The 71,372-nt window shown below is 38.7% G+C and overlaps 6 protein-coding genes across 10 annotated transcripts in view; 4 read left to right on the top strand and 2 right to left on the bottom strand.

The window, feature by feature from the left end:
- siah2l (seven in absentia homolog 2 (Drosophila)-like) overlaps window positions 1-1,547 on the top strand; it is a 10,884-nt gene extending 9,337 nt beyond the window's left edge. For both annotated transcript variants that reach the window (XM_068731609.1, XM_068731608.1), the window contains one exon: window positions 1-1,547. This exon is cut by the window's left edge and continues 801 nt beyond it. The gene's annotated coding sequence lies outside the window, so the exon portion shown is untranslated.
- An 860-nt stretch (window positions 1,548-2,407) lies between these two features.
- On the bottom strand, window positions 2,408-5,370 carry rbmx2 (RNA binding motif protein X-linked 2). The gene is made up of 6 exons (XM_068731610.1): window positions 5,286-5,370; window positions 4,376-4,491; window positions 4,134-4,185; window positions 3,918-4,047; window positions 3,059-3,257; window positions 2,408-2,982 (listed from the first exon to the last, which is right to left on the bottom strand). Exons 1-6 carry the CDS (start codon window positions 5,288-5,290, stop codon window positions 2,522-2,524), a joined length of 963 nt encoding a protein of 320 aa, XP_068587711.1. The 5' UTR covers window positions 5,291-5,370; the 3' UTR covers window positions 2,408-2,521.
- A 285-nt stretch (window positions 5,371-5,655) lies between these two features.
- On the top strand, window positions 5,656-18,860 carry ap4m1 (adaptor related protein complex 4 subunit mu 1). The gene is made up of 16 exons (XM_068731749.1): window positions 5,656-5,956; window positions 6,164-6,225; window positions 6,775-6,860; window positions 6,956-7,062; window positions 9,864-9,960; window positions 10,133-10,243; window positions 12,136-12,213; window positions 13,068-13,130; window positions 13,208-13,274; window positions 13,389-13,442; window positions 13,905-14,011; window positions 15,374-15,465; window positions 15,765-15,809; window positions 16,486-16,536; window positions 17,963-18,080; window positions 18,313-18,860. Exons 2-16 carry the CDS (start codon window positions 6,168-6,170, stop codon window positions 18,502-18,504), a joined length of 1,326 nt encoding a protein of 441 aa, XP_068587850.1. The 5' UTR covers window positions 5,656-5,956; window positions 6,164-6,167; the 3' UTR covers window positions 18,505-18,860.
- A 1,120-nt stretch (window positions 18,861-19,980) lies between these two features.
- Window positions 19,981-37,508, top strand: LOC137888362 (arrestin red cell). Of its 4 annotated transcripts, none has more exons than XM_068731751.1 (17): window positions 19,981-20,238; window positions 25,344-25,374; window positions 26,283-26,343; window positions 26,710-26,754; window positions 27,435-27,532; window positions 27,931-28,029; window positions 29,128-29,187; window positions 29,327-29,394; window positions 29,555-29,690; window positions 29,812-29,896; window positions 30,028-30,100; window positions 30,486-30,623; window positions 30,737-30,820; window positions 31,775-31,798; window positions 32,431-32,507; window positions 32,727-32,781; window positions 33,257-37,508. In XM_068731751.1, the coding sequence occupies exons 1-17, from the start codon at window positions 20,216-20,218 to the stop codon at window positions 33,342-33,344; spliced, it is 1,245 nt and encodes a 414-aa protein (XP_068587852.1). In that variant the 5' UTR covers window positions 19,981-20,215; the 3' UTR covers window positions 33,345-37,508. The 4 variants fall into 4 exon arrangements, with proteins under 4 accessions (XP_068587852.1, XP_068587851.1, XP_068587854.1 ...); XM_068731750.1 differs by having other exon boundaries at window positions 19,982-20,238; window positions 33,254-37,508; XM_068731753.1 differs by lacking the exon at window positions 31,775-31,798 and having other exon boundaries at window positions 19,983-20,238.
- Window positions 37,509-44,654: 7,146 nt separating this feature from the next.
- On the bottom strand, window positions 44,655-52,849 carry taf9 (TAF9 RNA polymerase II, TATA box binding protein (TBP)-associated factor). The gene is made up of 7 exons (XM_068731781.1): window positions 52,762-52,849; window positions 51,770-51,851; window positions 50,309-50,445; window positions 49,498-49,632; window positions 49,339-49,420; window positions 48,471-48,584; window positions 44,655-45,099 (listed from the first exon to the last, which is right to left on the bottom strand). The coding sequence occupies exons 1-7, from the start codon at window positions 52,795-52,797 to the stop codon at window positions 44,945-44,947; spliced, it is 741 nt and encodes a 246-aa protein (XP_068587882.1). The 5' UTR covers window positions 52,798-52,849; the 3' UTR covers window positions 44,655-44,944.
- A 3,920-nt stretch (window positions 52,850-56,769) lies between these two features.
- On the top strand, window positions 56,770-68,655 carry LOC137888388 (homeobox protein CDX-1-like). Its single transcript, XM_068731782.1, has 3 exons — window positions 56,770-57,442; window positions 64,717-64,865; window positions 66,074-68,655. Exons 1-3 carry the CDS (start codon window positions 56,923-56,925, stop codon window positions 66,323-66,325), a joined length of 921 nt encoding a protein of 306 aa, XP_068587883.1. The 5' UTR covers window positions 56,770-56,922; the 3' UTR covers window positions 66,326-68,655.
- The last annotated feature ends 2,717 nt before the right edge of the window (window positions 68,656-71,372 follow it).

The raw sequence follows: 71,372 nt of genomic DNA, 5'->3' as shown, positions 1-71,372 counted from the left end.
GAAACGGTGACATGACGTTGATGCAGTAACGGTGGAGCCAGATTAAAAAAACGCTGCTGGCAGTTAAAGTGCAGCAGAATAATGTGAATTATTCAGAGTGGAAGGTTGCCGGTTCCAATCCCTGACGGCTGCAGCTCGTCTCTCACATTTCAGAGGTTCAGTGTTTGGACTCTGAGGACCAGCTGAGCTTCTGGAGTCCAAGTTAAACTTTAAACTTGAATCTTTAATCTCAGATAAAAGTCCGTTCAACCGCCAGCGCCTTAACTTCTTCTACCGTCTTCTTCTTCTTCTTCTTCTTCTACTTCTTCTTCTTCTACCATCTTCTTCTTCTTCTTCTTCTCCTTCTTCCTCTTCTACTTCTACCGCTTCTTCTTCCTCTTCCTGTTGGAGTCACAACCTGAGCTCATGAGAGATGTATTGAGGAACATTCCTCGTCTGTGAACCTTTGTAGCAAATGGAGCAGGAAGAAGAAGAACCTGACTCCACCAGATACCTCAGACCTCCAGCAGTTTCCTCCGTGTTTGTTGATCTTCTCTGCTGCTTCCTGCTGAAGCTCCTTTAAGTTCACGATAGCTAAGTGTGTCTCAACCTGACGTCTTTAAATACAACCAATCAGAGTCCTCTTCAGGTCCCGATACCTCATCATCATTATGAATAGATGTGTTAAGTGGAGTTCATTTTATTTCACAATTCTGAGATAATTTCCCTGAAAATTAATTTAATTTGGTAATAATTAATAACATATAAATGTGTTTTTACTTTCTGTAAATAAGAAACAATTCACCAAAAAACTGACAAAGAAAAAGTGATTTATTTATTTGTTTTTGTCTCAAAGATTACAAATGTAAACAAAAACTAAAATCGTGAATCGTTGATAAAAATGTGCACATTTATGCTAACGTGCTAACTGCTACTGGCTAGCTACGAGCTTGCTAACGAAGTTGACGAGTTGAAGTGGCGATTATTATTGTTATTATTACGGGTTTAATAACATCAGTTTAAGAAGAGTCACTTAAACAGCTGGAAGTTTGTAAAAAGCCTTTACAAGCTAATTAGCTCGCTAACTAGCGACCGTTGCACGTTAGCTAGCTAGCGACTGATGACAGAACATCCATAAAACAAGGTAGAAATATATAACTAATGTCTTTATTGGTAGACAATAACAGAGGGCCGTGGCTTTAGAACATTTTAAAGCTTCATTCATTTGTTATGAATTAGTATTAATTATTATTTATGGTTTTAAAAGCCTCGTTTTCATTAAAGTGTTTTAATTGAGTTTTTGGTTGTAAAAGTTTGATGTCTGGTGAACACATTATTATTATTATTATAATTATTACTGCTGAATAATAAACACGGAGGAAACACATCTCTGATAATCACTTCCACTTTACAGCCACCGACTTTCTACGATGTTGTAAATGAAGTTATAACGACAGTATATTTTATAAAAACGGCTCCATGTGTTGTTTGTTGTTTTCTAAACTGTTTTCTGACGTTTTGTTGTTGATTCTGCTGCTGAGACGATGAATAAAGATGAAGACGAGGGAACAAAACTAACACAACGTTCACTTTTTATTATTTTTAATGATGACGTGAAACTCTTTGAATCATCAGAACTGTTCACGAGTCAAAACTACGACTCCCAGGGTGCATTTCACCAATCACAGAGGGTCACATTCTACACGTGATGCTAACGGCTAGCTGAAGCTAAAAAGGACAGACACGTGATGAAACATTCAGCAGCTGAGGCTCATGGGTATTGTAGTAATAGAGTTGTCTGGTTCCTCAGAACAGAAACTTTTAGTAAAGTTAAATCATCCAGGAGTGAACTCTGTGCTAAGCTAACGAGGCTATCGGCTAATTTAATTACTGCTTTAATTAACAGAAAATATTCTAATATTTTATCGTTATTTCAGGATCAATTCCAAGAAGTTTCAGCGTTAAGTAGTAAAATAACATGTCAGTTGACGTCAACACAGACAATTAAAGAATATTTTATGGACTTAAATTGAGATTTTCTTTTTATGGTAATATTCATATTTCCCCTGAAATTTGTACCAAATCTCAGATCTTTCAGGAAACATCTTACAAATTATTCCACAAATGCAGAATGTCGTTAGCTTAGCTTAGCATAAAGACTGGATCCTGGCGCCATGCAGTGGAGCATTTGATAATTGCGACACGACTGAAACGTCGTCTGTGTTCGGTTTGTCTCATCCGGGCTTCTGTAGGAGAGCCTCGTACGTAGCTACAAACAGGTCATGCTATGCTAAGCTAACGCTCACTGCTCCTTTAACCCTCTGAAGTTAAGTCCACCGTGACATCACAGTTTAACGCTTAGCGTTGTTGTTGTTGATGTTCAGCCAACAGTCAAACGTTTCCACGGTGACGATTAAAACTCCACAAAGACGTTTTTATGTTTTATTAAAAAAAAATCATTTAAACAAAAAAAAGGAAAAAAGTTGTTTCTCTGCGGCGGCCATCTTGTTCTGAGACAGTGATGTCTCCTTGTTTACGTCTGTCACTGTCTCTCTCGTCTTCTGTCTCGGTTCCTCCTCCTGTCTTCCTCTCTCTCCCTGTCTGTCTCTCTTCTTCTATTGTCTCTGTCATGGTCAAACTCTCTTTTTCTCTCATAGTCCCTGTCTGTCTCCCTCTCCATCCTCCTGTCTCCCTCCCTCCTCCTGTCTCCCTCTCTCTCCCCGTCTCCCTCTCTCTCCCTGCTCCTGTCTCCCTCCCTGTCTCCTTCCCTCCTCCTCTCCTCGTTCCCTCTCCCTCCGTTCTGTCCTCCCGGTGGCGCCCTCCTCTGGTGGTACTTGTCGTAGGCGGCGTCCTCCTTCTCCTCTTTGACTCTGACATCAGGAGGAGGATGAGGATGAGGAGGTGAGGAAGAGGAGGAGTGCAGCGCCCGATTCGCTCTCTCTTTCTCCTTCTTCTTCTTCTTCTCCTTCTTGTCTTTCTTCTTTTTCTTCTTCTCTTTCTTGTCTAAGAAGAGAGAGAGAAATGAAAATCCATCCCATAATGATTTATGTGCATGGAGATGAACAGGAAGTGACCTCACCTTTTTTGGGCTTCTTCACAGGGATGTCGTACTGCTCCTCTTCCTCCGAGGAAGAGGAGGAGGAGGGGGGGAGGTGCTGCTGGGTTTTGGGGGCACAGCCCTGCTCCCTCAGCTGCTTGGTGATGTCATCCATGTCCTCGCCGTCTTTGGGGGGGCGGTAGTCTTTGACGTGGTCCACACGGATTGTCCGACCTTTAATCTGACAGCGAACGCACCACGGTTCATTATCCAGATGTTTACTTCTTGTAAACATCTGCTCTCTGTGTGTGTGTGTGTGTGTGTGTGTGTGTGTGTGTGTGTGTGTGTGTGTGTGTGTGTGTATGTGTCAGACGTCCACACTGACCGGGTATCTCCCTCTCTTAGCTTAGCATAAAGACTGGAAACAGCTAGCTTAGCATAAAGACTGGAATCTAAGGGAAACAGCAAACTGGCTTAGCTTAGCATAAATACTGAAAAAAAGAGTTAAGCAGTTAGCCTAGCTTAGCATAAAGCCTGGAAACAGATGGAAACAGCTATCGTGGCATGACTTACTATATAGACTGGAAAGAGCTAGCTTAGCTTAGCATATTGACTGGAAACAAGGGAAACTGTTAGCCTAGCTTGGCATGAAGACTGGAAAGACAGGTAAGCAGCTAGCCTAGCTTAGCATAAATATTGTAAACATAGGGAAACAGCTAGCCTGGCTTTGCTTAGCATTGTGACTGAGGGAAACTGATAGCCTAGCTTACCATAAAGACTGGAAACAGAGGTAAACAGCTGGCCTAGCCTAGCTCAACAACTGGAAACACAGGGAAACAGCTAGCCTAGCTTAGCATACAGTGTGGAAGCAGAGGTCCGCGATGGACATGTATCCGGTCACCTTGATGCCGTTCAGGTTGTCCACCACCAGGACGGTGCTGCGCTGGTCCTCAAAGCAGATGAAGCAGAACCCTTTGGACTTCCCCGTCTTCTTGTCCCGGACCAGGTTGATGTTGACGATCTCTCCGTACCTGACGAGGATGAAAGGAAACGGTGGATTCAGGTTGTTCTGTTCACAGGTGAGTGAAGAGTGAAGAGAGCAGAGAGAACAACGTACTGAGAGAAGACGCAGATGATGTCGCCTTCAGTCAGCTCGTATGGAAACCCTCCTGCAAGGACACGAGAAACAAGATGGAGACGCTCATCCAGGGAGACAAATACCTGTCTCACCACAAACACCTGCCTCACCACAAACACCTGCCTCACCACAAACACCCGTCTCACCCACAAACACCCGTCTCAACCACAAACACCCGTCTCACCACAAACACCCGTCTCACCCACAAACACCCGTCTCACCCACAAACACCCAGGCGCTGTCTCTGTACTCGGTGTGCCAGGAGACGGACTCTTTGACTCCGAGGTGGGCCTCCCTCTCGTTCAGCTCGTTGATCAGCTTCACCTTCGTCAGCGGACTGAAAAACACAGATTCAACACTTTTTAATCTGCACCTGAACGCACCATTCTCAGCTTGTTGTTTCTGTGTTTTGGCATCCTGGATTAGTTTCATCTTCATAGTACAGGTTCAGAAACTGTGGAACACAGTTCAGCATCCAACCAGATGTACAACAAGCAGAGTAATACACAGTATAAGTACAACAGACTGAAGTAATACTTACAGTAGACTAGAGGTATACACGCGGCATCACATTTAACAGGAAGAAGGAACCTTCACACCAGACTCCATTCAAACTTTGCCCAATGTTTACATCTCACACGCGACGGGGACATTGTAAACGTGTGAGACACAAAGTGAAGACTGAAGACCGACGCGTTGTGATCCACTCTTGAATTCGGCAAATGAACCGAACTCGAATAACAGAAATAAAAACAATAATAGACACAAAAGCAGTCCTTCACCAGGCTGTCCGTGATGCGCCACAGCCTCGAAACACGCAGAGAAACGTGGATTTATTGAACATACGAACTGCTTTGTTGGTGCCGATTTAATAAACTGCTTTTGAATTATTATAATAACGTCAGACTTAGTGTTTTACATGTACGTTTACACGCCGAACAATGAATTTCAAGATGTTTCAACGGGGATCTGTGCCACTAGAATGTATGACTAGAGGCGGCTAAGTTTGGTTAGCAGCTAAGCTAGTTAGCTGTTAGCGGAGGCTAACAGATGAGCAGAGGTGCATCAGAGGACAGGCCGCAGTATGAAATAAACCACAATAACTTTATTAATGTGAACATGTTTACTTACTTCATGGTGAACTCACTCAGTAGGTTTCACGGGATGTCAACCGATGTAGGGATTTTCTCTCGCGAGTGATTTGAGTCACTTCCGGGTGATTTCCCGCCTCTACTGCCGCCTGCTGTTCGGATTACTGAACTACATGCTACGTTTACTTGACTAAGATCGATAACAAGTATTATAAATAAGAAAATCATTAAATTAATATTATTGTAAATGCTTATTAAAAATGTGTTTTATTAGAGGGTCAATAGAGTTATTTTATTCGCTAGTTATTATTAAAAGAACATTATTTCATATGGAGGTTCACCGCCCGTACTGCAGGGGGCGCTGTGACGATGTCCGCCTTCTTCTTATGACCCGGTTTGTAAACACAAGTCTGTCAGTTGACAGCCAGCTAACTAAACGTCCACATTGTATTTCAGTTTTTAGCTTTGAATGCTTCACTTTACGATTTTATTTGTAGAACTTCGCGTTGACCAGTTTGTCACAGACGGGCCTCCTGTGGATTATAAGACATGTAACGTAAAGTAGGTCGTAATAGATAACTTTAACTAATGTGCTAACGTTAGCTACTGTTAGCACCTTTAGCTTCCGTTAGCAGTAGTACAGTCGCTTATAATTCTATTCATGGCTTAGTAAAACAAGAGTTAAAGTAAGTTACGGCAAGTCTTCTGCAGGTGAGTAGCGTTACAGCTATCAGTTAGCATTAATGTAAGCATGCTAATAGCTCACGCGAGCCTCCTCCTGTCACTGAATGTAACTTAACCTAACTTTACTGTTTTTACATCTCACGTGTATCTAAAAGACGCATCTGGAACTTGTGATGAATTCGGCATGAATGAAGTCAGACTCTGTTTGTGTCTGTCTCTCTGTCTGTCTTTCAGTAGGATGATCTCTCAGGTCTTCATCTTGTCCTCACAGGGCGACCACCTCATCTATAAAGACTGTATCCTTTATTATCATTTATTGTCCTTTTATTATCATTTATCATTCTTTATTATACTTTATTAACCTTTATTATTATTTATTAACCTTTATTATTCTTTATTATTCTTTATTATCCTTTATTAACCTTTATTATAATGTATTATTCTGTATTAACCTTTATTATTCTTTATTATCATTTATTTGTCTGTATTATTCTTTTTTAACCTTTATTATTCTTTATTAACCTTTATTATTCTTTATTATCCTTTATTAACCTTTATTATTCTTTATTATCTTGTATTATTCTTTATTAACCTTTATTATTCTTTATTATCTTGTATTATTCTTTATTAACCTTTATTATTCTTTGTTAACCTTTATTATTATTTATTATCCTTTATTATAATGTATTATTCTTTATTAACCTGTATTATTCTTTATTATCCTGTATTATTCTTTATTATCCTTTATTATTCTTTATTATCCTTCATGTAAACATTGTGTCCTACAGTGTCCCAGATGATCCAGATGTTGTTGTTTGTTGTAATTGTCTTAACGTCCTCATCAGTCCGTGGAGAAGCACGAAGTGATGTCGTCGGTGTTTTCTACGAGAAGGTCACAGCGCTGACCGGAGACCAGCCTCCGGTCGTCATGGTGATACTAATAGTCATAAACCATGTGTGTAGCACCTTTTAAAGAATACTTCATAAAGACATTTAAAGTGATAACGGGTTAGTTTTGTTCTTCAGACTCACAGAGATCTTCACTTCATCCACGTCAGGATGGGAGGACTCTACTGGGTCGCCACGACCACCGCTGACTCCTCCCCCTTCACCGTCATCGAGTTTCTCAACAGGTGAGTTAATAAATGTAGTGTTTACAGAAGACTCTACAGGTGAGTCTCTTCCTCCTCTCCTCCCCCTCCTCCCTCTCTTCCTCCTCTTCCTTCCGCCTTCTCTTCCTCCTCCTCCTCTTCCTCCCTCTCCGCCTCCTCTTCCTCCCTCTCCTCCTTTTCTTCCTCCTCCTCGTCCTCCCTCTCCTCCTTCTGTTCCTCTTCCTCCCTTTCCTCCTCCTCCTCCTCTTCCTCCTTCTCCTCCTCCTCCAGGAGAACCAGAACCAGGACTGAGAGGTTCAGACTGTCAGACCTGCTGCAGTAGAATGAGAGGTTTCCTAAAGGGAGTCTGGTGCTCAGAGACACTACCACTGTAGTCCACAGGGGGCGACAGAACCAACACACAGTTAAGATTCCACGTAAAATAATCAGGTTCTGATATTAGAAACGTAACCACTGTGGAACGTTGTGTCTGTTCTCAGGTTCTCCTCTCTGGTTAAAGATTACTGAGGAACGTTGTGTCTGTTCTCAGGTTCTCTGCTCTGGTTAAAGATTACTGAGGAACGTTGTGTCTGTTCTCAGGTTCTCCGCTCTAGTTAAAGATTACTGAGGAACGTTGTGTCTGTTCTCAGGTTCTCCTCTCTGGTTAAAGATTACTGAGAAACGTTGTGTCTGTTCTCAGGTTCTCCTCTCTGGTTAAAGATTACTGAGGAACGTTGTGTCTGTTCTCAGGTTCTCCGCCCTGGTTAACGATTACTGAGGAACGTTGTGTCTGTTCTCAGGTTCTCCGCTCTGGTTAAAGATTACTGAGGAACGTTGTGTCTGTTCTCAGGTTCTCCTCTCTGGTTAAAGATTACTGAGGAACGTTGTGTCTGTTCTCAGGTTCTCCGCTCTGGTTAAAGATTACTGAGGAACGTTGTGTCTGTTCTCAGGTTCTCCTCTCTGGTTAAAGATTACTGAGAAACGTTGTGTCTGTTCTCAGGTTCTCCTCTCTGGTTAAAGATTACTGAGGAACGTTGTGTCTGTTCTCAGGTTCTCCGCCCTGGTTAACGATTACTGAGGAACGTTGTGTCTGTTCTCAGGTTCTCCGCTCTGGTTAAAGATTACTGAGGAACGTTGTGTCTGTTCTCAGGTTCTCCTCTTTGGTTAAAGATTACTGTGGAACGTTGTGTCTGTTCTCAGGTTCTCCTCTCTGGTTAAAGATTACTGAGGAACGTTGTGTCTGTTCTCAGGTTCTCCTCTCTGGTTAAAGATTACTGAGGAACGTTGTGTCTGTTCTCAGGTTCTCCGCTCTGGTTAAAGATTACTGAGGAACGTTGTGTCTGTTCTCAGGTTCTCTGCTCTAGTTAAAGATTACTGAGGAACGTTGTGTCTGTTCTCAGGTTCTCCTCTCTGGTTAAAGATTACTGAGAAACGTTGTGTCTGTTCTCAGGTTCTCCTCTCTGGTTAAAGATTACTGAGGAACATTGTGTCTGTTCTCAGGTTCTCCGCCCTGGTTAACGATTACTGAGGAACGTTGTGTCTGTTCTCAGGTTCTCCGCTCTGGTTAAAGATTACTGAGGAACGTTGTGTCTGTTCTCAGGTTCTCCTCTCTGGTTAAAGATTACTGAGGAACGTTGTGTCTGTTCTCAGGTTCTCCGCTCTGGTTAAAGATTACTGAGGAACGTTGTGTCTGTTCTCAGGTTCTCCTCTCTGGTTAAAGATTACTGAGAAACGTTGTGTCTGTTCTCAGGTTCTCCTCTCTGGTTAAAGATTACTGAGGAACGTTGTGTCTGTTCTCAGGTTCTCCGCCCTGGTTAACGATTACTGAGGAACGTTGTGTCTGTTCTCAGGTTCTCCGCTCTGGTTAAAGATTACTGAGGAACGTTGTGTCTGTTCTCAGGTTCTCCTCTTTGGTTAAAGATTACTGTGGAACGTTGTGTCTGTTCTCAGGTTCTCCTCTCTGGTTAAAGATTACTGAGGAACGTTGTGTCTGTTCTCAGGTTCTCCTCTCTGGTTAAAGATTACTGAGGAACGTTGTGTCTGTTCTCAGGTTCTCCGCTCTGGTTAAAGATTACTGAGGAACGTTGTGTCTGTTCTCAGGTTCTCTGCTCTAGTTAAAGATTACTGAGGAACGTTGTGTCTGTTCTCAGGTTCTCCTCTCTGGTTAAAGATTACTGAGAAACGTTGTGTCTGTTCTCAGGTTCTCCTCTCTGGTTAAAGATTACTGAGGAACATTGTGTCTGTTCTCAGGTTCTCCGCCCTGGTTAACGATTACTGAGGAACGTTGTGTCTGTTCTCAGGTTCTCCGCTCTGGTTAAAGATTACTGAGGAACGTTGTGTCTGTTCTCAGGTTCTCCGCTCTGGTTAAAGATTACTGAGGAACGTTGTGTCTGTTCTCAGGTTCTCCGCTCTGGTTAAAGATTACTGTGGAACTTTGTGTCTGTTCTCAGGTTCTCCTCTCTGGTTAAAGATTACTGAGGAACGTTGTGTCTGTTCTCAGGTTCTCCTCTCTGGTTAAAGATTACTGAGGATTGTTGTGTCTGTTCTCAGGTTCTCCGCTCTGGTTAAAGATTACTGAGGAACGTTGTGTCTGTTCTCAGGTTCTCCGCTCTGGTTAAAGATTACTGAGGAACGTTGTGTCTGTTCTCCAGCTCTGGTTAAAGATTACTGAGGAACGTTGTGTCTGTTCTCAGGTTCTCCGCTCTGGTTAAAGATTACTGAGGAACGTTGTGTCTGTTCTCAGGTTCTCCTCTCTGGTTAAAGATTACTGAGGAACGTTGTGTCTGTTCTCAGGTTCTCCGCTCTGGTTAAAGATTACTGAGGAACGTTGTGTCTGTTCTCAGGTTCTCCGCTCTGGTTAAAGATTACTGTGGCAGCCTGTCGGAGAAGTCGGTGCAGATGAACTTTGCTCTCATCTATGAGCTGCTGGACGAGGTCGTGGTGAGTCAAGTTATAATTAAACATGTAGAGTTTATTGAAAACATGAATCTGTGGTTTGAACCTCATTTGGATCAACACACCATTTCACTTCATAATGGATCTACAATTTGAAATCTGTTTATTTAGAATATTTTCACCTCTTTACCTTGATGTCTGTCTGTCTGTCTTTCAGGACTATGGTTACATCCAGACGACGTCCTCTGACGTACTGAAGAACTTCATCCAGACTGAAGCCGTCTCCTCCAGACCGTTCAGCCTGTTTGACCTCAGTAACGTCGGCTTGGTATGACAACAACAACAACGACGACAACAACACAAATACCAACAACAACACAAGTATCAACAACAACACAAGTATCAACAACAACACAAATACTAACAACACAAGTATCAACAACAACACAAGTATCAACAACAACACAAATACCAACAACAACACAAGTATCAACAACAACACAAGTATCAACAACACAAAGATCAACAACAACGACACAAATAACAACAACAGCACAAATACCAACAACAACACAAGTATCAACAACAACACAAGTATCAACAACAACACAAATACCAACGACACAAGTATCAACAACAACACAAATACCAACAACGACACAAGTATCAACAACGACACAAATACCAACGACACAAATACCAACAACGACACAAATACCAACAACGACACAAATACCAACGACACAAATACCAACAACAACACAAATACCAACAACGACACAAATACCAACGACACAAATACCAACAACAACACAAATACCAACAACAACACAAGTATCAACAACGACACAAATACCAACAACGACACGAATACCAACGACACAAATACCAACAACGACACAAATGCCAACAACAACACAAATACCAACAACAACACAAGTATCAACAACAACACAAATGACAACAACACAGATAACGACACCAGGGGCCTGTTGGTCAAAAGTAGAATAAAGACATCCAGGATAAGTGGGAAAGCCAGGTCGGACAAAGTCTCATAAGTTCATCCTGGCTTAATTGGTTGTTCGAACGCCGAGCCAGGCTGAGGAGGGGCGGCTTTGTCAAGCCAGGTCTAACTAATTTGAGTAAGTGTGCGGCCACGGCTTTCTTCAGTAGACCACAGAGATCGATCACAGATTCACTGATGAGACGACAGGTGTGGACACTTTCCTCCGATGAACAGCGGATCTGAATGCTGACGTAAGGTGACACACCTCTCATAAAATGAAGCACCGCTGCCGTCTGGAAGTCTGGAGACGGACTGATTAAATGAGTCGTGTAATTAATTGCAAGCACCTTTGCAAGTGCAGCCATTTCTAATGACTGTAATGACTGCAATAACATCAGATTTGAGCTGGCAAACAATATCAAGGGTGTTTATTTACAATGACGAACACACGAATAGGCCCCAATTATGAAAAAGAACTATCGTAATAGGCTAACTTTATTTATTTTTTTAATTTGATTATGTTTTGTTGTATTTCTTTTTTTTAAATAATAATTTAGCCTACGTGTTGTTTGTTTAAAAACGAGGCCAATGTGTAGCCTTCATCAGAACATGGACCGACTGTATAAAACACATTCACTTCTGACTCCAAAGATAAGACAACAGAATCAACTAAGCTTGGCATTTAGCCTGGTCTGGAGCAGGCTAGCTGCAGAGAATAAATCACCATGGTAACTTGACCAGGATAAAGTTATCCAGCTTTCGAACAACCGACTGCTAAAGGCTAAATTCAGCCAGGATAACCAACATATCCCGGCTTAATCCCTTATCTAGGTTTCAAACAACAGGCTCCAGAGGTCACTGAGGTTTCGTCTTTGTTGACAAACAAATACTTCCATGTTGAGTTTTTTCTGCCTTCATTCACTTTCTGCAGCACTGAGACATCAAACCAATATAAATATGAACCTTTTGTTTTAATGTCTGCAGGTAACAGGATTTGTCAACAATCATAACTTCTCTGATGAAGTGTTTCACTACGTGGTTCTTCATTAATAACAACATTATAGTGTGTTATAAACACTTATTCAATGTTTATATAGTGCTTTGTGTAAAATACTGCTGCATATTTCATGTACATTAACTTACTTTAAGTTGTGTTTGATTGAATGTGTGTTTCTGGTCAGGATTCAGCTGCTTTGTTGTTGTTGTTTGTGCAGTTTGGAGCAGAGACTCAGCAGAGTAAAGTGGCTCCGAGCTCTGCAGCCACCAGACCCATCCAGTCCAGCAGAGAGCAGGTACAGACAGAGTCAGAGAGTCTCACCACTCACTCTGATTCAACTCTATAGACGAAAGAGTGAAATACATGTTTTTATGTTCTGGAAGAACAATGAACCAACCTCTCTAAATAGATCAGCGCATATGTAAATGAAAGAATCATTAACCATTTTAAATGATGTTTAGAAATGATCCTTTTATTGATGTTTTACACAAAGTTGTGTTGCAGGAAAAAACAGAAAACACAACCTAACAACGTTAATGTCCGATACCTGAGATGAAACACAGTGTCGTCTGATGTGAAGTCTTTATAAATACCAGATGATGTGTGTTTATATACCTGAAGACACACTTAAATACTCAAACATCCAGCACCAAAGACTTCCTGCTGGTCTGGAAACATTCGTCATCAAGTGTGTGAACCTCTGGACGTTTTCCAGTTTACAAAGTACTGTTCAGTCTTTTTAGAAACAGACACATGAACACGAACCGGAGCAGTTTAAAGCTCCGGAAGAGGAAAGAAGAAGTTTATATCCCAAGAAAAACAGGAAACACCGAGCCCGTAGATTCACACTGAACACACCTCAGATCAAAGATGTTTGAATCTGAATCAAATGTGTTGATTGCTGGAAAAAAAATAAATAAAATCCAAATATTAATATTTGTATTTAGTTACAGATGAAAGTCCAGGCTTGGTCGGTGGATCAGCTAAAGTTTACTCAATAATTCCGTCAGTTATCAGTTATTAATGAGAAGTTTGAGTTTTAGCTTTTTGGATAAAATAACTGTTCCAGTAAATAGTTGGGTCCCAGCTCGACTGTACACTTCCAGGAACAAACTCACAGTATTCCGTACATGTGTGTTTTTGTTCCAGGGTGGGAAGAGTGAGATATTTGTGGACGTGATCGAGAGGATGTCGGTCGTCATCGGCTCCAACGTGAGTAACGTCCGTCTGGAAACATTAAATCAACTCTTTGAAGTGTAGAGATCAACTCAACTGGTTTAGTTGTGCAGGGAGTCGTGATGAAGGCCGACGTCGAGGGAGAAATCAGAGTGAAGTGTTACATGCCGAGCTGCTCGGGTGAGTTTGAGACTCTGACTCTGGTTTCCTCTGTGAGGGTTTGACTCACTTTGTCCTCACAAGTACAGAAACATGACGCAACACACTCTGACACGACGCCTTCTTCTTCAACAGAGATGAGAATCGGTCTGAACGAAGAGTTCAGCATCGGGAAGTCACAGCTCAGAGGTACCCCACACACACACACACACACAGACACAGACACACACACAGACACACACACACACACACACACACATACACATATATATATATATATATACATATATATATATATATATATATATATATATATATATATATATATATATATATATATATATACACACACACACACACACACACACACACACACACACACACACACACACACACACACACACACACCTACACACACACACACACACACACACACCTACACACACATATACACACACACACACGAGATGTTGAAACTTGTACTTTACTTCATTTCCTCCTGCTTTACGTCACATTCCTCTAGTTGTGTGTGTGTGTGTGTGTGTGTGTGTGTGTGTGTGTGTGTGTGTCTGTGTGTCTGTGTGTGTGTGTGTGTCTGTGTGTGTGTGTCTGTGTGTGTGTGTGGTGTTCACGATGTCGTTTCTTCTTCAGGTTACGGAGCAGCGGTTCGTGTTGACGAGTGCAGCTTCCATCAGGCCGTCCGATTGGACGAGTTCGACAGCAACCGGATCCTCCGACTGAGTCCGAGTCAGGGAGAGGTGCCAACGCTGCCTTTTGATTGGTTCATTACCCGTCTCCCTAGTTACTGGCTCCAGCCCGTCGGGATGTTTTGAAGTGTTTCTCCAGACTTTAATACATCCACAGCAGTTCATTACTCCACCTACTGTAGTGAAACTCATACACACTGCTAAACACCTGTACTGTCTCTTTAAGACTACAGGTTGTGATGTTGAGGATCAAGACTTCCTTTTAAAACCATCCACCTTAAGAACCAGCTCAGTGCTTCAAACTCTTCTCCAGTCAAAGTCTTCATCACTGATCTTTCTGAAGACACGCCCCCTAAATCAACATCAGGACGTAAACAACCAACATGGCTGCTGTTAGTAATTAGAGCTGTTAAGATAAGAGCTGGTGGAAAACTCTAGGGAGGAGGAATGAGAAGACAGGTAGCCAGGTAGGTAGACAGGTAGACAGGCGGGTAGACAGGTATGTAGGTAGACAGGTAGGCAGGTAGACAGGTAGTCCGTCGGCTCTTTAAAACTCTGCTCCAGCAGAAACACAGAGATATTTTTTCTTTATTTATTTCTGTGGAGATGAAGAAAGAATTGTAACAAATATAACAAACATGTTTTTATTAAAACTAACTGGTAGTTTTTATTTATAATGAGTACCTGATGTACTTCAGGGTAATGTGTACCCTCGTTTATATAAATACGTGGTGCGTTCACAGCAACAACATTGAATAGGACGTTTGGCTTTCAGGACATTTTTTGTGAGTTTCTATGGAGCCTTATGCAGAAAAAGTAAACATTAAACCTTCTGAATCAGATTTATTTAGATCTACTAAATAAAATGCTTCACAGAACGAAACGTCTGATGAAACTAAACGCTTTGTTGTCTTTCTGCGGAGCTTCAATGTGGTGAAAGTCTCACTAAGCCTCTTTTACAGATTCCTAAATGTTCCAGCACTTTAATTACAAAACCACTTCCACTAATGAACATAATCCACCAGGTTTAGACTTTGCTCTCATGGTATTCATTCACTGATCGGGAACAATTCATTGCAAACTGTCCTTGATGTTGAGTTCAACGACACTCCGACATCTGAGACACGACTCTTCTTCTTCTCCTTCTTCTTCTTCTCCTTCTTCTTCTTCTTCTTCTCCTTCTCCTTCTTCTTCTTCTTCTTCTTCTTCTTCTTCTTCTTCTCCTTCTTCTTCTTCTTCTTCTTCTTCTCCTTCTTCTTATTCTTCTTCTTTTTCTCCTTCTTCTTCTCCTTCTTCTTCTCCTTCTCCTTCTTCTTCTTCTCATTCTCCTTCTTCTTCTTCTTCTTCTTCTTCTCCTTCTCCTTCTTCTTCTTCTTCTTCTTCTTCTTTTTCTTCTTCTTCTTCCTGTCGTAGCAAACAGTGATGCAATACCAGCTGAGTGACGACCTGCCCTCAGCGCCCCCCTTCCGCCTGTTCCCAACCATCGAGAGAGACAGCGGGGGGAGGTAAGAGTCCCACAGACCCAGAGTCCAGTCCTAGACCCACAGTCCTAGAGTCCAGTCTAATAGACCCAGAGTCCAGTCCTAGACCCACAGTCCCAGAGTCCAGTCTAATAGACCCACAGTCCTATAGTCAGTCCTAGACCCACAGTCCTAGAGTCCAGTCTAATAGACCCACAGTCCTATAGTCAGTCCTAGACCCACAGTACTAGAGTCCAGTCTAATAGACCCACAGTCCTAGAGTCCAGTCTAGTACATTTTGCTGACAATACTTGTACTTTTACTCTGTTGTTGTTCCTCTGCAGGCTGCTGATGTACCTGAAGCTTCGCTGTGATCTGCCACCAAAGAGGTTCGTTTTCTATTCCAGTACCACAAGTACTATCATTGTATCATAGTACTAGTACATGATGGTACTGTTGTAGCTGCCTCTTAGTTTAGTCTAGTGGGGCCCAACATAGGGGTCGGGGCCCTCCAGAGGGTCACCAGATACATCTGAAGGGTCATGAGATGATCAATGGAAGAGAAGAAGAAGAAGAAGAAGAAGAAGAAGAAGAAGAAGAAGAAGAAGAAGAAACATAAATAGAAGAAGAAGAAATAGAAGAAGAAATATAAGTAGAAGAAGAAGAAATAGAAGAAGTAGAAATATAAGTAGAAGAAATAGAAGAAGTAGAAATAGAAGAAACATAAATAGAAGAATAAACTAAAAAGAGGTTTGCAGTGGTGATCACTGGTTTAATCGTTGACAATGTTCAGTATATGTATAAAGTGTATAAGCAGTTTTTTTTATGTTCAATCTTCCTCTGAGAAGAAACTAAAGCTGTCAGATAGAAGTAGTGCAGTGAAACATAAAACATATTTCTCTGGAGTAGAAGTAGAAAGTGCCATAGAATGGAAATACTAATAAACAAAGTACTCATATGTACTTCCCACGACTAAAAAGAACAAAAAACATTGCTGTGTTTCCAGGTGACACGCTGTTAATAATCACGATGATGATGATGATGATGATGTCATTGTTTTCGCAGCGCCGCCATCAACGTCTGTGCCACCGTCCCGGTCCCTAAAGGCTCTGTGAGGTGAGACTTCTCATTCAAATCACATGTTTGTTCTTCAGCTTCTATTTGAATGTGACGTTTGTTTTTCCGTCGCTGTGAACACAAAGCAGGAAGTCACCAGAGTTCAGCTAAATGAACGCGTGTCCTGTTCAGGAACGCTTTTAAATAGCAAACGACATTAACAAAGTAGGAGAGCAAGAGGAGGCGCTACTCATTTGTTATTTAAAGTCATGCAAATAGGAGTCAGGGTGAGGAGCCGCGTACTGTCGCTTTAAATCCTCTTTACTAGTAGATCTTGAGTTTAGTGGACGGAGAACAAAATGTGTTCAAAGAGACAAAAGATCCTCTGAACAACAGAAGAAGAAGAAATCAGCTGGAGGCTTCGATTTAAACAGGAACAACTTCTTAATTCAGAGTTTCACAATAAAAGCATCCTAGAACAAGCTGGAGTTAACTTGATCACAGTAGAAACAGAAGGTTAGCGTAGAGTTACTGTTTGAACATCAGCTGAACTCCTCACAGTTTAAACATCTTCATCAATATCATTTAATAAACTTTGTTCTTTGGATAAACATCTAAAGAACATTCAGACATCTCCTTCAAACTACTGGATTTATTCAAGTTCATCACCAAAAACTACATTTTACAGATTACATGTGAACACATCACGATAACGTTATAATGTACCTTCAGCCAGTACTCATGTTCACTGAGCAGAGCCTGAAGGCATCATAGTGTAACTGAAGTGAACCTCCGTTGGTTAGCCGATAGCGGTGCTGCTAACGTTACTAGCTCTCCTCTTGATTAGTTGTTAACAATGAAACATGATCAGAGATCAGAGACTAGAACCACATGTTCTACTGAATACTGGAGGAGAACCATCATCATGAGAACTTTATTGACACTGACGGTTAATGATAAAACTTTATTTACACTGACGGTTAATGATAAAACTTTATTTACACTGTGATGGTTAACGTTAAACTTTATTTCACTCTGATGGTTAACGTTAAAACTTTATTTACACTGTGACAGTTAACGTTAAAACTTTATTTACACTGTGACGGTTAACGTTAAAACTTTATTTACACTGTGATGGTTAACGTTAAAACTTTATTTACACTGTGACGGTTAACGTTAAAACTTTATTTACACTGTGACGGTTAACGCTAAAACTTTATTTACACTGTGACAGTTAACGATAAAACTTTATTTACACTGTGATGGTTAACGTTAAAACTTTATTTACACTGTGACGGTTAACATTAAACTTTATTATTCTGAGGTTCACATGAGCTGAAAGCTCTCTGTAGGATTATCTATCAAATCACCTGTTTATCATCATCACTTCTGGAAGCTTTTCTGCTTCACCCTCCAATGACCTCTGACCTCCTCAGTGGTCACATGTGCTGTCTGACATTGTGTGTGTGTGTGTGTGTGTGTTCAGTCTGTCTCAGGAGCTCAGCAGTCCTGATCAGAGCTCTGAGCTGAAGCTTCAGAACAGAGCCATCGACTGGACGATCCCTCGCTTCCCTGGAGGAACACAACTGTCTGCTCTGTTCAAGGTGAACACACACACACACACACACACACACACACACACACACACACACACACACCATTGTATTTTAGCTCTGCATTGTGGGTCAACAGATGTTGACGTTATTTTTTTATGCAGAAATGAAAACATTTGCTTTATTTCTGAGTTCAGTTTGTTGACAAAAAACAAAACATTTTAAGATGATCACTTGTTCTCTTCTTCCTCCCTCTCCTCCTCCTCCTCTTCCGCCCCCTCAGCTGGAGGTCTCAGGTCTGAGCCCGTCCTCCATGTTGGAGGTGGGTCCGGTGGGTCTGGTCTTTGAGCTTCCTCAGCTCACCGTCACAGGTCTTCAGATCCGGTTCCTCCGCCTGTCTCCGGTCCAGCCGGGTCCGTCTCAGCGGTGGGTTCGCTACGTCACCCACTCTGACTCCTACATCATCCGCCTCTAACCAGGAAGTTCCTTCACAATAAGAGACGACCTTGTGAACTTTATTTTGTTAACGTCTGTTTTTATTCAGTTACACGCTGACTGTATTCATTTTTCTTTTTTTTTTAAACCTTTTTTTCTCTTCATGTCAACAAATCCCCAAACGTCATGTCGGTCAGTCTCTCAATACCATCTGACTTCCTGTCTGTGGCTCATTGGTTCCTACTAATAAAGACTCAGCTGGGGACTATTTTCAGCGGCGGATTAATCCACATGTGTGAAGGAATGTTTATCGTTCATGTACTTATCCACACACACACACACACACACACACACACACACACACACACGTGTAAATAAAGTCATGTTTCCTCTTTATGTGACCTTCTCTTTGATGTTTTGTCTCATCTGTTTGAGTTTAAATGTTGTTGAAAAGCAGAAGCTCCTCTTCTCCTTCACTCATCCTCTCCTCTTCTCCTTTCCTCTCTGTGGTTCATCGTTTTGGTTTGAAACGTGTTGTTCAGTGACGACCGTCTGATGAACCTGAAGATTATTTCACACGTTTTGTTTTCTTCTTCTTCTGGTTTTCTGTCTGGAAACAAGTGTTGGAGGAAGTACACAAAGTATCTGAGTACAACGCATTAAAGTCTGCATTTTATATTTTTTACTGAAGTAAAAATACAAAAGTATAAGCATCAAAATGTACTTAAATTACCCAAAGTAAAAGTACTCATTATGCAGAATAATGTATATTAAATGAATGTATTTAAAATGATTGATGCATCAATGTGTTGAGTTACTTCATATCCTGATGGTTAGTTTACTTTAAAGTAAGATGAGTACAATATCCAGTAAAAAGTACTCCATGTACCTCTGAGATGTAGTACAGTATAAAGTACTACATGTACCTCTTGGTTGTGGTAGAGTAGAAGTATGTAAAAGAAATATGGGAATATTCAAGCAAAGTACAAGTACCTCGAAACTGTACTTCAGTGCAGTACCAGTACTAACAGGAAGTAGTCGGGTACATGAACAACGTGTAACTGAATTTAAATGTTTAAACATGAGCTGGTTGACTGAGCCAGACTAACAGTTCCCCTCTGTTTACAGTCTTTATGCTAAGCTAAGCTAACAGGCTGCTGGTTGAACAACTAAAATACTAAAATACTCCGGTTTTATCAAGTTTTCTGCATTTTTAAAATACTATCACAGAGTACATCTCAACTGTAGATATGTGTTATTTAGAAGACAGGTGTACAGTGTGTGTGTGTGTGTGTGTGTGTGTGTGTGTGTGTGTGTGTGTGTGCGCGCGCAGTGCAGCAGGTTAATACACAATATTAATATTTAACAGTACTAGTAATAGTACTAGTAGTCGTCTCTGTGTCTATGTTTTAACATTCAGTGCCTCGTGCTGTCATGTTTGTTGGAGAAGCTCTGCGTTGCGCAACGTGATCTGCAGCCGCTGCACACGCGCGCGCGCGCACACACACACACACACACACACACACACACACACACACACACACACACACACACACACAGATCCTGCCTTTGCGGAAGAAGCCAGAGAGGAGCCGAGGCGGCGCTAAATTGAATTAGCATACTAACTAACGAACTAGCCGATGGAGGGTGAACGGAGCTGAACCCTGAAGAAGACGCACTCTCGTTCTCCTATAAAGTCGAGGCACCTCCGGGGATCCGGGCTCGTTTAAGTCGGGATCTCTGCCGAGGAGATGGGGGACAAGGCGGGCACCAGGTAGGAGACGGCTAAGCTAGGCTAGCTAAGCTACAGCGGCTAGCTGCTGTAGCTTAGCTAGCTAGCATTCGTTCTCACGCACTTTGATATCTTGTCAGCGTCTCTCTCTCGAGATAAAACGATATAAATAACCGACTCAACACATTAGAGCAGTACACCGCGTAGCGCGTGCAGCCGCGCCGTTAATCCCCAAATATCTCACGTTGTTTGGTGTCGCAGACGCTGCTTTTTACAACAAAATACGGCCATAGTGGGCGGTTATCGACCAATGAAAATACAGAGCTAAACCTCAGCTTGTGGTGTTTTTCAGTGCCGATAGGTGGATTTTGACAAAGCCGATGTTAGTGCGACATTTAATCGATTCATAACACACGTAGAGTTTAGCGTTGTGTTGTTAAATACACGAGGGATGTTAGAATAACGTATTTCTGATGGGAGTACCTGCGTTAGCCTGCTGCTAGCTTATTATCTCTACATGTGTATTCATATATATATATGTATATATATATATATATATATATATATATATATATATATATATATGTATATGTGTATGTGTGTGTGTGTATATATATGTGTATTTAGAAGGGTTCTCTTTGACATGTAGCTCGTGAGACAGCGCGAGGTGTCACTCAGGTGTTGTTGAGGCGTCACAGGGAACAGGTGAGCAGAGGCTCGTCTGACTGATGGAGAACTTCTCAGGTTCCTTTTCAAAGGTGTCACCTGTGTTTACGTGAGTCGTGTATTACGTTAGAGCTGGTGAACAGTAGAAGGTACTGTCTGTACCTCTGAGGTGTAGTACAGTAGAAGGTACTGTGTGTACCTGTAGATCTGGTGTGTTTGATCAGTGTTACGCTTCCTGTCTGCAGCTGAAGAAGCTTCATGTTTCAGGTGTTGGACTGTTGCGGTTCTGTGTGTTCTGTGGTTCTTCAGAGACGTTCCTCTGCTCTCTCTTCACTCACTTCCTGTTAGGAAACAGGTGGGGAAACAGGGAGGAGGAGGAAGCGAGCGGACGGATTATCAGCGGTTACTTTCATCCTCTGAGGGGAGATAAACCGTTTTACTGTTGACTGGTTCACAAAGAAGAGCCTCTCAACCATGTGTAGGGAGGAAACTCCTCATCAGCATCACTAGAGACAGTAAAATACACAAATACAACACAGAGGAGCTGTAATAGTACAACTAGTTCACACATCTCTGATCATTTCCTGTTTTAATCCTCTTCTCAGGACATTACATCTGTTCAGCTCTTCTTCTGGTCTTTTAATGGACGATGAGAACAACCCACTGTGTGTGTGTGTGTGTGTGTGTGTGTGTGTGTGTGTGTGTGTGTTTGTTGTTGTTGTTGTTGTTGTTGTTTATGGTGGGTGTTGTCATGACACATTTCCATCTGATGCTAAGCTAACGGACAAACGGGAGTCTGATCCCGGGTCGAGGAGACGTTGGCGTCTCTCTGAAGCTGAACTTGTGTTTGTGTGAAGACACTTCAGAATGTCGTTAACAGGAGACACTTCTTCACTTCCTGTTGCACTGTGTGTCTGTGTGTGTGTGTGTCTGTGTGTCTGTATGTCTGTGTGTGTGTGTGTGTGTGTGTGTGTGTGTGCGTCTGTGTGTGTGTGTGTGTGTGCGTGTGCGTCTGTGTGTGTGTGTGTGTGTGTGTGTGTGTGTGTGTGTCTGTGTGTCTGTGTGTGTGTGTGTGTGTGTGTGTGTGCGTCTGTGTGTGTGTGTGTGTGTGCGTCTGTGTGTGTGTGTGTGTGTGTGTGTGTGTGTGTGTGTGTGTGTGTGTGTGTGTGTGTGTGTGTGTGTGCGTGCGTGCGTGCGTGTGTGTGCGCTCACTTGTCTAACCAGTCAAATTGTTGTTGGTGGTTAACGTTAATAGGGTCAGAAGACATTTGCATAAAGTTGAGTCGTCCAGCAGCAGCTCAGCTTTATGACCAGGAAGTGAAGTCAAGCCCTGACAAAATAAAAGCCCCTCACAGTTCAAATGTGACAAAATAAAAGCCCTTAATGCTCAAAATGTATCAAAATAAAAGCCCTTAGTGCTCAAAATGTATCAAAATAAAACCCCTAATGGTCAAAATGTATCAAAATAAAAGCCCTTAATGCTCAAAATCTATCAAAATAAAAGCCTAAACAATCGAGATGTGACAAAATAAAAGCCCTGACTTGATTCTTCTTCTTTTGTTTCCTCAGCTCGATGTATTTCACTGATCGTCACATGAGAAGCTTGAACCAGACAGTATTTGGTATTTTTGTTTGACAAACGATTCATTGTGAAAATAGTTGCAGATTAATTTTCCCGTCGACGGATTATTTAAATATTTAAAGTAGAACCGTGTCTCTTCATCTTTTCTCTGCATGTTGGTGTGAAACAGGCTTTAATCTTCACAGCCACTCAAATGTCACAAGGACGGACAGGAAGGAAGGGCGAACTACCAAAATAAGACCCAGCTTAGGGGAATGTTCCACAGTAACAGACTGATTTTAAATGAATAACTAAGAGTCCAGATTCTTTCACAGCAGCATGTGATCACTTCATGTTTAAAGAACAATATTTATGGGAAATATTTTGTCACATATTTTACTAATAACTTTTGGACATTTATGGGATGTTTTTGTACATATTTCTTGGACATATTTTTTTTATATTTCTTTGTATATTTTTCACATTTTATTTTACATGTAACTTTTGCTCTTTCTAACATAATTATCAGATATTTTTGTAATACTTTTATACATTTTTCACATTTGTCAGAATTTTTTAACACTTTCTTCCACAAATTATTTTACGGACCATCGCAGGTTAAACATCACAGTTTAAAACACGAGGCCTTTCAGAATAAAACAAAAACAAAGTGGATCATTAAAAACACCAGAGGATACATTTCAGTTAAATCAAAGAATATATGAAATACTGCTTTAAAGACTATTATTTAAAATGTGTTTCCTGTTTCTCAAACCACGGGGACATGTCCGTGTCATTATGGGACGATAAACGTCTCCACTGAAACCAAAACTACTCCAACAGACAGAAAAACACGTTCAGTTCTTGTCCAGGCATGAAGCCCCCCCCCCCCACACACACACACACACACCACACACACACACACACACACACACACACACACACACACACACACACACACACACACACACACCTGCTGCAGGTGGATCAGCTGTTGTGAAGCAGCCAGTCGAGCGTTAACGTGTGTTTACTGTTTTCCTGAAGAGTTCTATTCCCACGGCGGGCGACAAACATCTGATGCTCAGACGGTTAAAAACACAGTGTCACGTCAGGTTTTATTTTGAAAAACCGGAGGCTGAACTCATGCTTGTTTATCGGTCTGTGATTTGTAACGTTGGACTCGGAACATGAACTCCTACAGCTCGTTAAAGAGATTGTTTTCTTGTAAATCTGCAGCTAAAAACGTCGATAAAGTGGAGCTTTTAAAAAGCTGTAAATCAGTTTTAATGGTTGCTTTGAAGTGATGGAAATTAAAACGGGCGGTGAACGGAATCTGTGACAGGAAACAGCCGTCAGCTGTTTGTTAGAACAGTGAAAGCAGCAGCGACTCATCTTCTAACCGGAGACGTTTGTTACTTCCTGTTTGTGTGTTGTGGCCTCCAGTAGAAGGAAGGAAGTGAACGTTTCACACTCGTTAGTGCTGTGAGGAAGCTGCAGGGTGCTGCTGGTTCTGATCAATACTGTGATCCTCATCATCAATAATATTATTATTCTCTTATTGTATTATCGTGCCCTGTTGTAGTTTATTCCTTGTGTTAATATCCACATTTTCAAGCTGATATTTTAAAGATTTTTGTCCTAAAAGATGCTTCATGTTGATGAACATTTGACTGTTGATGAGGAGTTTCCTTCATCTAGTGTTGTAAAGAACCTCAGACTGACACAGTTTACTGTTAACCATCACAGTGTAAATAAAGTTTAACGTTAACTTCAGAGTGTAAATAAAGTTTAACGTTAACATCAGAGTGTAAATAAAGTTTAACGTTAACCATCACAGTGTAAATAAAGTTTTAATGTTAACATCACAGTGTAAATAAAGTTTAACATTAACCATCACAGTGTAAATAAAGTTTTAATGTTAACATCACAGTGTAAATAAAGTTTTAACGTTAACCATCACAGTGTAAATAAAGTTTTACTGTTAACCATCACAGTGTAAATAAAGTTTTATCGTTAACCATCAGAGTGTAAATAAAGTTCTCCTGACGATGGTTCTCCTCCAGTATTCAGTAGAACATGTGGTTCTAGTCTCTGATCTCTGATCATGTTTCATTGTTAACAACTAATCAAGAGGAGAGCTAGTAACGTTAGCAGCACCGCTAACGGCTAAGCAACGGAGGTTCACTTCAGTTACACTATGATGCCTTCAGGCTCTGCTCAGTGAACACGAGTACTAGCTGAAGGTACATTATAACGTTATCGTGATGTGTTCACATGTAATCTGTAAAATGTAGTTTTGGTGATCAACTTGAATAAATCCAGTAGTTTGAAGGAGATGTTTTCATGTTAACATAAAATAGATATTATGATGTTTACCAGCTATAAACCCATCATTATAAATCATTAAATATAATAGTAATACTAATGACTATAAAGATACAAAAATTTCTGTACTTATCATTTGAATTGTTTTCATGAGGTTTGAAGAGTTCAGAGCTTCTCTCTGTTAACACACTGAATGTTCTGTTTTGAGGTTTGTTGGGTGTCTGTGGTAACATCCCATAATATCATAATAACATAATAACGATCATATGGACCAGCTTCCCTCTCTGACCACTTCCTGCTGTGTGGAAACAAACAAACATCTCCTCACATGATAAAACTCTTCATCACTTTAGAAACGTCTTCATCAGTTTTTCTTCCTCGTTATTTGTTGATTTGAACTCAAATTAAACCAAATATATAAAAACAGACTAACAGCTTCTCCTCTTCCTCTTCTTCCGCTTCATCCTCTTCTTCCTCTTCTTCTCCTTCTTCCTCTTCTTCTTTTTCTTCTTCTCTTCTTCTTCTTCTCCTTCTTCTCCTCTCCTTCCTCGTCTTCTTCTCCTCTTCCTCTTCTTCTTCTTTCCAAACTTCTCAGAGTTTTCAAGAAGTCGAGTCCCAACTGTAAGGTGAGTTATTTATTCTGCAACTGTGATTAAATATATCCACATAGTACTAGTAGTAATACCACAAGGAAATACTACTTCAGTACATGTAGAAGTACAGAAGAATCCTCAAGAGTATTTAAAAGTACTGCAGCCACAGAGGAGAAATACTACTTCTAATACTACCACTGAATGTTTCTACCAGACGTGAACATAAACATGTTTTTATATAAAATAAAGTAGACGAGATGAATAACTGAGTGTACTTCATTACTATGGAAATACTACGTTTACATCTACAGTAATACTCCAATATTACTGTGGATGTGATCCATGTTATTTAAACAGGATCATATGATTTATGACTTATTATATTATATTACATATGATGTAAAAACTATATATATTAACTATATAAAATAAAAACATGCAAGTAGAAATAAACAATTAGATTCTTCTGCTAAGTTTGAGTTGTTTGTGCTCGTTATTATCAATCTAGATGAAAATATGTTTCACGTCATCCAGACACTTGATTCCATCAGGATATGATTCCTGTGAAAGACATAAATGATCATATTTAATAATAAGTTGCTGCTTTTAAACAGGAGTATCAGTAGAATATTAATATTCATCAGCCATTTAAACAGATCGGTGGATTATCGTCTTTTTAATAATGTTTTATTGATGTAAACAAAGTCACCGTCGTTCATTCTGCGCCCCAAATGAGGATTAATCCGCCGCTAAAAATAGTCCCGACTAACGCTCCATTTCCTCCTGTTATCTTGATTAAAAACTACAATAACCAGCTGTTTAGCTGATGAAACTACATGTCTGTGTCGTGTCATTGTGAAGTTTTAGTCATTATGAAACATAAAAATGAACCCCTGAATGAATGACGGTAAGACGCGTGATGCTGTGATTGGTCGGTGCAGGTGACGGTTTACCTGGGAAAGAGAGACTTCGTGGATCACCTGGACCACGTGGACCCAGTAGGTGAGTCAGCACATCTGGAATCTGGAGGTTTGTATCGTCACAGCAAAGTCCTGGGAAGCTTGTGGACATTATTTAGCCGTTAATTAGCATGTTGTTTAGCATGTTGTTTAGCAGTTATTTAGCATGTTGTTTAGCAGTTGTTTAGCAGTTATTTAGCATGTTGTTTAGCATGTTGTGTAGCAGTTATTTTAGCGTGTTGTTTAGCATGTTGTGTAGCAGTTATTTTAGCGTGTTGTTTAGCAGTTATTTTAGCATGTTGTTTAGCGTGTTGTTTAGAGGTTAAGCTGAGAATGAATGAACGTGTGTTTGTGATTGGACGATGAGCTCTTTTAAAGACGTGTTGGTTTGTGTTCTTCCCGCTCTCAGATGGAGTGATCCTCGTGGACCCCGAGTACCTGAAAGACAGGAAAGGTAGAACATCTGGTCCTTTATCTTAACATCTGGTGTCTCATCATGTTCACTGTCTGTGTTGTTATGAGTTTATTTGGCTCCTATGAAGTATATTACCACGTTTAAAACTCATCAATAATGTGTTCATCTTTGTATATTAGAAGAATTAGATTTCAGTTGTTCTTAAATTCCATGTTTGTGTCAAGTCTTCATTTGTCGTCTGTACAACAACGACAGTGAAGCATCCTCCAACAAAACTACTACAAAATACATGCAAGTACAATACAAGACATAAAACACAAAAATGCAGATGTTAATATATATATATATATATATATATATATATATATATCAAATAAATTAAAATACAATAATATATATAATATTGTTGCAGATGTGTGCAGGTATCAAATACTGAATATATACTGAATATATATATATAATACTGAGATAGACGTGTGCAGCTATAATATAGTTGAAATAAATAAAATGTATAAGACTATTGCAGACGTGTGTACAGGTATAAAAGGGTAGTAGAAGTTTTAGTAGTATTTGTGTACAGCAGCTTTGAAACAGAGGAAATAAATGTTTTGAAACATTTAATAACAAATGGACTAAAACTATTTATAGATCATAAATAGTTTTAAATGCTGTTGTGATGTGAAGATTCTCTAAAACATGTCTCCTCTTCCTCCCCGTAGTCTTTGTCACGCTCACCTGTGCGTTTCGGTACGGCCGTGAGGACCTGGACGTCCTGGGTCTGTCCTTCAGGAAGGATCTCTACATCTCAACCTTCCAGGTGAGCTTCACCTGCAGACCTCCAACTACACCTTCATCACCAGATGTACCAATCAATCTAATAATCAACCCATCTATCAACCCATTGATCAATTAATGGAGAGAAGTGTCAGCAATGAAGTAATCATGAGTTCAAAGTTCCAAATGAGCTCCAGCTGAACAAAAACAGTGAAGTCCTGTTTTTACATTAATATATTAGTAATAATACTCTAATGATATAATAGTGCTACAGTCACTGTTTGAATACTTTAACTACATTTGACTGATTATACTGACATACTTTAACTGAAGGAACATTTCACTGTAACAGAAGATTCTCTCTCTCTCTCTCTCTCTCTCTCTCTCTCTCTCTCTCTCTCTCTCTCTCTCTCTCTCTCTCTCTCTCTCTCTCTCTCTCAGGCCTTCCCTCCGGTGCCTGAAGAGAAGAAACCCAACAGTCGGCTGCAGGAGAGGCTGCTGAAGAAACTGGGCCAACATGCTCATCCGTTCTACTTCACTGTGAGTCTGGACACTAATGAACAGTAGTGATCTGGACACTAATGAACAGTAGTGATCTGGACACTAATGAACAGTAGTGATCTGGACGCTAATGAACAGTAGTGATCTGGACGCTAATGAACAGTAGTGATCTGGACGCTAATGAACACTAGTGATCTGGATGCCAATGAACACTAGTGATCTGGACGCTAATTAACAGTAGTGATCTGGACGCTAATTAACAGTAGTGATCTGGGCGCTAATGAACAGTAGTGATCTGGACACTAATGAACACTAGTGATCTGGACACCAATGAACACTAGTGATCTGGACACCAATGAACACTAGTGATCTGGACACCAATGAACACTAGTGATCTGGGCACTAATGAACAGTAGTGATCTGGGCACTAATGATCACTGGTGATCTGGGCACTAATGAACACTGGTGATCTGGGCACCAATGAACACTGGTGATCTGGGCACCAATGAACACTGGTGATCTGTACTTAATGTTGAACAACTTGTTTCTGCTTTTTTACCAACGTTATTTCCTCATGTGAGTTTGAATCAGCAACATAAGTAATAGAATAAGAGAACCTTTAGTTCCTGGAACTGTTTGTCAGTTAGCTGATGTATGATGCATCCTTCATTTACAACACTTCCCCTATACTCAGTTTGTCCGACGGGTCATTTGACTACATTTTCCAAAGATGTTTCCTTAAAATGAGAAGAAATAAGGCAGAACTTTTTTATAGCTGAAATCTCTACAATCTTTTAAAAGGTTTCTGTTTGTGATTTTAATAACCAGGATCTAAAGATAAAGTTTTGGGGATCTTCGTGTTGTTTCTTTGCAGATGATGTGATTCTGTTTGCTCCATCAGACTTTATAATATATACCTTCAGAGGTTTGCAGTCGAGTGTAAAATGGTCTGCATGACAGTTTATTGACTTACTGACTTTAAACAAACCCTGTAATGTCAAGTATTACATGTATTATAAAGAAACAAAGGTTTGATATCCTGTAAACTATTTAAATTTAGGGGCGACCTCTTGACGATTCAACCCTTGGTGAAACCGCTGACTGATTTTGTTGGTTTTCTTCTCTCTGCTGATTCAGATTCCTCAGAACCTCCCGTGTTCAGTCACTTTACAGCCCGGCCCAGAGGACACTGGGAAGGTAACACACACACACACACACACACACACACACACACACTCAGTGTTTTCCTGCATTCAAACTACTTCTGTCTTTGGATTCAGTTGGTTTAGACGTGGGAAGTAAGAACTCTTCGTCTTTGTCTCGTCTCTCTCTACAGGCCTGTGGTGTTGACTTTGAGATCAGAGCTTTCTGTGCCAAGTCAATAGAAGAGAAGATTCACAAGAGGTGAGTTCAGAAGCTGGTTCATGAGGTTTCTGAGGACCTAAAGCTCTCAGAGGAAGCTTTGTGTTAAGGTTACAGGTTAGCCTTTGTATTAGTACAACAAGTACAACATGCTTGTGTACTGAAAAGAAGCAGGTTGATGTAACGTCGTACATGTCTGCAGGAACTCGGTGCGTCTGGTGATCAGGAAGGTTCAGTACGCTCCGGAGAAGCCTGGACCTCAGCCGATGGTGGAGACGACCCGCAGCTTCCTGATGTCTGACAGATCTTTACACCTGGAGGCCTCTCTGGACAAGGAGGTAGACAGACAGACAGTACTTTCTGCAGGTCCCTTATAATGTGACACTGTGAACAACAAATCTAGTTAATGTTAGGCGTCACTAATTAATGTCTTCTTTTCCCATAATGCATTGTGTGCAGCTGTACTACCACGGAGAGCCCATCAGCGTCAACGTTCACGTCACCAACAACTCCACCAAGACCGTGAAGAGAGTCAAGATCTCCGGTACGTCCGTCTCTTCTTCTTCTTCTTCTTCTTCTCTTTGTTGTGTTTGTCATCTCTTCTTCTTCTTCTGTCCATGTTGTTCTTTGATCCTTTCCCTATGAATGTGTAACAGTAGCTTTCTCTCTCTGCAGTGCGTCAGTATGCAGACATCTGCCTGTTCAGTACTGCCCAGTACAAATGTCCAGTGGCCCAGCTGGAGGCAGAGTAAGTCCCAGTTTAATGTCTCTGTGGGACATTTTGTCTTTTGCAGATTATTTGAGGATTAATGAGGTCAATATGTATCATTTCATTTATATATAACACTTTGAAACACGGGACCTGCTTGGATCAGACAAAAGCAAACATTAATCCAAATCGGTGTGAAGTCTGACATCTGAAGCCAGATCAGTATTTTTGGATTGAACAGGTTTTAAAACCTGTTTAAATGAGAGAGAATTGTTTTAAACCAGAAGTAAACTGGGTTTAAATCAATTAAAAACAGTTTAAACAAGAGATACACAATGATGACGTCATACCATCACAATATGACTCTACTGGCAGCTGATGAACGTCTGACGGTTTGATTGACAGCTGCATTTTGTCTCCGTAGTGACCAGGTGTCGTCCAGCTCCACCTTCTGTAAGGTGTACACTCTGACCCCGACGCTCGACAAGAACCGAGAGAAGAGAGGACTCGCTCTGGACGGCAAGCTGAAGCATGAAGACACCAACCTGGCCTCCTCCACCATGTAAACACACACACACACACACACACACACACACACACACACACACACACACACACACTGTGTGTACAGGTGTGTTGCTGCAGTCATGTGACCGCGGCGCTCTGTTGTTTCAGAGTGAAGGACGTCACCAACAAGGAGGTTCTGGGGATTCTGGTGTCCTACAGAGTCAAAGTCAAGCTGGTGGTCTCACGTGGAGGGTACGACACACACACACACACACACACACACACACACACACACACACACACACACACACACACACACACACACACACTGCCCCCTCACACTCTGCTGACATCACTTCCTGTCCTCTTAGCCTCTTGTTTCCTGTTAATGTCATCAGTGGAGTTACAGATTTAGTTTTTTTAACATTTCTTGCTAAGCTGCACCCACGTTAGTTTAAATTACTACTGGATTTATTCAAGTTCATCACCAAAAATACATTTTACAGATTACACATGAACACATCACGATAACGTTATAATTTACCTTCAGCCAGTACTCATGTTCACTGAGCAGAGCCTGAAGGCATCATAGTGTAACTGAAGTGAACCTCCGTTGGTTAGCCGTTAGCGGTGCTGCTAACGTTACTAGCTCTCCTCTTGATTAGTTGTTAACAATGAAACATGATCAGAGACTAGAACCACATGTTCTACTGAATATTGGAGGAGAACCAATTTTAATATTGAAATCCGTTCAAAAAACTGTTTTGTAGCTACTTTAACAGCTAGAAGTCCAGGATGTCATATTGTGACGGTCTGTTTACCAAGTTGTTTTAGTCTTTGTGGACCACGTTATGAATAGTGATCATAACGTGCTGCACCGCTTCGGTCCCGACATGAATTCACACAATGTTTGACGTTCTTTAAAACTAAATCCTGCTCGACGGCTCCATGTTGGTGCAGCTCAGCTTCCTGTTTCGTCCTCTTGACTTCCTGTTGTCAGTTAGCGGTGAAACCCTCTGCTTGTAGCGCTAGTTGCTTCTCACTGTGCTTGCTTTAGGTTGTCAACTTGTTGTGAACATGTCGCCTCCTGCTTTTCATTTCATCTCCCCTCTGTGTTTTTTGTTTTTGTTTTTCTGTTTGGCTCCTCCTCCTCCTCTTCCTCCTCCTCTTCCTCCACCCCCCCCCTCTGTGTGTGTCCCCCTGCAGGCTGCTGAGAGGCATGTTGGACAGGTAAATGTGACCGACAGCCTCAGTGTAAAACACATCTGCTCTCTTTCACAGCTTTCATCCAGTTTACCTCTAATGTAATGGTTTTAAACCAGTTTATCATTTAAATCAGTTTGTTGCTTTAAACGCGTTTTAAATGTTTTTAACAGATCATCTGCTTTAAGTTGAAGGTAAAGTAGCTCTAACTGGTTTAAATGACTAACTGGTTCAAAATCTCTCAGAAAAAGAAGAGAAAATTGCTTTAAAGAAACTGGATTTACACACTGTAATTTATGCTTTTATTTTGAAACATTTACAGGAAGTTGAGTTTCACTGATGGTAACTTATTTAAAGAAAAAAAGAACAGAAAAGTAGAAGTGAATGGAATTAATAAGTGAACAAAATAGTGCAACAGCAACTGAATTAGCCTCGTGCTAAGCTAACTTCTAAAATATGACCGAGTCACACGACCATCTGATGCCGCTCTCTTGATTTCGTTGGCTTCCAGTTTGTTTTTCAGAATAAAACCTCAGCTGCTGTGAGGTCACTTCCTGTTGAGACGTGTCCTCAGAGCAGATTCACTTCAGAGCTCAATGATTACAAACAGGAAGTGGAGCGAGCGGTGACTTCCTGTTTGTCATGTGTTTTGTTCTCAGGGACGTGTCGGTGGAGCTGCCCTTCATCCTCATGCATCCTAAACCTGTGGAGCCGCCGCTGTCCCGCCCACAGTCAGGTGAGTCACATCCTGTTTGACGTTTTAAAAACTTTATTTAAAACGACACGTTTTAGGAGCGGAACGTGTTGAAAACGGGTTATTTATTCATATTCTGTTGTTGCATAACACGGTGTTCTTTTTCCATCCTTCTCTCTGTGGAGACGGAAAAGCAGTTTCCATGGAAACAGTGGTGTGACATGCTAATTGTGTGTGTGTGTGTGTGTGTGTGTGTTACAGCTGTGCCAGAGATGGACCCCCCCATCGACACCAATTTGATAGAATTTGACACAAAGTGAGTCTTTATTATTATTTGATCTTTGTTTACTTCTGTCTGTCGTTACTACAAGTGTACCTAAGTACATTTATTCAAGTACGCATTTGAGGTACTTGTACTTCATTATTACTGTTGCACCACTTTCTACTTCTTTACATTTATTTGACAGATTTCCTGTTTTTACCTGAAAAAAGTTTATGAAATATGTTTATCGTAGTATTTGTACACAGTGGTATGAGTACTTGTACTGCAGTAAAGTACTCACTGGTTAATATTGTCTCAAGTGACTACAGACTTGTAGTTTAACGACCTGTGGGCTTCTGGGAAATGTTGTCCTGCTGTAAACGGTGACATCGTCCCTCGTTATCTGAACGCGTTTGATCCTGGAGACCAGAATCATTTAAATGATAAAAGTGATCCTGATCCTCAATCGGGTCCCCTCGAGTCTGGGTTCAGGATTTAACTCAAACCGTCTCCTTCGTGCCCTCAGCAGCGTCTCCCAGGACGACGACTTCGTCTTCGAGGACTTCGCCCGCCTGCGGCTCAAAGGCGCCGTGGATGACAAAGACGAGGACTGCTAGGAGCTCCACACACACACACACACACACACACACACACACACACACACACACACACACACACACACACACACACATTCCCTGGTGGAGGGGGTGGATGAGGGCATGTTTGGACGGAGGCCTCGCGGGTTTTTGGGGGTTTTCAGCCATTTCATCTTCCCGCCTCCATTTGTTCCATCCGTCGTTCTCTGCTTCTGTTTCTTTGCTGAAGGTTGTTGAGCAGCTGCAGGACAGATGTTAAAAAAAACACGTGAAGGAATGTTTGATCGGCTGAAATGTGACACCAAAACCCTGCAGCAGCGCTCGTCCGCTTTTACTTTGAAAATCTTTTATGTTGAATCGCCACGTTGTACAAACAGAAATATATATTTGAAACAGAAAGAAAAAGAAAAATCTTCTACGAGCAGTTTGAGGTTTTCTCTTCAAGTAAATACTGTCGATGCATTTCACACACACACACACACACACACACACACACACACACACACACACACACACACACACACACACACACACACACGCGCGTCTCACCAGCATCCACTCTGAACCCTGTCGTCCATTTTGTAAAATGTTTTTTTTTTTTCTCCTTTTATTTTGAAAGAACCATTCCAGCGTTGACGGAGTTTCCCTTTTTGTTTCAAACTCTTTGAGTTACAGATTACGACGATGTCGCCTCACTCTTTATGTTGAAACGCTGCTTTCGTTCTTCACCGTCTACAGGAAGTAGACTCCTAAAAGTTCATCGAGCTCAACCTCTGGAGACGCTGGAGTCGTCTTTAAACTCCGATCAGACTTCAGACCTCGAGTCTCTCGACGTGTTGCTCAGCAGACGTTTACGCCGGCGTTTCAGGACATTGCAGGTATTAAATAATAATAATAATAATCATAATTACAGAGCAAAAACTTTTAGTCACAAATTTACCAAAATAAAACTCAGAAAAATATATCTAATAAGATTTATTTCACTTTGTGGTAACGGACCGCCGAGTCTAAAATGTGTCACTTATAATAGTATTTATTTGTTTTTCATAAAGGAACACAGGAAACGTGTATTTGTATCTTTATGAGGACCTTCGTCTCGCTCGGATACTTTTATATTTTAGGGAGAAACTAAATGCAGACGGACGTTACCACAGTTTTTATTGAATAACCTCAGAGCTTCGTCAAGTTTATCTCTGAAATTTGAAATATAATTTTTTTTTTAGTAAGTATTTCTCTGGATATCCCCCCCCCCCACACACACACACACACACACACACATTATTATTTATTTTATACTTTCATGGCCTGAAGGTGCCGTCGTAGATATTTGACCTTTATCAGGTGTAAATGGATCTGGTTCCTCTTGATCTGATTCCTGATGATCTGGTTCCTCTGGATCTGGTTCCTGATGATCTGGTTCCTCTTGATCTGGTTCCTCTTGATCTGGTTCCTGATGATCTGGTTTCTCTTGATCTGGTTCCTCTGGATCTCGTTCCTCTTGATCTGGTTCCTGATGATCTGGTTCCTCTGGATCTGGTTCCTGATGATCTGGTTCCTCTGGATCTGGCTCCGTTTACACCTGACGAACAGTAAAAGTGTTTCTGACTCGTCGTTATTTTAGATATGAAGTTCTTTAAAGCTGATCTGTGATGTCTGTTTCTACGTTTTTAATTCAAACAGAATCCGACCAATCACAGCGTCTGATCGGCCCCGGCCGGTGAAAGGGAAACACTGCTGTTCTTAGTTTGTTTATCTCTCAACCATTGACCCGAATGCACTTTCATCAAATCTCTTTGTTTGTTCTTTGTGTTTCGTGACGACTGCATTGTGCCTTCTCCATCTCACTGTCGCCATGGAGACGAAATTTTTTGATAGTTTTTTTGACTAAAAACAGATTTCAAAGTAAAGGTCTTTTTTTTTTTTTGTTACTTTGCAGGAATTTTCTGTAAATCAAAACAAATGGGTTGAAATGTCCATTATCACATAATGAACATAATTATAATGATATGAAGTGCTTATTAAATTCTCCAATAGTCACAATGTCACTAAATTCTGTTCATGATGAGTTCAAGGATTTTCCTCTTAGTAAATAAAAAAAAATGTAAAAGCTAAATATTAAGAGACGAGTGTCGAAATCATTTTGTGAAAATCTTAAAAGTAATAAATAATAACTTTGTTCATGAAATTGATCCCAAATTAATTCGACTGACTTAAACAGTTTTAAGATCAAGTTGATCGAACCTGTTAAATTACAAGTTATCTCGTTACATTCCGGATTATTTGTCTCCGAAACGTTGGACTTTATTCTTCTTTTTCTTTTGTAATTTCATGAATAAGTAAAATTTTCGTATAATTACAACTTTGTTAACATCGCTGCTTTTTTCCCCAAAAACATTGTCACTTTTTTATATATAATTGTCGTCTTTTGTCTTTGACTTCTTTTTCCCCAAAATGTATAACTTTATTTTCACATTTTTCTCACATTCTTATTTTATTTAACGTCTGTAATATTGACACTTTGCTCCAATAGAATTCTCACACCATTAAAAAAAGACTTCTCAAAACAATAACTTTTAAATCTCTATTTATTATAATTGACATTGGCTCTAATCAAAGTGACAAAGTATTCAGTATAAACAACAAATATCCAAAATTTCGTGACTTAAAGGTTCAACATCTGAGATCGGGAGCATTTTGATTCTCAGTTTGTCAATGGTGAACCGACAGCTAGCAATGCCAGCAGTGCTAACAGCGCTAACAGAGCTTACAACGACAGCAGCGCTAACATCAGCTAACAGTGCTGACATGAGGGGGAACTGCTACGTTTTTCATGACGCTAACACGGCCGCCCACATTTTAAATACTGCTCCTTTAATTCCTCAAATATTTCAACATTTTTCTTAAATATATAAAACATTTTTCTCGTTTTCTCTGTAAACTTCTGACTTCATTCTCACAAAAACACGTTTAGATCTTTCAGCTCTAATTCTGCTTCTGAAAACATCAGCAGCCTTCTTCTCTGCTCGTGTGACTACAAACTACCATTTATTCACAAAATATTATGACTTTGGTCTCATAAAATTATGACTTTATTTTAAAAGTTGCAAAAAAATTCGCAATATTTGTCCTTTTTTTTTTTTGCGTAAAGCTAGTATTGCTACATGATACTATTCTGAGAAAAAACACCTGCAATGATGAAAAGTATCGTAGAAACTTATTTTTTTAAACTGGCCAAATTTATACAAGTGCCATGAAAACAAACAAACAAACAAACAGCACCAGTGTTTCCCTTCAGGTCCTCCACATGAACCTCCTCTTCCTCCTCCTCCTCTTCCTCTCCATCATCCATCTTTTCGCTTCTCTTTTCCTCGTTGAAGCTCAGAATGACGTGAAGGACTTCATGCTCCTCTCTCCTGTGTTCGTTCTTAAACGGATGAAAGTCGTTCAGATCTGTTAACGAGTCAAAACGAAAACCTTCACAGAACATTTCAGACGTCACGAGAGCACTTTGATCGGACAGAACGAGCCCACAGAGCTGCAGACATTATTTCTGCTTACTTCAGGAAGCAAAGAAGGACGTTGATTTTTGTTTGTTTTTTACACGCTTGGGCCATTTTTCAGAAATAGTTTGTGTTTTTGAGGCTCCACACAAACTATTATTTCATTTTTTCTGTTTTTTTAAAAGCCAAAATTCCCTCCCTTCCTCCTTCGCCCAGTCAGTCGTTAAAGCTGCGACCCAGAAGGGAAGAAGAAGAAGAAACTCGGAGCATGTTTTTTTAATTTAAGTTTTGTTTCCACGCAGTGCTGTGAATCGTACGAGCTGTGATTCTGTCCTTATTTTCTCGTGCATATGTGGGGTAACTTTTTGCTAAGTGTGAAAATATTTTGACAAGTGCCACGCCCCGGCCTGTGCGATGCTTACCATAATGTCTATAAAAAACAGGAAGTGATTTTTGCTGGTGGGACGAAAAAAACACCACAAAAGATAGAATTATGATTATTATGCTTCTGATTATTATTATTATTATGGTGGTTATTATTATTATTATTATTACTTCTACTGTATCATTGCGACCATGATTATTCTCATAATCATTTAAGAGTCTATTGTTTTGCCATGTATTTTTTATTTTGAGATTTTTATTTTAGTTTTCTTTTTATTATTAAAGGTAAAATGAACTAACAGATCTCGCTGTTGTGTTTTTGTTTGAGCATTTAATTATTGAATGTTTCAGTTCGTCACCCAAGAAATGAAGAGCGTCAAACTGCTGCTGAAATAACGTCGTCATGATAAAGTGCTTAAACGGCTGAAATAATCCGAATTCTGGCCTCAAGTGTTGAAAGTGATGAGTCGAACTCTAAAAACACTAGATCCCTTATTTCCCATAATGCTCTTCAACAACAGCGTTCAGAAGAAATAAATAGTCACATGGTTTTTAAACATACTACACTGACTTTTTTCGACATGTTATACTATGACTTTATGACATACTATGACTTTTTATGACATACTATACTATGACTTTTTTACATGCTATACTATGACTTTTTATGACATGTTATACTATGACTTTTACATGTTATACTATGACTTTTTATGACATGTTATACTATGACTTTGACATGTTATACTATGACTTTTTATGACATACTATACTATGACTTTTTTCGACATGTTATACTATGACTTTTTTCGACATTTTATATTATGACTTTTTTCGACATGTTATACTATGACTTTTTATGACATGTTATACCATGACTTTTTTTGACATGTTATACTATGACTTTTTTCGACATGTTATACTATGACATACTATGACTTTTTATGACATGTTATACTATGACTTTTTATGACATACTATACTATGACTTTTTTTGACATGTTATACCATGACTTTTTTTGACATGTTATACTATGACTTTTTTTGACATGTTATGCTATGACTTTTTATGACATACTATACTATGACTTTTTTACATGCTATACTATGACTTTTTATGACATGTTATACTATGACTTTTTTCGACATGTCATACAATGACTTTTTTCGACATGTTATACTATGACTTTTTTCGACATTTTATATTATGACTTTTTTCGACATGTTATACTATGACTTTTTATGACATGTTATACCATGACTTTTTATGACATGTTATACTATGACTTTTTTCGACATGTTATACTATGACTTTTTATGACATACTATGACTTTTATGACATGTTATACCATGACTTTTTATGACATACTATACTATGACTTTTTATGACATGTTATACTATGACTTTTTATGACATACTATACTATGACTTTTTTTGACATGTTATACTATGACTTTTTATGACATACTGTACGATGACTTTTTATGACATGCTATACTATGACTTTTTATAACATGTTATACTATGACTTTTTATGACATGCTATACGATGACTTTTTATGACATACTATGACTTTTTATGACATGTTATACTATGACTTTTTATGACATACTATACTATGACTTTTTATGACATGTTATACTATGACTTTTTTGACATGTCATACAATGACTTTTTTCGACATGTTATACTATGACTTTATGACATACTATGACTTTTTATGACATACTATACTATGACTTTTTTACATGCTATACTATGACTGACATGCTATACTATGACTTTTTATGACATGTTATACTATGACTTTTTATGACATGTTATACTATGACTTTTTATGACATACTATACTATGACTTTTTATAACATGTTGTACTATGACTTTTTATGACATGCTATACGATGACTTTTTATGACATGTTATACTATGACTTTTTATGACATGCTATACGATGACTTTTTATGACATACTATACTATGACTTTTTATGACGTTATATTATGACTTTTTATGACATACTATACTATGACTTTATGACATGTTATACTATGACTTTTTATGACATGCTATATGACTTTTTATGACATACTATACTATGACTTTTTATGACATGTTATACTATGACTTTTTATGACATGCTATATGACTTTTTATAACATGTTATACTATGACTTTTTATGACATGCTATACGATGACTTTTTATGACATACTATACTATGACTTTTTATGACATGTTATACTATGACTTTTTATGACATACTATACTATGACTTTTAATGACATGTTATACGATGACTTTTTATGAAATGTTATACTATGACTTTTTTCGACATGTCATACAATGACTTTTTTCGACATGTTATACTATGACTTTTTTCGACATGTTATACTGTGACTTTTTATGACATACTATGACTTTTTATGACATGTTATACTATGACTTTTTATGACATGTTATACTATGACTTTTTATGACATGTTATACCATGACTTTTTTTGACATGTTATACTATGACTTTTTTCGACATGTTATGCTATGACTTTTTATGACATACTATACTATGACTTTTTATGACATGTTATACGATGACTTTTTATGACATACTATACTATGACTTTTTTCGACATGTTATACTATGACTTTTTATGACATGTTATACTATGACTTTTTATAACATGTTATACTATGACTTTTTATGACATACTATACAATGACTTTTTATGACATGTTATACTATGACTTTTTATGACATGCTATATGACTTTTTATGACATACTATACTATGACTTTTTATGACATGTTATACTATGACTTTTTATGACATGTTATACTATGACTTTTACATGTTATACTATGACTTTTTATGACATGTTATACTATGACTTTGACATGTTATACTATGACTTTTTATGACATGTTATACTATGACTTTTTATGACATACTATGACTTTTTATGACATACTATACTATGACTTTTTTCGACATGCTACACTATGACTTTTTTTGACATGTTATACTATGACTTTTTATGACATGCTATACTATGACTTTTTATGACCATACTATGACTTTATGACATGTTATACTATGACTTTTTTACATGTTATACTATGACTTTTTATGACAAGTTATACTATGACTTTTTTCGACATGCTATACAATGACTTTTCGACATGTTGTACTATGACTTTTTATGAATTGTTTTTCAATGACTTTTTTCGACATGCTATATTATGACTTTTTTCGGCATGCTATATTATGACTTTTTTTGACATGTCATACTATGACTTTTTTCGACAAGTCATAGTATAGCATGTCGAAAAAATTCAAATTATAGCATGTTGAAAAAAACTCATAGCATAGCATGTCGAAAAAAGTCCTAGTATAAAATGTCGAAAAAAAGTCCTAGTATAACATGTCGAAAAAAGTCCTAGTATAACATGTCGACAAAAGTCATAGTATAACATGTTGAAAAAAGTCATAATATAGCATGTCAAAAAGTCATAGTATAACAATTTATATAAAGTCATCGTAAAACATGTCATAAAAAGTCATAGTATAACATGTCGAAAAAAGATTATAATATAACATGTTGAAAAAAGTCATAGTATAACATGTCGAAAAAAGTCGTAGTATAGCGTGTCGAAAAGTCATAATATGTTAAAAAAAGTCATAGTATAGCATGTCATAAAAAGTCATAGTATAGCATGTCATAAAAAGTCATAGTATAACATGTCGAAAAAAATCATAGTATAACATGTCGAAAAAGTGATAGTATAACATTTAAAAAAAATCATAGTATAACATGTTGAAAAAAGTCATAGTATAGCATGTTGAAAAAAGTCATAGTATAGCCTGTCGAAAAAACTCATATTATAGCATGTCATAAAAAGTCATAGTATAGTGTCGAAAAGTCATAACATAACTTGTCGAAAAGTCATAGTATAATGTGTCAAAAAAGTCAAAGTATAGCATGTCATAAAAAGTCATAGTATAGCATGTCGAAAAAAGTCATAGTATAGCATGTCGAAAAAAGTCATAGTATAACATGTTTAAAAAAGTCATCGTATAACATGTTTAAAAAAGTCATCGTATAACATGTCGTAAAAAATCATAGTATAACATGTCGAAAAAGTGATAGTATAGCATGTTTCGAAAAAGTCATAGTATAACATGTCGGAAAAAGGTTATAATATAACGTGTTGAAAAAAGTCATAGTATAGCATGTCATAAAAACTCATATTATAACATGTCGAAAAAGTGATAGTATAACATTTCGAAAAAAATCATAGTATAACATGTTGAAAAAAGTCATAGTATAACATGTCGGAAAAAGTCATAATATAACATGTCAAAAAAGTGATAGTATAACATTTCGAAAAAAATCATAGTATAACATGTTGAAAAAAGTCATAGTATAACATGTCGGAAAAAGGTTATAATATAACATGTTGAAAAAAGTCATAGTATAACATGTCGGAAAAAGTCATAGTATAACATGTCGAAAAAGTGATAGTATAACATTTCGAAAGAAATCATAGTATAACATGTTGAAAAAAGTCATAGTAAAACATGTCGAAAACAGGTTTTAGTATAACACGTCGAAAAAAGTCATAGTATAGCGCGTCGGAAAAAGTCATAATATAATGTCGAAAAAAGTCACAGTATAGCATGTCGAAAAGTCATAGTATAACATGTCATAAAAAGTGATAGTATAACATGTCGGAAAAAGCCGTAGTATAACATGTCGGAAAAAGGTTATAATATAACATGTTATAAAAAGTTATAGTATAGCATGTTTCGAAAAAGTCATAGTATAACATGTCAAAAAAAGTCATAGTATAGCATGTTGAAAAAAGTCATAGTATAGCATGTCATAAAAATTCATAGTCTAGCATATCGAAAAAAGGCATAGTATAACATGTCGTAAAAAATCATAGTATAACATGTCGGAAAAGTGATAGTATAACATGTCGGAAAAAGGTTATAATATAACGTTGAAAAAAGTCATAGTATAGCATGTCAAAAAAGTCATAGTATAACATGTTTAAAAAAGTCATAGTATAACGCGTCGAAAAAAGTCATAGTATAGCGTGTCGAAAAAAGTCATAGTATAACATGTCAAAAAAAGTCATAGTATAACATGTCGAAAAAAGGTTATAATATAACATGTTGAAAAAAGTCATAGTATAGCATGTCGAAAAAAGTCATACCATAACTTGTCGAAAAAAGTCATAGTATAGCATGTCGAAAAAAGTCATAGTATAACATGTCGTAAAAAATCATAGTATAACATGTCGAAAAAGTGATAGTATAACATTTCGAAAAAAATCATAGTATAACATGTTGAAAAAAGTCATAGTATAACATGTCGGAAAAAGTCATAATATAACATGTCAAAAAAGTGATAGTATAACATTTCGAAAAAAATCATAGTATAACATGTTGAAAAAAGTCATAGTATAACATGTCGGAAAAAGGTTATAATATAACATGTTGAAAAAAGTCATAATATAACATGTTGAAAAAAGTCATAGTATAGCGTGTCATAAAAATTCATAGTATAGCATGTCGAAAAAAGGCATAGTATAACATGTCGTAAAAAATCATAGTATAACATGTCGAAAAAGTGATAGTATAACATTTCGAAAAAAATCATAGTATAACATGTTGAAAAAAGTCATAGTAAAACATGTCGGAAAAAGGTTATAATATAACATGTTGAAAAAAGTCATAATATAACATGTCGAAAAAAGGTTTTAGTATAACACGTCGAAAAAAGTCATAGTATAACATGTCGGAAAAAGGTTATAATATAACATGTTATAAAAAGTCATAGTATAGCATGTTTCGAAAAAGTCATAGTATAACATGTCGGAAAAAGGTTATAATATAACATGTTGAAAAAAGGCATAGTATAACATGTCGTAAAAAATCATAGTATAACATGTCGAAAAAGTGATAGTATAACATTTCAAAAAAAATCATAGTATAACATGTTGAAAAAAGTCATAGTATAACATGTCGGAAAAAGTCGTAGTATAACATGTCGAAAAAGTCATAGTATAACATGTCAAAAAGTCATAGTATAACATGTCGAAAAAAGTCATCGTATAACATGTTCAAAAAAGCCATAGTATAACATGTCGTAAAAAATCATAGTATAACATGTCGAAAAAGTCATAGTATAGCATGTTTCGAAAAAGTCATAGTATAACATGTCGGAAAAAGGTCATAATATAACATGTTGAAAAAAGTCATAGTATAGCATGTCGAAGAAAGGCATAGTATAACATGTCGTAAAAATTCATAGTATAACATGTCGAAAAAGTGATAGTATAACATGTTGAAAAAAATCATAGTATAACATGTTGAAAAAAATCATAGTATAACATGTTGAAAAAAGTCATAGTATAACATGTCGAAAAAAGGTTATAGTATAGCGCGTCGGAAAAAGTCATAGTATAGCGCGTCGAAAAAAGTCCTAATATAACATGTCGATAAAGTCATAGTATAGCGCGTCGAAAAAAGTCATAATATAATGTCGAAAAAAGTCACAGTATAGCATGTCGAAAAGTCATAGTATAACATGTCATAAAAAGTGATAGTATAACATGTCGAAAAAAGTCATAGTATAACATGTCGGAAAAAGGTTATAATATAACATGTTGAAAAAAGTCAAAGTATAGCATGTCATAAAAAGTCATAGTATAGCGTGTCGAAAAAAGTCATAGTATAACATGTCATAAAAAGTGATAGTATAACATGTCGAAAAAAGTCATAGTATAACATGTCGGAAAAAGGTTATAATATAACATGTTGAAAAAAGTCAAAGTATAGCATGTCATAAAAAGTCATAGTATAGCATGTCGAAAAAAGTCATAGTATAACATGTTTAAAAAAATCATAGTATAACATGTTGAAAAAAGTCATAGTATAACATGTCGAAAAAAGGTTATAGTATTGCGCGTCGGAAAAAGTCATAGTATAGCGCGTCGGAAAAAGTCCTAATATAACATGTCGATAAAGTCATAGTATAGCGCGTCGAAAAAAGTCATAATATAATGTCGAAAAAAGTCACAGTATAGCATGTCGAAAAGTCATAGTATAACATGTCATAAAAAGTCATAGTATAGTGTCGAAAAGTCATACCATAACTTGTCGAAAAAAGTCATAGTATAGCATGTCGAAAAAAGTCATAGTATAACATGTCGTAAAAAATCATAGTATAACATGTCGAAAAAGTGATAGTATAACATGTCGAAAAAAGGTTATAGTATAGCGCGTCGGAAAAAGTCATAATATAACATGTCGATAAAGTCATAGTATAGCGCGTCGAAAAAAGTCATAATATAACATGTCGAAAAGTCATAGTATGATAAACATGATATATTATGACTTTTTTCCATTTAAGGCAGTTTGGGTAAGAACTGAGGCAGTGTTGACTTTAACACAGTTTATTGTAAATCAGTGGAACATCAGATTTTCACTTTGAATCCAGCATCAACAGTCTGGTATATACGGTATATACGGCTGGTTGTACCGGTCGACTAGTCTCCTCAGGTTAAACATACGGTCTAGAAAACTAAACTAACAGTTCTTCTTGAGCTGGATCAGTTTCTGGTGAGAACAGTTATCAGGGGTCAACCTAGTTTTTCATTTTTCAGGATTATTAAAAAAGGTGATTTATGTGTTTAGTTTTTGTAAAAAGAGCCGCTGTCCGTCGCGCTGTCATAAAGCGTCATAGTCGTCGTCGTCCTCGTGTTTCCTCTTCAGCGAGTCGCTGGAGTTCTGCGTCACCATGTTGGTGGTGATGAGGATGTTCTTGGAGCCGATCAGAGACGGGTTGATGAGGACGTTGGAGATGGCCGGCGTGGACGGCGTCGCTGTCGGAGGGAGAAGAGCAGCGAAGGGTTAAACTCTGTTCAACTCTAACACCTCTATCTGGTGGTAAAGGAGTAGTTCCATCACAGCGTTCTACCCAATGATGCTGAGAACCATCCGTCCTCATCTGGACGAGGGTTTATCTCACTGCTAACGAGGATTAGCCTGCGTAGCTAAATGTGGTGCATTTACTTGATGGCTCTAGTTAAATAAAGTGAAAAAGAAATTAAATTAAAGTTTGATATCTATGTAAATAAACATTGTATTAAATATGAATTGTGATTGGACAGATTTTATGGACTTTTAACTTGTAGTTATTAAACAACTATTTTTGTCCAAAACACTTGATTTTTAATGTTTATTTGGTGTTTGAATAAAGATGAAATCAACAGCTTTCTTTGATGTAAATATATAAATATAAATATATAATTAAAGCTGCAAGCAGCATTGATCGGGCCCTCGCAACTACGCGCACGTCGAGGGTACCGGCAGGACTCTGGTTGACGCGGTCATGCATTTCTGTGACCATCATACACTGCATGCACGAGTTAGATGATATTTCTGCGTCGACCAGCAGCATAGCAAGACCATGTTGCCAGGCATTATGCCTCAAATATTTTGAGTTTACTCCGATGCAATCATAAATGTAAGCCTGTTAAGATCATTAAGAAAATGAATGTGCGTGAATGCGCTTCAGTGTTTGGAACATAACAGACTTGTCAGTTTACTGGGTGCAGTGTCCTGCTGATTGTATTTGGACTCACATGAAAGTTAACAGAACAGTAGTGTCATTTGCTTTTACTTGAACACTTCAATTTAACACTGTTTTCATTTTAAGCTCTTCTGTAACTTTAGATTGTAGTGTGAAGCATTCATTGCAACATTTATTCTGATTCTCATGTAGAAGCTCTGAACAGATCATTTATACTAATGCCCACTGACATGGTTTGAGAACCACTGTTGTCTAACTTTAGCTCTCCAAGCATCTTAGTTTGCACATATTTAGATCAGAGAAGTCTTTTTCTCATGGTGTGTCCACAAACCCTTTTATTAAGTTCAGTGTTCGGGCCGCTGTAATTATAGAATCCTGCTTACGTCCGTGGTTGCCAGTAGGTGGCGCTATGACTATGAGTTAATATTGGCATGCAGAAGTCCTAAAATCATGACAGTAATCAAGCACGTCAACTTTGGGACAGTTTTGACAAAGAACAGTTGAGTTACAACAGCTTGATGGATGATGGCAAACCATGTAAAATGGCCGCTACACCAAGTCCATGTTTGATGAATTCTAAACTTTTAATCACAAAGGTCTTTAGATTGTTCTGACCAAATTCTAAGCTGATCTGATTAATTACCTAGGACTAGTTCGTAGTGCAGCACCTGGAAATGGGAAAAATACACGAGAAATTCATACAAAATTAGAAATGGCTGACTTCCGGTTGGGTTTAGAGCATGGACCCCTACGACTTTTTTTTAAATCCACATGTGATACACCTGCTTACTTAATTTCATACATCTAGGTGAAACGTACTGCGAGGGCTGCATCGTCGAAATATTGTAGGGGGTGCTATCGAGCCGAGTTGCCACTCTGAAGCATTAAAATCACATCAGATAACTACATTCAGGATTTTAAATGTGTGTGACAAGTTTGATTTTGTTTTGAGTATTTTTAGCCCCTCAAAAACACCTTTGTTTTTCATGGCGAGGAATGCGTCGCCACGGCAACGGCATTTCACGAAACAACAAGCTTTGAGTAACTTTTAATCACAAAGGTCTTTAGATTGTTCTGACCAAATTCTAAGTTGATCTGATTAGTTTCCTGGGAGGAGTTCGTTAAAGTAGAGCGCCTGGAAATTGCAAAAACGACACTAGAAATTCAGACTAAATTCAAAATGGCTGACTTCCGGTTGGGTTTAGGGCATGGCCCCAAGAGACTTTTATTTAAGTCCACATGTGATACATGTGCCTACCAAATTGTGTTAATCTATGTGAAACGTACTGCGAGGGCTGCTTCGTTGAAATTTTGTAGGGGGCACTATTGAGCCGATTTAACACTCTGATTGAATAAAATCATATTATAGAACTACATTTTGGCCTTGTAATCTGTGTGTCAAGTTTGCTTGTGTTTCGAGCTTTTTTAACCTCTCCAAATGACCATCGTTTTTCACGCCGAAGACTGCGTTACCACGGCAACGTCATTCGACGAAACATCAAAAGCTTAGAGAACTGGCATTATGAACTTCTTACATTTGTGTGGAACAAATTTGATGTTGATCTGATTTTCCAACTAAGAGAAACAAGCCAAAGTATAAAGACTTTAACTTACTGTTGCCAGTAGGTGGCGCTATGACTATGATTCAAAATTGGCTTGCAGATGTCTTCAGGCCTGGAGTTTAATCAAACATGTGAAATCTGGTAAAGATCTGATGATGCGGAGTCGAGTTACATCAGTTTATTCGTTCATGGCGAAGGATCGAAGTTCGCCGAGCCGCCACGTCACCACGCTTCGACAACTTCCTACAATTTTCACAATGAAGCATTATCAACATCTTAAGGCTTTTCTGACAAAACTTTAGAGGGATCGGAATAATCTGTGAGGAGCAGGATGTCAAAGTACAAAACGTACAACTTCCAGTTGCCACTAGGTGGCGCTATTACTATGATTCTAAATTGTCATATACATGTGTTCAGGGTCAGGATGTTATGACATATGAGAAATTTGGAGCAGATTAGGCAATGTACAGCCGAGTTACAACAACTTCCTGTTTCATGGCGAATGGTGTTTTTTTGCCGCCACGCCACGGACACATAGTTCGATAACTTTTTGATCTTTGAGTATCGTTTCACTGCCAAGGTCTCAAGAGCATACTGACCAAATCTGAAGGCAATCGGGTTTAATCTCTAGGAGGAGTTTGTTAAAGTACGGCGCCTTGAAACGGTCCAAAAACGTCATAAAATTCAAAATGGCCGACTTCCTGTTTGGTTTAGGATATACCTCCTTTTGACTTTTTTGTACGTCCCATCACGTTCCACATACCTACCAAATTTCATACAGCTAGGTGAAACCCAAAGTTGGGGCTACTCTGTAGGGGGCGCTATCGAGCCAAAATGTCATGCCGCAGCTGGACACCCCAATAATACTGGAATTTTCACCACGATTGAATTTTGTGCCAAATTTCAAAAGATTCCCAGTATCCCAAGCACCTCCTTTTTGCGATGAAACTGGTACAATAATAATAATAATAATAATAATAAAAAACATTAGAATAACAATAGGTCCTCCGCTCCGACTACGTCGGTGCTCGGGCCCTAAATATAAACACATACTGGTGTCAGACTTTAGATGAGGGACTGGGAGGAAACGGGTTCTTACTGGTTTTGGTGGCGGCCGTCTGAGAGGGCGGTGGGATCTGAACTGTGAACCTCTGACCCGTCAGAGACACCGGAGTTCCCACTTTAGTGGTGACGGAGTGGACCGACGGAGTTCCTGTGTGGAGAGAACGCGGGTCAGAACACACTGGTCCAGTACTAACAGACTCAGAACCAGACCGGACTCCACAGAGAAGAACCCATCTAAAGACAGTTAAAATATATATATTTGAATCTGGTTGGGAGACCTGCCTACATTTCCCAGAATGCATTTGGTAAAACAACTGTATTTAGTGTTCAAATGTTAGTTTTAATTGCAGAATAAGCCCCTGTAACTGTTTTAATTCAACTTTGTGTAAACTTTACAGTAAAAAAACGTTGATTTAATCATTAAAACATCAAATAATCTGTTTTAATTCAACTTTGTGTAAACTTTACAGTAAAAACACGTTAACTTAATCATTAAAACATCATATAATCTGTTATAATTAAACTTTGTTTAAACTTTACAGTAAAAACACGTTAATTTAATCATTAAAACATCATATAATCTGTTTTAATTCAACTTTGTTTAAACTTTACAGTAAAAACACGTTAATTTAATCATTAAAACATCATATAATCTGCTTTAATTCAACTTTGTGTAAACTTTACAGTGAAAACACGTTAATTTAATCATTAAAACATCAAATAATCTCTTTAAACCTGATGTCTCTCATGGGTAAACATTTTAAATACTAAAATGATGTCGATATTTTCTCTCCTACGATTCCCAGAATTCCTTCTGGTAGCAGTGTTGAAGGTTCAACTTGTGAATATGAGCGCGTACGTAGCCGCACTGCATTCTGGGTAACCCTCTCGCCTTTACTCACCAAGGGTCGGCGTGCCCGGTCTGCTGGAGACGGCGCCGACGCTGAGCCGAGGAACCGATATCCTGCCGGCCGACGACGACACCTGAGAGGAAGCAAAGGACAGAAGAGCCGTTGAGTGGAGGAGAAGAAGAAGACCGCCAAAATAAAAGACGTTTGTACCTTCTTCTGCACGGTCTTCAGTCTGTAGTTGGGTGCAGTCAGACAGTAGCGGTCCGGAGGGAGTCGGGGTCCGGTGTAGGGTTTGATCAGAGGGAGGGGGGTCTGGTTCTTCTGCCTAGCAACCTCCAACAGGAACTGAACAGAACACATATAAATATCATGAACATATATATAATATATACAAAATATATAAACAGACAAGAGATGAAGCAGCAGCAGCTTCTCCTCTTAAGAGAGAAACAAACTAAAACCTGTTTGATCAGATCCAGTCTTCATCTTTATAGAGGGAGGAGAAACGTCCTTTATCTCTCTCTCTCTCTTTAACTCTCTCTCTCTCTCTCTCTCCCTCTCTCTCTCTCTCTTTAACTCTCTGTCTCTCTCTCTCTTTACCTCTCTGTCTCTCTCTTTCTTTAACTCTCTGTCTCTCTCTCTCTCTTTCTTTAACTCTCTGTCTCTCTCTCTCTTTACCTCTGTCTCTCTCTCTCTCTTTCCGTCTCTCCCTCTCTCTCTCTCTCTTTCTTTAACTTTCTTTACCTCTCTCTCTCTTTCTTTAACTCTCTGTCTCTCTCTCTATAACATTATATTATATTATATATATATATATATATATATATATATATATATATATATATATATATATATATATATATATAATATATATATTACGGAATAATAAGGCGCTGGTTAACGGGTTAACCGGCACCGGTTAAAGGGTTAACCAGCGGCGGTTAAAGGGTTAACCGGCGCTGGTTAAAAGGTTAACCAGCGCCGGTTAAAGGGTTAACCGGCGCTGGTTAAGGTGGATTCTTACGTCTCTTGGCGGCGGCGAGGTGAACGACTGGTCCATGCGACACTGGATCGCCAGCTTGATGTCGTCGGCGTCCACGCTGGACTTCTTGGCGTGCGTGGCGTAGATCTTGGCGTCCTCGATGATGGTCGTCACGTATCCTGTGAACAGAGACGGTAGAACCTGAACAGCTGACGGTCTTCTTCATGTGTCAGGACGGGTTTACCCGCCTCACTTTAAAGAACGCTTGCTCTAACTAAAACGATAAATGAAAACCTTTTCAGAATAAAATGCAGCACCGAGTCTCCGGCTCAACAGCTGTGAGAATTAACCTTCTTCAAAGCTACACTGTTTATCTCAGCCAAAAGCTAAGATTTCCAACTGTCCTTGAACGCATCATTGTCAGAAAAAGCAACCCAAATAAAAGAACAAAAATTAAACCGTTAGTACGAACTAAAGCTGTAAAAAACATGAACCAGTGAACGTTACTAAAAAAACTCTTTAAAAACGTGAACAGCTGTAAATATTTAAATACGTAAAGAACACAGAGCCTCTGCTTTTATTTTAACACTTGAAATATGAACCTCATGCTACAATCTGCTCCGTTTGTCTGGTGAGAAACGTTGAATGTTAAAATATCAACAGCAGCATCATGTTGTATGTCAGATATATTATTAGAGGTATTGTTAGAACTGTAGTAGTATTATTAAGTACCATGTGAGTACACTAAAGTTTAATTTAAAATCTGAAACAAGCAGAGACTTGATTAATAATAATAATGATGATTGTAATAATAACAATAATAATGAGAAATGTATCATAAATGTTTTGTTTGAAGGAGTAATTTATTATTCATAATTTTAGCATTTGATTTATTCTACTTATTTCTTTTCTTCTTATACATTTTGTTTTGAAATAATTGGACATTATTGTTTAGGGGCAATTACATTAGCTGCAACAACAATAATAAATAATAATACATAATAATAAATAAATAAAATAAATAATAATAATGAATAATAAATAAAGATAATTAATAATAATAGTTTATAAATAATAATAAAGTTTATAAATAATAATAATAAATAAAGACAATAAATAATATTAATAATAATAAATGAAGATAATAAATAAATAAAATAAATAAAGATAATAAATAATATTATTAATAATCATAATAATAATAATAAAGATAATAAATATACTAAATATAATAAATAAAGATAATAAATAATAGTAATAATAATAAATAAAGATAATAAATAAACCACAAGAGAAACACAAACTTCTGCAAGACAAGTGTGTTTTTAACCTTCATAAAATATAAATATAAATATACGTGCTTCTGTGTTATTGGTTTGAGAATTAATATGAATAAATATTGTAAACAAATAATTCTAAATATACAAAAACAATGTAAAGCAGAAAGTCTTCTTTTGAGCTTCAACCTGAAGTTAAAGCATAAAGTTCAGCTGATCGACTCACTGTAGGTGAACTCCAGCATCTGGTTGACGACTCGGGGCTCGTACTCCGTGATCCCCATGTCCTTCAGGATCTGGACCATCACCTGAGGCACACAGAGGGTCCATCAGAGGACAAAGTAATACATAAAGATATGTTAATATATATATATATATATATATATATATATATATATATATATATATATATCAACATGTACCTCTGAGATGTAGTGCAGTAGAAAGTACAACATGTACCTCTGAGATGTAGTACAGTAATAAGTACATGTACCTCTGAGATGTAGTACAGTAATAAGTACATGTACCTCTGAGATGTAGTACAGTAGAAAGTACAACAAGTACCTCTGAGATGTAGTACAGTAATAAGTACAACATGTACCTCTGAGATGTAGTACAGTAATAAGTACATGTACCTCTGAGATGTAGTACAGTAATAAGTACATGCACCTCTGAGATGTAGTACAGTAATAAGTACAACATGTACCTCTGAGATGTAGTACAGTAATAAGTACATGTACCTCTGAGATGTAGTATAGTAATAAGTACAATACTCCTCTCAGATGAAGTATATCGTAGTATAACAATAGCTCAAATGACCGTTAATAATCGCGTGATCCACCGGAGACACAGACAAATGAACTCTGTGTACAACGCGAACATGAAGTCGCTCGTGTTTACAACCTTATGGCACTTTATCCACGAGCTCCCGGCTAGGCTAACATGCTAGCCGTGTGTGTGCTAATGTTGTGAACGGTAGTCCAGCGCTAACGTTAGCCTACAAGCTACCGGCTAAGCTAACGCGCTAGCCGTGTGTGTGCTAATGTTGTGAACGGTAGTCCAGCGCTAACGTTAGCCGAAAAGCTAACGGGTTCAAATAAATGTGTCGTTTTTTTCGGCGTTAACTGCGACGTTCTAACGTGAACCACGTGCGGACGTCATTCAAACCGCACCACAAAGACTAATAAAGTGTAAAATACTCCGTTTTGACAACGATACCTGAGCGTCTTTCGGGATGGTTTTAGGAGCAGACATTTTAATTTTTCCCCCGCGGCTCCCTCAGCTTCTTCTTCTGCGGTCTGAGAAGGAGCAGCGGAGACAGACAGCGGAGCTCTGTGGAGCGACTCCTGCTGGTCAGAGCCGGTAACACATCGTCACTACACCCGCAGCACGAAACGAGCGTTAAAAAGGACTTTGATGCTTTAATATTTAATAAGAAATGTGGTCTTTTTATTTTCGTTCAATTGAATATATTACACTTAAAATGAGAACATTAAAGTGATGAACACATGAATGCATCGATATCTGTAATACAATCATATAACATGTATTATTCTGCACCATGAATATTGGGTATATTTTGTGACTAATACTTTTCTACTGAAGTAAATATTTTGAATTCAGGGCTTTTACTTAAAACAGAGTATTTCTACACTGTGGTATTAGTACTTTTACTTCAGTAAGTACTTCTGGTTGACATGAAGCTAATTTAAATAAGTGTGTAAACTGTTCAGTGGTACATTAATCTGTAAGAATCCATCATATTTTGTACATGAAACAGTAATATTTGTAAACTTGTCATTAAGTACTATTCTTGAGTAATGTACTCCTCCTCCACTAGTAAACCTGTGCTTATTGAAGTTTAATGGAGTACTTTTACATGTTGATATTAATTATATTAAAGAGCGTTATAACAACATTAAACCAGCAGGAGGCGCTGCAGGAGAACACCCTGAACTCTGACTGTCTTTCTAATCCTCCTTCTTCTTCTTCTCTTCTCCTTCTTCTTCTTCTTCTTCTTCTCTTCTCTTCTTCTTCTTCTTCTTCTTCTTCTTCTTCTTCTTCTTCTTCTTCTTCTTCAATGTACTGTCTCTCACACACTTCTAGTGTTCTCTAAAGTATTCACTCTTTACTTCAGTGAAAGTACTAATACCACCCGGAGAAAATACTCTGTTACGAGTAAAAGTCCTGCATTTAATATCTCACTAAAAGTACAGAAGCATCAACATATATTTAAAGTACCAAAAGTGAAAGTACTCATCATGCAGGATAATAAACTTTATTGTTATAATTATTGATCACTTTAAAGGTGGAGCTCATTTCATGACTTTAGCTCTTCACTTATCCACCAAGAAATCTACCCAACACTGAACAGGTAGAGAACAGAGTACCTGAACATGTAGAGAACAGAGTACCTGAACAGGTAGAGAACAGAGTACCTGAACATGTAGAGAACAGAGTACCTGAACAGGTAGAGAACAGAGTACCTGAACATGTAGAGAACAGAGTACCTGAACAGGTAGAGAACAGAGAACCTGAACAGGTAGTGAACAGAGTACCTGAACAGGTAGAGAACAGAGTACCTGAACAGGTAGAGAACAGAGTACCTGAACAGGTAGAGAACAGAGTACCTGAACAGGTAGAGAACAGAGTACCTGAACAGGTAGTGAACAGAGTACCTGAACAGGTAGAGAACAGAGTACCTGAACAGGTAGAGAACAGAGTACCTGAACTGGTGAAGTTGTGTCTGAACAGATAAACAATGAGCTGAAACTCTTTGTGACGTCATACATAAATATATATATTGGTTCTATAATGATCTAATATTGATTAAAGATGTTTCTTCAGACGTTTACAACGTTAAACTGAGTTTGTCTTTACTTTAGAATAAAACAGATCATAACTTCAGTTTATGATATTGTGCTGTTAGACTCCTCCTCTCAGGTGACCTCACTGCTTCCTGTGTGTGTGTGTGTGTGTGTGTGTGTGTGTGTGTGTGTGTGTTAACACAGGCTGAGGACTTCTTTCATTGATCACTTGTCTTTATGTTTTTAGTTTATTTCACTTTGACACACACAGTTAAACCCATTCACATTTTTCTTTGATGTTTGAGATTACATCTTTTCAGACCTAAAACATGAATTTTAATGATTTTTTGTTTTTTGTTTTGTTTACACAATAAAACAATCAGGGAAAGAGTGAAACTTTGTCTCTTTATTAAATTATTATGATCACAAAAGACGGAGGGAATTTGGCTCATTATGATTATTAATAATAATATTATGGAGAAAAAATACAGTTACTGTGATGTAGTAAAAAGTCGCAGCATTGTCCTGAATTTTTGTTAATTTTGAGAAAGCCTATTAATGTTAAAACTGTATTACACCATTTAAGTTCTATTCATTTCCGTCCATTTATATTTTATCTATATATATCTATGTATATATAATAAATAGATAAATATTTATATCTTCTTTTCTATTTAAATGTATTTACTTTCTTTGATCATCAAAGAAACACAAAGCTGTTTATAGTTTATGAATCAGACATTCAGAGATTAATAACAACTAATCAAGAAAACAGAAAATAACTGAATTGGTTACTTTGATCTTAAACATGTGGAAAGACAGACTTTAATTTACAACATAATAAATACATAACACATATAATAATCTACATACAGATTCTAATATAAAACCATGAATATAAATTCATGTTATTAACATTATCAATAACAACATAAGAACACGATTAACATGAAACCTGTGAGGTTAAAAAGATCAAAAGTGAAACCAAAAGAATACATTTAATAACTGAGATATAAAACACATTATTACATTGTATTATATTTCAAAATGTGACATAAACTTTATTAAACTGACTTCACTAAAGTTGGAATCTGATGGATTTGTTGACGTTTAATTTAGTGACAAACTGTTTATTTCATCAGGAGAAGTAAAAGTACACACTAAATATATAAAAATATATTTAATTATGAGGGAAATCCTTCATTCACAATGTACTGAAACTAAATGTTTAAAACAAATGCAGTGTATTAAAAAGTACAATATGTACCTCTGAGATCAAGTATTAAGTATAAATCAAAGATACTCAAGTAAAGTACAAATACATCAATTGTACTTGAAGTTAAACACATTCCATCACAGAGACAGAAATATAACAAAATAAGATGTTTAAAGTTTAAAGTTTAAAACAGTTGAAGTGTTTTAAAGTCTCTTTATTCTATTTCACTTGTTTGATGAATATGTGACAAAGATCAAGTATTAATAACAACTATAATCATTATCATGAATATTAATACTAATAATACTAATAATAACAATGATATAAAACAAATGTAATTTATGTGACATAAACTTGATTTAAAACATATTTAAATGTTTTCATTGAGATGAACGAAACGTTTTGTTTAGAGAGTTCAGTTGTTTGTTTGATAGTTGATGTTTGTTTTTAACATTTAGATTTATGATTTTTAGCTGTGCTTTTTTCATGGGTTTACTGTTTTTGAAATTAATATTATCATTATTATTATTATTATCATCATTATTATTACTATTACATTCATATTATTATTATCATTATTATTATATTATTATATTCATATTCATATTATTATTATATTCATATTATTATTATTATTATTATTATTATTATTATTATTATTATTATTTAACACACAACATAAATAAAAACGAAAAGTGATGAAGCGACTCTGACAAAGGAAATATAAAGAAGCGGAATAAAATTAACTTAAAAATATAAATAAATAAATAAATGACGCCGTCGCGCTGACTGACGACATGTTGGTCTTTTTTTGTTTTTACCGTCATTTGTAAGTTTGTCTCTGTCGCTTTGAAGGCGGCCTTTGAAATGCAGCAGCGGACTGACTGTCATGCAAATGAGTCCGATAGAGAGAGACTGTGTGTGTGTGTGTGGGGGGGGGGGGGGGGGGGGGGGTACAGACCCGCTGTGGATTGTAGTCCGTAGACGAGCTTTAACTCCGCCGATGAAAAGAGGTGACAGGTGGTTCATGAGTGGTGACACCGAGGATGAGGAGCGAGGAAGAGGAAGGGAGGAAGGGAGGAAGGGAGGAAGGGAGGAAGGGAGGAAAGGAGACGCTGAGGGAGGGAGATAAGGGCCATAAAGTGTCCATGTGACCGGCAGCGGTTTTTAACGGGCGTGCAGCTGATGGAGCGCGCGCACAGAGGAACAGAGAGAGAGAGAGGACAGGTGGAGGTGAGGACAGGTAGAGAGAAGACACAGCGAGGCTCACGGTACCTGTCGTCAGGTGAGAGAGCGCGCGAGGAGCGAGGCAGGCTGGACCCGCAGTATGCTGAGGGAGTCCCCTCACCTGGAAAGATGTACGTGAGCTACCTGCAGCTGGACAAGGACCCCGCCATGTACCCGCACCAGAACCCGGTGACCCGCCACGCGGGCCTGAGCCTCAGCAGCCCGCAGAACTTCCCGGCCCCGCCGCAGTACTCGGACTTCGCCGGGTATCACCCGCACCACCCGCACCCTCACCCGCACCACCACGGCCTCAACAACGACTCTCTGTCGGCCCAGCAGGTCGGATCGGGCACCGGCGGCTGGAGCTCGGCCTACCCGCCTCCGCCGCCTCCGACGCGGGACGACTGGTCGTCGCACCATTACGCGGCGGCGGCGGCGGCGGCCGCAGCGGCCGGGGGTCCTCCCTCCGCACCCGCCGGTGTGGGTCCCACCCTGGGGTTCAGCCCCCCGGAGTTCTCCGGACAGTCCGGCCTGCTGTCCACGTCCCTGAACGCATCATCTGCTGCGGGGCAGCTGTGTCCCGGATCCCCGCAGAGGAGGAACCCGTACGACTGGATGCGGCGCAGCTCCGCACCGCCCTCCAACCCAAGTAGGACTTTAATACAACTTCACATATCTAATCTTTATTGAATTGATCCTGAGGAGGAGGCAGAACATCAAAACATGGGGGGGGGGGGGGGGGGGGGGGGGGGGGTTGGAAGTTGGGCAACTGAGCTGCAAAACACTGAATAATTATGATTTAAATGTGAATATAAATATGATATTTAAAGGGAAGAAATCGTCTAAATAATAGCCTGTAGCCCTTTTATAATAATAATAATAATAATAATAATATAAGCGGGTTTGTTTGTTGGATCATAGGTTTTTTAGATTTTCTTAAATTCAGTTCTATTTTTCCTTCTTTCTATGATTTTATATTATTGTTATTTCTCTGAATATTTAGTGTTTTCTCTCATTTTATGAACTTTTTCTTCATCTGTCTGTTTGATGTTGTGCATCGACAGCGCAGCAATAATCGATCATCTTCAAAATATAAAGAACATCAATAATATGATACTATGATTATATAATAATATGATAATATGATACTATGATTATATAATACTATAATAATATAATACTATGATTATATAATAATATGGTACTATAATACTATGATACTATAATAATATAATACTATGATACTATAATAACATAATACTATGATACTATATGATGAGAGGTGAAGTATGTCGATATCGATAGTCAGGTCTCCTCGTTCCCACCGTGGTCCCGTCATCCCGGCGCGGATCAAACGTGTGAAGCCGGTTTAGAGGCGTTGTGATGCTAATGCCCCCCCCACACCCCCCCCCACACCCCGGCTGGAAGCGACTCCGGGCGGCTGAGCTCGTCCTTTGTCCTCCGCTTGTCTCCTCTTGTCTCTGGGCGGAGAAGACAAGAGTTTACAAGACAGTCCGCACTTTGAAGTGTGTGAAGTGTGACCCGAGAGAGAGTGTGTGTGTGAGTGTGTGTGTGTGTGTGTGTGAGTGTGTGTGTGAGTGTGTGTGTGTGTGTGTGTGTGTGTGTGTGTGTGAGTGTGTGAGTGTGTGTGTGAGTGTGTGTGTGAGTGTGTGTGTGAGTGTGAGTGTGTGTGTGTGTGAGTGTGTGTGTGTGTGTGTGTGTGTGTGTGTGAGTGTGTGTGTGTGTGTGTGTGTGTGTGTGAGTGAGTGTGTGTGAGTGTGTGTGTGAGTGAGTGAGTGTGTGTGTGTGTGTGTGTGAGTGTGTGTGTGTGTGTGTGTGTGTGTGTGTGTGTGTGTGAGTGTGTGAGTGTGTGTGTGAGTGTGTGTGTGTGTGTGTGTGTGTGAGTGTGTGAGTGAGTGTGTGTGTGAGTGTGTGTGTGAGTGTGAGTGTGTGTGTGTGTGAGTGTGTGTGTGTGTGTGAGTGTGTGTGAGTGAGTGAGTGAGTGTGTGTGTGTGTGTGTGTGTGTGTGTGTGTGTGTGTGTGTGTGTGTGTGTGTGTGTGTGTGTGTGAGTGTGTGTGAGTGAGTGAGTGTGTGTGTGTGTGTGAGTGTGTGTGTGTGTGTGTGTGTGAGTGTGTGAGTGAGTGAGTGAGTGTGTGTGTGTGTGTGTGTGTGTGTGTGTGAGTGTGTGTGTGAGTGTGTGAGTGTGTGTGTGTGAGTGTGTGAGTGAGTGAGTGAGTGTGTGAGGTGAATCAACTTCTCAGGATGAACACTTGAATAGTTCTTATTCATATCACATATCATGAAGGAGGAAGTATAAAGAAAGTAAAAGCACAAACTTGGCGGTGGAAATGGAACAAAAAGTCGTCTCTCAGCCAGAAGACCGATGTTTGTTCTCAACCAGAAGTCAACGGTGATTTATTCCTCACGTAACTTTCCTAATTAGTTACTTCTGTAACTGTTACTTATTTCACCATCTTCTTCTAAACCTAACTAAGTTGTTTCCTGTGAAGTCCAGAAGTTTATTTTGAAAGGACTGTATTCATGTAACAAGCTGAAGTTGGTAAACGTAGGAAAACGTACGAGGATACGTTGAATCCAGACTATTGTTTCTTCCTCTGTTCACGTGAATGAGAACGAGGATGGACTGAAGGGGTGGGGGGGGGGGGGGGGTTAAAGGAAACGCTATATAGCTGCTCTGTGTGACTCTAGATGGAGCATAATGTACTAAATGAACATCATGCTGTATTGAAGAAGACTGTAAACTAGAGATTGAGACCATAAACTCATGTTTACAATGTTTACTGAGGGAATAAATCAAGAGAGAAGTAGAGTCATTTTAGACTAGACTTCTATACAACCAGAGGAGTCGCCCCCTGCTGGACACTAGAGAGAATGCAGCTTTAACTCATGAAGCTCTGACTTCACGTTAGTACGCTCGCTCTTTGGGCGCCATGATGCTTGAAGATTGCCAGTAATTTTAGCTAAATGTTGTACTTATACTTATAACATACTATGTTATATTTATGTCCAGACGGTATAAAAACACATTTGAGCTGACGGTGTGAACAAAACCAGAGTATTTTGTTGGTACGGAGCCAAGTTCATCAAGTTCATCAAGTTCATCAAGTTCATCAAGTTCACACATTTCATGAGGGAATCTTAAAATCAGTGATGGAAGTGCTTTGATAGTGTGAGATGAACAACTCGTTAAAGTGTAGTTCAGAAGATCAGAAATCATGAAGACTTTAGTGAAACGAAGTGGAGAATACTTGAGTACTTATACTGCATGAAGTGGAGAATACTTGAGTACTTATACTGCATGAAGTGGAGAATACTTGAGCACTTATACTGCATGAAGTGGAGAATACTTGAGTACTTATACTGCATGAAGTGGAGAACACTTGAGTACTTATACTGCATGAAGTGGAGAATACTTGAGTACTTATACTGCATGAAGTGGAGAATACTTGAGTACTTATACTGCATGAAGTGGAGAATACTTGAGTACTTATACTGCATGAAGTGGAGAATACTTAAATACTTATACTGCATGAAGCTAAGAATACTTGAGTACTTATACTGCATGAAGTGGAGAATACTTGAGCACTTATACTGCATGAAGCTAAGAATACTTGAGTACTTATACTGCATGAAGTGGAGAATACTTGAGTACTTATACTGCATGAAGTGGAGAATACTTGAGTACTTATACTGCATGAAGTGGAGAATACTTGAGTACTTATACTGCATGAAGTGGAGAATACTTAAATACTTATACTGCATGAAGCTAAGAATACTTGAGTACTTATACTGCATGAAGTGGAGAATACTTGAGCACTTATACTGCATGAAGCTAAGAATACTTGAGTACTTATACTGCATGAAGTGGAGAATACTTGAGTACTTATACTGCATGAAGTGGAGAATACTTGAGTACTTATACTGCATGAAGTGGAGAACACTTGAGTACTTATACTGCATGAAGTGGAGAATACTTGAGCACTTATACTGCATGAAGTGGAGAATACTTGAGTACTTATACTGCATAAAGTGGAGAATATTTGAGTACTTATACTGCATAAAGTGGAGAATACTTGAGTACTTATGCTGCATGAAGTGGAGAATATTTGAGTACTTATACTGCATAAAGTGGAGAATACTTGAGTACTTATACTGCATGAAGTGGAGAATACTTGAGTACTTATACTGCATGAAGTGGAGAATACTTGTGTACTTATACTGCATGAAGTGGAGAATACTTGTGTACTTTTACTGCATTAAGCTGAGAATACTAGCATACTTATACTACATAAAGTATACTACCCCCCCACTGTACGTTCACGATATTACAGTAAACATCACACAGTAGAGAACATACCTATTAACGTCACTGTAAACCACATGTGTGTTTTGCTCTTTCAGGCTCGTCCGTCTTACTTAGCGGCAGGGCGGACATGTCGGAGTGTCCGTGTCATAATAATGACGTCCTGGAAACTGGTAATTATAAAAAATATGCTCAGATGTGACGCAGTGATGAATACGAGATAAATACAAGCGTTAGTGAAGGAAAAGTATCAGGTATGCCCCTGATATTTGTATTGTTTTTCTTCTCATTAATAACTTCAGTTTTATCGTTTCAGGACTCTTAAAGTCACAGCGTTGTCTGAAGGGTTTAAGTGCAGTAAAATGAGGAGATTTGTGTTCCTGCATTTAGACATTTATACACATTAAATATGATCATATGAAGAGTATGAGTCTGGCTCCCCGAGGACTTTAGACTCCAGTATTTCTGCTCATGACTCACAGTCACAAATCACTTCATTTTAAAGGAACGGTTCAACTTTTTGGGGAAAGTTTCAGTCACGCTTCTGCGTTTTATTAATATTGAATTATTGACACCTCTCCTCTCCTCTCCTCTCTCCTCTTCCCTCTCTCCTCCTCTCCTCTCCTCTTCCCTCTCCTCTCCTCTCTCCTCTGAGAGAAAACAATTAAATAAATAAACATGAAGCGACGTCACGTGTTCAACGTCTGAAAAAGGGCTTAAGATAAGAACCGTGGTGAGCTTAGCGTAGCGTAGCTTAGCTTAGCACAAAGACTGGAAGCAGGGGGAAACTGCTAGCCTGTCTGTGTCCAACAGAACGAGGTCTCATTAGCGGCTCTTTATCGGGTCGACGGACAATCAAACTGTTACTTTTTACTTTCTAACAAATGAAGCAGAACGTGAACGCTTCGGACAGATGTCCCCCCCCCCCCAAACTAAAATGTTTGAGTTCTAAATTCCCCCCGGTGACCGATTAGAGGACGTGTGTGTGTTTAAAGACGAGAGACGCTTCACTTAATGAAGCTGTTGTGTGTTCAGTGTTAATGTTGAATCAGAGCGTGTTAAAGAGAGCTGCTTTAATTCACTTTGATGTTTCGTGGTTCACTAGTTTCTCTTTCATTCTCTGGAGGTTGTTCTGTCGCTTCGCTGTAGTTGATAACAGAGCAGATACTGTAGAGTCATTAGCTTCATGTTGTTTAACACAGAGCTGTCTTCATTCAACGTCTTTCATGTCTCACAGAAGAATACTCTAGTTTTCCTTCTAAAGTCCAGCAACTCGTTACATGAAAACATGAATGGAGCCTTCTTTAGATGAAGGGGTGAGTGATATGTTAATTCTGCAGGTTTTAGGTTCTTGTTGATACCGACCCCTCAGGAAGATCACTGGGTTTTTAACACATTTTTTATTGTGGCCAAGTGGTGGAATTACAACTTCCTTTATTACTTCCAGGAGGGAACTTCCAGTTCTGCAGAGTGAATCCGAAGCTTCACGTGTTAAAGCTGCATTCTCTCTAGTGTCCACCAGGGGGCGACTCCTCTGGTTGTATAGAAGTCTAGTCTAAAATGACTCTACTTCTCTCTTGATTTATTCCCTCAGTAAACATTGTAAACATGAGTTTATGGTCTCAATCTCTAGTTTACAGTCTTCTTCAATACAGCATGATGTTCATTTAGTACATTATGCTCCATTTAGAGTCAAACACACCATAAAGCAGGGGATGATTTAGGGGCGGGGCTACACGCTGATTGACAGGTCTCTACCAGAGACGTATACGACGTCTCTACGTCACTCCTCCTCAGTCCTGATGTGGTCACTTCCTGTTCACTGGTTGATAAAAACAAGATGGCGACGGGCTAAACGCCGAACTCGAGGCTTCAAAACATCAAACAACAAACCAATGAGTGACGTCATGATGACGACGTCCACTTCTTCTATACGGTCTGTGGTTACTTCCTGGTCCGTCATGTAATAGAATCACATTGGAAAAGAGACGAAAAACTGGATTATTTTGTGCAATAGTCGATAATGAAGTGAAACATACTGGACATTCGTTATGATTGTGCATTTATTATCCTCACAAAGCACAAAGTTATCCTAAAATAACCTGTAGTCCTGATCTTTCTTTATTTAAGTCAAGGGTTTTAGATTATTAAGTCCTCTGAGGCATCCGGAACTATCCTACATGTCTAAAAATGCTTTCAAATTCAGCCTCATATATATATATATATACTTTTAGTGATGTTAAATTCAGTGTAATGAGTAGTGACAGACATCGGACAGAGGTAACACATGAACACTTGGTCCATAAATGAATAAAAGCAGATACGGGGTCAGTTTATGCAAATCCACCAGAGGCAGGTTGTGTATTTGAATACAGGAGTCCTGGTGAGAACACAGATCCATCAGTGTGTCCAACACTGTGAGTGGTTTTATAACACACAATATAAAGTACTACGCTTTCTTTCACTCACTAACAGTCGGTGTGATTTTGTGTTGTTTTTTTTTACTCTTTAGCAAAAACTGTAAAGAATCAATCAAACTGTCCAACACATTCTGTTTCAAGCAACAGCTGTTTCAGTTTAACCAGAGACTCGTAGCAACAATAGACTGAATACAAGAAGTGGACGATTTGAAGCCTCGAGTTCGACGATTTGGCCGTCGCCATCTTGTTTTTTTGCCACCAGTGAACAGGAAGTGACCATATCTGGACTGAGGAGGAGTGACGTAGAGACGCCGTATACGTCTCTGGTAGAGACCTGTCAATCACTGTGTAGCCCCGCCCCTAAAGCATCCCCTGCTTTTTGGTCTGTAACTTGAAACTAGAGATTGAGACCATAAACTCATGTTTACAATGTTTACTGAGGGAATAAATCAAGAGAGAAGTAGAGTCATTTTAGACTAGACTTCTATACAACCAGAGGAGTCGCCCCCTGCTGGACACTAGAGAGAATGCAGCTTTAACACGTGAAGCTTTGAAGAACTTTAAAGAACCAGAAGTTGATGCCTGGTTCCCTAGTCAAGCCCCTAGCCCCTTACTCTTTAGTTTTAGGTTGATTTCCTCAGTAACAGCTATTGGAACATTGTCATTTTTACTGTCAGGTCATCTCCATCCTGATTGGAGTCAATGGAAATGTTTGTTTTGCTTAGGAAGGTTCCTAACTGAGTGAAATTACCCGGAAGTATCTAAGTGTCCTCTATGATAAGAGTTTGAATTCTCTAAATGCTAAGGAAAGGTGCTTCAATGCTTCCTTTATTAGCTTCTTTAGCATAGGAAACACCGGACCTTCCTTTACGAAAGGAATTTACTTAATACTCCTTTACGTAATAAATCAAGAGAGAAGTAGAGTCATTTTCTCATAGACTTCTATACAACCAGAGGAGTCGCCCCCTGGTGGACACTAGAGAGAATGCAGCTTTAACTCATGAAGCTTTGGATTCACTTTGCGAAATTTGAGGTTGCTGCAAGAGAAGATTAACACCGCTCTCATAAGCTTTGAACTGACGGTCACAGTCTCTTTACATTCACACTGAAGATATGCAGCAACCTGCAAGTAAATTCAGATTTAAGTGTAACTCTTATTTTGTTTGTGTGTTTCACAGACGGAAAGACGCGGACTAAAGACAAGTACCGGGTGGTTTACACCGACCACCAGCGTCTGGAGCTGGAGAAAGAGTTTCACTACAGCAAGTACATCACCATCAGGAGGAAGGCGGAGCTCGCCACTACGCTCGGCCTGTCGGAGAGACAGGTACACCAACACGCTAACAGATCATTGTTATTGATCAGGACTGCTGAGACGATTTCACTGCAGCTTTAACAGGTTTTAGGTTCAACGTAGTGACGTGAACCTTGATGTGATTGTTATTGAATTCAACCTTTGACAGTGATGTCAGAAAATTAAACCATTAAGGCCTTTACAGACCGGGGACATGCCAAATGCTCCCCATTGAATTAGATACGTCTAGGGCTTTTATTTTGAAAGGTAGAGTGAATGTATGAAGAGAACTGGGTATATATATATATATATATTATACATATATATATATATATATATATTATATATGTATAATATATATATATATATATATATTATAAATATAAATATAGGCACACCTGGACCACCCGTTCCTCTGGTTGATGCCGTAGACTTTCTATGAGAAGTGGACGTAGTCGTCATGACGTCACTCATTGGTTTCTGGAAGTTTTGAAGCCTCGAGTTTGACGAGTTCGACGATTTTGCCGTCGCCATCTTGGATTACGGTCGTCGCCATCTTGTTTTTTGCAACCAGTAAACAGGAAGTGACCATATCTGGACTGAGGAGGAGTGATGTAGAGATGCCGTATACGTCTCTGGTAGAGACCTGTCAATCAGTGTGTAGCCCCGCCTCTAAATCATCCCCTGCTTTATGGTCTGTTTGACTCTAAATGGAGCATAATGTACTAAATGAACATCATGCTGTGTTGAAGAAGACTGTAAACTAGAGATTGAGACCATAAACTCATGTTTTCAATGTTTACTGAGGGAATAAATCAAGAGAGAAGTAGAGTCATTTTAGACTAGACTTCTATACAACCAGAGGAGTCGCTCCCTGGTGGACACTAGAGAGAATGCAGCTTCAACACATGCATTTATTTGCAGTGCGAAAGCTCATTTAAAAAAAAGATTGTATTTTTAAAGCGTCGTATTTTCACCGAAAGTTTTGACAAATAACAGTTTGAAAAAAATATGTATTCTCTCTCATATAATATTCCATATTTTTCTTATAGTCAACAAATCTCACAAAAATGTCCAAACCAACATGTTGGTTCGTCTCGAAATACTGTCTGACTTTTCCTGTCTGTGGCCTGATGGTTCCTACTGAAGACGTAAATCTTTAAAAAACACTGTTTCATCATTAATTTGTAACAAATAGTATAAATAAAAGCAGCTTTTTTTTTTGTTTGTTTTTGCTCCAGGTGAAGATCTGGTTCCAGAACCGCCGAGCCAAGGAGCGCAAGATCAACAAGAAGAAGCTCCAGCAGCCGGCCTCCTCCACGACCACGCCTCCCGCCGGCAGCAACGGCGGCGGTGGAGGAGGAATTGGAGGCGGCGGCGTCCTCCTCCACGGAAACGGCGGGAGCAGCGTCGCAATGGTGACGAGCAGCAGCGGCAGCAACGGGATGGTGTCTCCTTCCTCCCTGCCTTTGAACATCAAGGAGGAGTACTGAGATACGTTTTATTTGGACGCGGATCTCGAGGATCTGGACTTAAAAGTTACCCCCCCACCCAAACGAACTGAGAAACTTTCTACATCCTTCCACATTTTCTATCCGTAAAATTTGAGATCCGACCCGCAACAGGACGTCTTTCTCCCATCAGACTGTTGATTCGATGTTTGCTTGCTGCAAAACTCTTACAGAGCAACAAGTTTGAGAAAAAAAAAGACAGAAAAGTTTCACATTTTTGAGCCGTCCAATCGCTGCACACTCGTTTTTAATCCCAAAGATACCAAAATGACATGTTTGAACGTTTCCATTTGATGGAATGATGCAGCCATATAAATAAAAACGTAATTTAGCTGCAATGAAGAGCAGATACAGAATATATAAGATACTGTCTGACAGTGTGAAAGATATGTGTGTTCTTTTAACTCTAAAGCTACTTAAAGAGGGTTTTCAGGGTGAATCCAGTTTCCAGATATTTGTGTTTTGCTTTATGATGATTTAAAAAACAACACCACCTATCCTGCTTCTTTTAGAAATATCTTCTGCACCCTTGAAGGATTATAAAATCCAGACTGTAGCAGAGTCAGTGTTTGGATGCAGGTCATGTGATCAGGAACAAACTCCCGAAGACGAGCCGCTGGTTCTGGAAGTGGTTTTTTTGCCATTTAGAGTTGTTTCTTTCCACATCGTCCTCGATGTTACTGAATATAATCCTGAACAGTTTAAACAAGCATACGGGTTTATGTTCCGACCACCAGTTTGAATTGTTTGCCAGAGCGACCATTGTCACAGGTTAAGTCAGGTGAGGTTTCACAGTAGTGACTAGAACGGGCAGTAAAGTAGTAACGTTATAAAGCGTAGAGAGTAAATAAATAAAATGTAACAACTTAATGCTTCAGCCACACGCTCTTGTCACAGCGTAGGAAAGATCATTGCTATCTGCAACCAGTGTAGTATTACAGCATGGAGGAATCAACGAGCTGGCCAGCTAACTCGTTGGCTAACTGAGTAATTCCACCATGCTGTAAAGCTACACTGGTAGAGCTAGCATGAGCTGAACCCTGGGCTGGTTGGAGTTCATTTCTTCAGGGAAGTTGTATGTCTTGCAGGGTTTTTCTTTTAAATCAAAGTAGCAGATATTTTCTAACACAGTAGTTCAACCAGGAGAGATTCATGTTCATGTAAGTCGTAGAAGAACCCCAATTATGAGTCATGTGATGTGATGTCTTTTTAAAAAAGATTGTCTTTGACTTCCAGAACCAGGGGTGCCTAAAACAACACCTATTTAAATGTGACTTCTGGAGTGTTCACACCTGCCGTTAACATGTAACCACCTGTGATCTCACTTATAATATATATATATATGCAAATAAACACGTACATCATTTCTGTTTGAAAAGACCAAATGTTGTTTTTACGATGCGGATGCAGCGATGCACTTCCGGTGTCTATTCTGCCAGAAATGAAAAGATAAAGTCTAAACAATAGAAACTGGGGTTGCGTTGTGATATTCCACATTAACTATTTAATGCGCTAAAACAGTGTGTGAGGTTTCTTAGTATGTCCGAGACCTTGGTATGAAACCAATAGATTGTGAATTTGAAACTATTTCCTGGTGAAATATTACAGTATATACAAACGCTGGCATAAATATCCCACAATGCAACGCGACAGTGATGACGAGGAGATTTCTGACGCAGCGTGGGTCTGTTTTTTTGGTCGCGTTCCAGATATTTGATGCACTCGTACAATTTTTCTGAATATTGTCTTTGTGTTATTTTGTGTTATTTTTTGACAAATCTGCTCTTTGTTGTTAACACATATGAGCTAATTTCAATCATGATACTGAACTTGTGTCCTGGTGAACAAAAGTATTCACAACCTTTACTTAAGTAAAAGTATCACTACCACACTAAAAATATTCCATGCAACCCCCCCCCCCCCAAAAAAAAGACAAAAGTATGAATAGGACAGCAACCCTACCAACATCTGATGATCTTATAGAATATGATGCATTGATGTAGAATAAACTAAACAGCAGGATATAAAGGAGTTAAGATGCAGCAAACACCTTAATGCAGCAGGTGCAGCAGGTATATCAGTGTGGTAGTAATACCTTTACTGCAGTAAAGTGTCTGAATACTTCTTCCATCACAGCAAAACACACCTGAATCTCCTTTCTCTTCTGCTTCACAAACACTAAATGTCTTGTAAATTATTATGATCTCAGACTTTATCATGTTTATGTTAATAACTGTAATTTGTAAAAAAAAACAAAAAACAAACTGACCACGTGTTAATTTAACATGTATTAAAGACAAACAACAAGTTTCCATCATGTCTGTTTTCTTCAAACTACAAGAAAGAAAAGTCTAAAACAATGCATGCTGGGAAGTCATGTTTATTTAAAAATGTAATTAGTTTTGTTTTCTTTTAAATGATTAATAAGTTTAGTGAGCTCACCTCATCTTTTCAAATCAGCTCAACTCATGTTTATACATCCTGAAAATGTAAACTAAACATTTTAGGTTTAATTCACTTTTAATGAATAAAGTTATATTTGCAAGTTAATGATAAAAAATGAGTAAATTCTACTACCTGATCTTTCTTTACTCTCATTTTACATGAGAGTTAAATCACAATATGTTTGTAAAACTTTATTTGTCAACACAAACAGGAAGTAACAGAGAAACAAAAGCCCTTTTTCAGACATTAAATATGTAACATTGATGACTTTATTTATCTGTTAAATTCGGACAGAGGAGACTTTTACGTTATTGTTCATTACAGCTTCATTCAGTCATGACAGTTACTCAGCTTTGTTGTTTATGTATTAATTCATTATAGTCTGATTATTACTGTGGCTGGAGGAGGAAAAGATCATCTCCACAGACGGATCTCCTTAACGATGTACAATCGGCTCAACTAGTGTTTAAAGGTTCATTGAACTTATTAAATGTATTATCTTTGTGCATAAGAGATGATAGTTTATACATTTATTAAAGTGTCTTTGATGACCACGTGCATGTTTCACCTCGTGTTTCAGAAATGTTACGTATGAACACGACTACACGTTGAAAGAGGCTTCTTTTAAACAAATTTAACAAAGACAGAAATAAAGGAAGAACAAGTAACCTAAAGAAAAACAGAAAGATGGAATGAAAGACATAAAGGACGAAAGACAAGACACCTCCACACACACACACACACACACACACACACACACACACACACACACACAGGTTGATGCAGCAGTTGAGGTGTGGTGTTCAAAGGGCGAAGAGGAACGCTGGGCAAACAGAGCACAGGATCCTGCAATCTGCTACAGTGTGTGTGTGTGTGTGTGTGTGTGTGTGTGTGTGTGTGTGTGTGTGTGTGTGTGTGTGTGTGTCCTCACTCAGACCTTTGTCCTTCTGGGTCCATTTGGCCTCCAACAACAGTCCTATCTTCCCACTGATAGAGACTATCAGCGGTGTGTCGGTTAATCTCAGGGACGGCGCAACACTGCCGTCTTGAACTTGAGGCCTTAAGTAGTTTCTAACTTCAGCATCAGTTTGTTTCAGTTGGTACATTTGGGTATTGATTAGGTTTAGGTTTAGCATAAATGGCTGAGGAAGGCAAAGCTCTCCATCTACGTCCCTACCACAGACTCTACACAGGAAGTGAACGTCCTCGCTGTGTCGTCACCTGTTGGTATGTGGACCGCCGTTTTGAGGCCTCAAGTTTGGCATTTTGGCCGACGCCATGTTGGGTTTTTTTGCAACCAGAACGCTGAGTAAGAAATTTGTAGGTGATGTTACAATCGATTTTTATGAAGCGAAATACAAATACAAGAGGCCAAAACTGTCTTCCTTCATTGGGAGTAAAATATGAGAGGCCCAAGGATTGAGCCTTGGGGGACTCCACTGGATGCTATGTTCCTTTGGACGCATAGTCAAGCCCCTAGCCCCTTACTCTTTAGTTTTAGGTTGATTTCCTCAGTAACATCTCTTGGAACATTGTCATTTTTACTGTCAGGCCACCTCCATCCTGATTGGAGTCAATGGATAGGAAGGTTCCTAACTGAGTGAAATTTCCCGGAAGTATCTAAGTGTCCTCTATGATAACAGTTTGAATTCTCTAAATGTCAAGGAAAGGTGCTTCAATGCTTTCTTTATTAGCTCCTTTAGCATAGGAAACATCGGACCTTCCTTTACGAAAGGAAATAGAATAATGCCGCCCCACAATTCCTTGCGGCGACAACATTTCAAGTAACGCACCATTAAAAACAAACGATATGCTTATCTTTAACAATTATACTCATAGTCATAAAGTAATGGGATTCATGTTGATGAATATGAACAGACAGTGACAACCCTTTAGATTCATTTCACATGTATTTATTTACTTCAAACACTAAAAAATACAAGAATAGAAAATAAAATGAACAGTAAATATTGGAAACTGTCAATGAACAATGAAACAAAACAAGCTAGGCCTATGATAGATTATTAAACTGTTAAAAACCAACATCACTAACTAACTAACTAACCTAACTCCTCATGAACTCTCCTTCACACCTTTCCTTGACCATGAGTATAGAGGTCAAGGAGAAGTGGTTAGGAAAGGACGTTAGGAGCTAATTTTTGGACTTTTCGGCTGCAGCCAACACACAGTCACCCGCCAAAAATGTTGAACTAGGCTCAACTCTTCCTGCAATCACTCTGCGTTGGCCTATCAAATATTATAAACCAGTGTGAAGTGTTTTATTGTCTGATAAACCTTTGAACGCATCAATCAGCTACTCAAACTGGACTTCATGGTTTGTATTTTATTGCCTCATTGGTACCTTTAAACAATGCATTTGCAGGTTTTATTTGCAGTTCATATTTGCCCAAAATGATGCAAGTATCAGTAAAATCTTTAAAGTACAGCACTGTTTGTGGTAAAGATGTGAGTATATATTGATGATTATTAATCAAAAGGAAAGTTGACCTGATTTTAACAGATTTGGTTCTGAAACCAAAAATGGTTTAAACTTTAAACTCCTTTATGGTTTAAGGTTTTTCAA

This window comes from Cebidichthys violaceus, unplaced genomic scaffold (assembly GCF_023349555.1).
Source record: "Cebidichthys violaceus isolate CVI_PGR_0920_01 unplaced genomic scaffold, fCebVio1.0.p SCAF_53, whole genome shotgun sequence".
NCBI classification, from domain to species: Eukaryota; Metazoa; Chordata; class Actinopteri; order Perciformes; family Stichaeidae; genus Cebidichthys; species Cebidichthys violaceus.
The sequence above is the reverse complement of the archived record's forward strand: the minus strand, read 5'-3'. Positions and strand labels throughout refer to the sequence as shown.

Bases quoted from the DNA above. Each gene is read 5' to 3' on its own strand.
- rbmx2 (XM_068731610.1), bottom strand. The intron at 4,186-4,375 runs GTGAGACGGGTG...GTGTCCTTGCAG, and splicing joins CAGCGCCTGGGTGTTTGTGG to GAGGGTTTCCATACGAGCTG. The intron at 3,258-3,917 runs GTGACCGGATAC...GTTCGCTGTCAG, and splicing joins ACAACCTGAACGGCATCAAG to ATTAAAGGTCGGACAATCCG.
- ap4m1 (XM_068731749.1), top strand. From the start codon at position 6,168: ATGATCTCTCAGGTCTTCATCTTGTCCTCACAGGGCGACCACCTCATC. The intron at 6,861-6,955 runs GTGATACTAATA...TTTGTTCTTCAG, and splicing joins ACCAGCCTCCGGTCGTCATG to ACTCACAGAGATCTTCACTT. The intron at 13,131-13,207 runs GTGAGTAACGTC...TTAGTTGTGCAG, and splicing joins CGGTCGTCATCGGCTCCAAC to GGAGTCGTGATGAAGGCCGA.
- LOC137888362 (XM_068731750.1), top strand. From the start codon at position 20,216: ATGGGGGACAAGGCGGGCACCAG. The intron at 28,030-29,127 runs GTGAGTCTGGAC...CTGCTGATTCAG, and splicing joins CTCATCCGTTCTACTTCACT to ATTCCTCAGAACCTCCCGTG. The intron at 29,691-29,811 runs GTAGACAGACAG...CATTGTGTGCAG, and splicing joins AGGCCTCTCTGGACAAGGAG to CTGTACTACCACGGAGAGCC.
- taf9 (XM_068731781.1), bottom strand. From the start codon at position 52,797: ATGTCTGCTCCTAAAACCATCCCGAAAGACGCTCAG. The intron at 51,852-52,761 runs GTATCGTTGTCA...TGTGTGCCTCAG, and splicing joins CCATCCCGAAAGACGCTCAG to GTGATGGTCCAGATCCTGAA. The intron at 49,421-49,497 runs GTACAAACGTCT...GCTTCCTCTCAG, and splicing joins TGAAGACCGTGCAGAAGAAG to GTGTCGTCGTCGGCCGGCAG.
- LOC137888388 (XM_068731782.1), top strand. From the start codon at position 56,923: ATGTACGTGAGCTACCTGCAGCTGGACAAGGACCCCGCCATGTACCCG. The intron at 57,443-64,716 runs GTAGGACTTTAA...TGTGTTTCACAG, and splicing joins CGCACCGCCCTCCAACCCAA to ACGGAAAGACGCGGACTAAA. The intron at 64,866-66,073 runs GTACACCAACAC...TTTTTGCTCCAG, and splicing joins TCGGCCTGTCGGAGAGACAG to GTGAAGATCTGGTTCCAGAA.